Genomic DNA, 72,089 nt, shown 5'->3' on the forward strand with positions numbered 1-72,089 from the left:
CAAGCAAGTTTTATGAAAAGTTTTCGCTCAAATCAATTGAGGTGCCCTATAGATAGAAATCTTGAAAAATTTCATTATTTTGACTAAGCTTATTGTGTATATATATGCAAAAATAAGAAAATGCAAGTAAAAATCCTAAAATCCTAGAATGAAATACAAAAGTGTTGGGATTAGAAATTTGTCACCCAAAATCGCCGACCGGTCGGACGACCTCCCCACACTTAAAAGTTTGCACCGTCCTCGGTGCATTCAAAGATGAGCAAGGGGTTACGGCGACTTTCCGGATTGCTATGTGTTCTTAGTCTTGCTTCCGTTATTGCTCGTGGTGCATTGTTCATGAAAAACAAAAATATAACACCATAAGAGGAGAAGATATAAAAGCAAGGAAGCATACATTGTTGGAGTGAGGTAAATCACTAGACTTGAGTGAGTGAATTAGTGTGACATTAGTGACAAATAAGTGTGTGAATTCTAAATTGCGCGGTTTAGAACACACATTAGCCTAAAAGTTATGTCACAAAAGAAGCATGCACTTCACTTATCCTAGTGTGCTTGAGATGCTTTAAGTAAGCTTGTAAGGTAAAACAAGCATTAGAGAAGCATGGAAGCATTCAAGCTAAAACATATGGATGCATATGATCATGAAATACAATGCATTAAGGTAAATGCACATCATCATCCATCAAGAAATTGCCTAATCATAGAATAATGCTCAAATCACATGGTGGCTAGCTACAACATGCAATTCAAAAGAGTTACAAGCTCAAATGCAATTCTCATCACTTGGTATTCTTAAAAGGTAAGCATGAAAAACTCAAAACCAAGTAGCAAAATATAACCTCAATTAAATAGTCCAACAAAGATTATCGAAAAACATTCATGCTAAAATAGCATTTAGGCAATAAGAGGCGACAATGTGTAGTAAACAAGATCAATAAGCCAACACTTATAATGAAAATGGAGAAAATAAAATGAAAACTAAACTAAAGCTATCTAACAAACTAACTAACTAACTAATTAACTAACTAAAATAAATGGTTATCCATGGTGTTTAGAAGTGTTGGATGAGGGGTAGAAGAAGGGAAGAAGAAAGGAGAAGGAAAGAAATGGAAAGAGGAGAAGAAAAGAAATGGATGGAAGAAAGGGCATCCACGCGTACGCACGCATGACGCGCGCGCGTCGATGGCTTATTTCGAGAGTGGCGCGTACGCGTCACGTGCGCGACCGCGCAAATAGGTTTGTGCCTCAGGCCCAATTTCCGCACAGTGCAGGCCTAACTCTCGGGTCAAGGTATGGAAGGTGGAACTTCTCAATCCACGCGTACGCATGCATGGCGCGCTCGCGTGGATGGTCCAAAACGCTTGATGCACGCATACGCACGCAGTGCGCGTACGCGTGGATGGTGCTCTGTTTTTTTTTTCAAAAATTTTTGCTATGTTTTTGCACCAATCCAAGCATTCCAAACCTCCAAACAGCTACCAAAATACCATAAAACCTTATTTAACATACTAAACTACCAAATATACTCAACTAACTAAACAAGACATGAAATTAGACTAATTCTACCAAATATTTACAAAAGAGAAAATGAAAAGAAGTTACCATGGTGGGGTGTCTCCCACCTAGCACTTTTATTTATTGTCCTTAAGTTGGACTTATGGGGAGCTCCTCATCAAGGTGGCTTGTGCTTGTATTCATCTTGGAACTTCCACCAATGCTTGGACTTCCAATAAGCTCCATCATTCAAGATCAATATCTCCAAGCTTTGATGGAGTTCTTCACAAGCTTGTGGCTCCCAAAGTTGGTCCTCTTTTTGTGATCCGGGGTCCCACACTTTATTTTCACACCCGTCTTGAGGTTGATCATCATTATTAGTCCAACCGGGTGGTGAGTAAGGTGAATTCTCTATACAGTGGCCAACAATCCTCCTAGACCCATCTATTTGAGCACTATTCCCACCTTTATATTCAACTCTTGAAGTATCAACCAAAATGAGCCTTGATTTGCAACGCCAACCACGAAACATCCTTCGCTTACGCTTCATCCCACAAAGCATCCTAAGTTGACCATCCGTTTCAAGCAAACCATATTCAAGTGGGACAATAAAGCTAATAGAAATGAATTTTACCCACTTAAGTGAAAGAGTAGATGGCAACCTAGCAAAGATGCTTCCAACGATCTTGACAAAGCATATTCCACTCCTATCCTTTTATTTCTAAGGACTTCCACCTCTTCACAAGATTTCTCTAATTCAATCCTTTGTTCATCAATACTATCTAAGCCTTTTCCCTTAGTCAAACTATAATTAGGAGGGTGAAAGAGGTTCACCTCCACAATATTTTCAAATGCACCGGGAGAAGGTTCTTCAAGTTCAAAGGATTCTCCACCACTAGGACTTAATGCTTGCTCTTCATTGCCATGGGAACTCAATTCTTTCTCTATCCCATCCAAGTCTTCATATGGAATATGCCTTGAAAGGTGTGCACTTTCCTCCCTAGCATCAATTTCAATCATCTTGGAGGGGTTTTCTTCAACTCTATGTTCCCATGGAGGCTCCGCATCTCCCAAGTCGTCTACCACTTCTTCCTTGTCTTCAACAATTAAAGCTTCCTCCAATTGTTCCAATACAAAGCAACTTCCCTCATTTCCCACCGGAGTTTCCAATCTCTCCTTCATGCTATGTTCTTCTTGAGCCATAGGAGTTCCTTGAGTGTTCAAGCATTGGGAGGCTAATTGATTTGTTACCGCATCCATGGCGGCCATGAAATTTTGCACATCCCTTTTCATCTCTTCTTGCCCTTGAACAAGAACACCAAGGGTTTCATCCACTAGAGGTTGGGGTGGGTGAAAGGGTTCCTCATTTTGGAAAAAAGGTTCATAATAGGAAGGTGGTTCTTCTTGGTAGACTTGTGGTGGTTCAATATTTTCCATTCTTTCCACTTGTTGCACAACACACTCCATGGTTGCTTGAAATTGATCCAATGCTTCCTTGAGATGATCCCTTGACTCTTGTTCCTCTTGGATATCATGATAGGGATCATATGGCTCTTGGATTGATGGACATGAGTATTCTTCCATGTGAGGTTGTGGTGGAAGGTAGAATTCGTCTTGTGGTTGAAAATTTTCATTTATTGGAGGTGGTTCATCTTGGTAATAATATGGAGGGGGTGGCTCTTGAAAATATTGATGTTGGAATGGTGGTGGCTCTATATGTGGTTCATATGGCTCATATGGTTGTTGGTAGGATAGATATGGATTAGGGTCATATGAAGGTGGTTGGTGAGAAGGGGCTTGTGAGTATGGTTGAGAGTTATGTTGAGGATATGGATCATAGGCATATGGTGGTGGTTCTTGAAAGTCACAAGGAGATTCACCATAGCCATTGGATTGATATGCATCATAGAATGGCTCTTCTTCATAGTGCATTGGTGGAGGTTGTTGCCAAGAAGATTGATCATATGCATATGGCTCCTCCCACCTTTGGTTGTCCCATCCTTGATACACATTCTCATCAAAGTTCCCATTTCCTACAACATAGTTGTAATCACACTCATAGCCAAAGTGAGAATTCATAATGAAAAGAGAAAATAAAATTCAAAAGCTAATAGAAATCAAGAGAAACAAAATTCTACAACTAGCAAATAAAGCAAAAGGCAATATATTCACAATATTCACATATATACAATAACCAATAACACAACACCATTGCGATTCCCCGGCAACGGCGCCATTTTGATGATTGGATTTTTGACGGTTTAGAATTTCACAAATGAATTCTCGTTGCAAGTATAGTTTCTAAACCAATCACTAATCCTTTCATACAAAAAGTTGTTTGTCACTAAAACAAACCCCTAAAATTTATAAACCGAAGTATTCAAACCTCGGGTCGTTCTCCCTAGGAATTACAATAAAGTGTCTTGTTATTGGTTGTAAATTATTTTGGGGTTTTGATAAGAAGTATGAAAGATAAATGGCAAGAAAGTAAACTAAGGCCTAAAAAGGTCTTGGCAAGGGTTGGTGGTCAAGGATCTCTATCCTAATCACTAACCACAATATGAGAATTGGCAAGGATTAATCTCATTAAATCATCCTCTAACTAGTAGTAAAGGAAAGTCAAATGAGCTATATCAATCCTAGTCCATAAGTCCTAACTCTCCACTAATTCAATTAGTGAGAACTAGAGTCAATGGATCCCAATCATCAATTACTTGGACATTAGTAACTCAAGAGTTCCTAAGTTACCTTTCCAAGCCAAGAGTATAAAATTCTATCTAAAATCCAACCAAGCATTTCATCAAACACTTGGAAGGCATAAAAGAAAAGCATAGTAAATTGACAACAAGAATTAATTCTAACAACAATCAAATGTAAAGAATTAACAACAACAATTAAAAGAAAAAAGATCTACATGAATTACCTCTTATTGAATTGAAAGAGAAAGGAAGGAACAAAAGTAGATCTACAACAAAACATAAGAACAACATAAAGGAAATTACAAGAAAAGAATGGAAGAAGAATGAATGTAACTACAAGGAATTGAGATGTAGAAGTAAAAGAAAGCAAAGATTAAAACCTAGATCTAAGAACTAATCCTAATCCTAATTCTAGAGAGAAGTGAGAGCTTCTCTCTCTAGAAACTAATTCTAACTACTAAACTAAACTAATGGTAACTAACATATGTTTCCCTCTTCATTCCTTGGGTTAAATAGCATCAGAAATGAGTTGGATTGGGCCCACAAGGCTTTAGAATTCGCTGGCCACGTTTTGCTTTAAGTGAACCAGGTGGCAGCAACGGCACGTGTGCGTACTATGCGCGTGCGCGCCACCATACGTGTAGCAACTATGGCAAATCTTATATCGTTTCGAAGCCCTGGATGTTAGCTTTCTAACCCAACTGGAACCGCATCATTTGGACCTCTGTAGCTCAAATTATGGTCGTTTAAGTGCGAAGAGGTCGGCTTGACAGCTTTCCGGTTCTTTCATTCTTCATGAGTTCTCCAACTTTTCATGCTTTCTTTCTTCATTCCCTTGATCCAATCTTTGCCTCCTAAACCTTAAACCACTTAACAAACATATCAAGGCATCTAATGGAATCAAGGAGAATTAGATTTAGTTATTTTAAGACCTAAAAAGCATGTTTTCACTTAAGCACAATTAAAGGAGAATATACAAAACCATGCTATTTCATTGAATAAATGTGGGTAAAAAGTCATAAAATCTCTTAAAATCAATACAAGATAAACCGTCAAAACGGGGTTTATCAGTCTCATATTGTTCAAACTCAACATACAACTCGATGAACGGGATTTGGGCCCGGTTTTCAATATACATTGAAAACATCTATTGCATGCTCGCTTCGTCCGTCACATACTTGGTTTGAAATTGGACGAATCCACCAAACACCGGTATGGGATATCTGTATAGAATACAAGATATTTTTCTTGCCCTCTCAGAATCAATCGTTTCACATATCACACCTTTGAGCTCTTCAAATGAGATGATAAAAGGAATAACAACATCTAGCGGATTTTCACAAATAAATTTTACTCCTTTAGACGTTTGTAACAAAATCTGATCAAAACAATACACTTTTAGTAATACTTTGTCACTCATTTCTCTCAATCACAAAAAAAGGAGCATAACCTTAGCTACTAAATTTTCTGGTTCAAAACAAGCAATGAAGAAACCCAGAAAGAAGAAACAGAAGAAGCAGTCGTTGAAGAAGGGGAAGAAGACGCGGGTAAGCTACCACCAGTTCACTACACACTTTTATATAGGCCTCTATAATCAACTCGGACCCTTCGACTAGGTTAACTTGATTAAAAAAATATTAAAAAATGAAATCGAACCATGCGATTTCATGTTCCAGTTCATATAAAAAATTGCCAAGCTCAAGCAAAACGGAGGGTCCGAGTTCAATCTTCTCAAATTCAAATTCTCAACATGCAACTCGGACCATGCGATTTGATGTTCCATTTCATATTAAAAAACCCAACTCAAGCAACACGGAGGGTTCGATTTAAACTTTTCGAAATTTAATTTCTCTTACCATACAAATTGAACCATGTGATTTGTTATAGAAAAGTTTAAAACCAAAGAACTTGCACGGTCCGAGTTCTTCTACCTCACACTGCCAAAAAGCTGTCCCACATTTATGTTTAGTCCCCATGAATCCATATTGAAGAATAGCACACATATGCCTTCCATTTCCATAAAATTGAGCCCCTTAATGCACTCTAAAAAAATATAAAGAACCTATTTCTAAAATTTAACTTGTTACTACAAATAAAAATATAAAATATAAAATAAAATATTCTAAATCTGAAATTATAAATTTAAACTATTAATATAAAAATATAATAAATTAATAATTAAAATTTATTTAATTAACAAAAATACAATGTTCCTTAAGGTGTACTCAAAGATAAGCCTATATTTGGGCCACAAGTTCTGTCTCTTGAAATAATTGTGTTGGAGAGCTGAAATTCAAAATTTTTAAACGATTGAAAATAACTTAATATTTATATCTTAAGATTATCGGCGGAAAAAAAAAAGAAAATCTCAGGTATAAGAGTTTAATATTTATATATTAAAAGTAATAGTATTATTTTCTATGCTATTAATAAATAAAAGCCTTAACAAATGTTAAATTTAGACCAAAATAACACCTTTTTCAAACTATTTATTATGGTGGCACCTTAAAGGGGATAGCACCTTTTACATGGAAAATACTAAACAGGAAAATGCATCTAATAGTGAAAATACTAAAGCCTTTAGCGCAAGTGTTTTCATCAAAGAAATCGCTAAAACGTGAAAGCGCGTCTAACGCCGTATACAAATTAATAATTTGTTGATTTATATACCATTTTTTTATTATTAACTATTAATAATAGGAGCGAAACATTATGTAAAAGAGAAAATCTCTTAAAGAGCTTATTTTAGTACCTATTTTTCAAAACTATTCCCACGTCACACCATGTGACATCCATACTTATTACCCAACACATTAGCATTAGCAGATTACTGATTAGCAACCGGTTAAATGGCCGCTTAGACCAATTAGTTAGATGAACAAATTAAAAAATTTTGAATTATAAAAGCGCATTTTATTGTTCAAACAAATGGTTAGAAATCGAAAAATACATTTATCTTTATCTGTTTAAAAATTTTTAATGGTATAAAATTAAATTAAATTTTATTAAGAATTAAATTTCAGTTAAAATTGAATTGAATTCTAGTAATTAGAATAAATTAATAAAATTATAGAATTAAATTAAATTTCAGTGTTTGAAATATTTATCAAATAAATTAAAGTTTTATAGTGAACAACTTTATTCTTTTTTAACTAAAATTTTTTTCAACTAAAATGTGTTAACTTTTTTTAAGAAAAACAAAAATTGGATTAGTCTAAAAATATTAAATTTAAAAATATTGTTATTAATTAAAAAAAATTAAATAGTTCTCCATGGTTGATTTTAAAGACAAACCAACAACAAAAAACAAACATGAACCATTAAGAACCAATTTATTGAATAGTCTAATAACATAATAAATAAAAAAATAGTTATTAACAACAAATTATAGCAACTAATTAATATATTAAAATAGAACAAAATCATGTCACTTTTGCCAGTATTATGATTGACACAACTTCATTAAAATATTTAGACATAATAGACTGGCAAACATTTAGTGTCATTAATCTAAGTTAAACACATAAAATTTATACGTGTAAATATTTTTTTAGATCTACACAATAGATCTTAAAAAAATAGGTATATATTATATTAAGTGAGTTAAAAGAAAAGAAATAAAATAAAGGTGATGAAAAAAAAAAGAACGAGTTAAAAGGTAAAAGACGTTGAGAGAAAATGAGTGAAAAAAAATTAAAAAAAAGTAATTAAATTATAAAAATATTATAAATATTTTAAATTTTAAATAAAATTCCAATAAAGTAGAATTCTAAATCGAATATAGTTAGGTTGGAATTGATTTTAAGAAAAACCAATCATGGAATTAAATTAAATTTTATCTAAACTAATTTAATTGTTTTTGTTTTAAATACTAGAATTGAATTCAATATAAGAGATTTCTAAACATCCTGATAGTACGAGTGGTTCGTTGGTAAGAGATTTGATTAACACATATAAAACCCTCAATTCAAATCTCATTAAGCACAAAATCTTAAGTTCAAACATCATTACAATCAATGGAAGAAATAAAAATTACCAATCCAGATATATCATGTAGGTAAAATCATGTCTATCATAATACCATGTTTCCAAACATAGTTGAACAAGCACTTGTAGTAGTAGAAGTAAAAATTAGGAAATGGATATTACCACTTCTATTTTGATAATGTCATCTTTTTTTAATAAATTTATACAAACATACAATATAAAAAAATTCTTTAGAGTGACATCATAAAAAAGAGAGTGAAATTAACACTTCACCAAAAATTATTGTGTCAGTGACTCGGTGTGAAGTTTGAACGCAAAGAAGTCAAGAGCAACAACATAAAGTGCAATGAGACACCAAGATGCGACTTACCCTGTCTTTCTCGTAATTTTGTCCCACCACTCGGTCGTCAACTAAAATAATATGGCTGTGCTTTTAAGTTTCAATTTTCTTAAAAATAAAAATATAAAAAAGACCTACGTAGGATACTATTTTCTGCCGCCATACTTGGGTGGTGGTAGTGGTACACATCACAGGAAATATGACAAGCATTATGTGAATAACTTGCATATTAGACGGGAAGCCAGGGGCGGAGCTAGAAGAAATATTAGAAGGGGGCCAAAAATATTTACACACTAAAAAAAGACTAAAATAAAATTTTAAGGAGAGGCTAAACTAAAATTTACATATAATTTACATGTAAAAAATTAAAATTAGGGGAGACGATTGCCCCCTTTCCATACGTAGCTTCGCCCCTGCGGGAAGCTAGCATTGATTTTACACACTTGATTGCGTACCTGAATCTTGCCAAAGCCACACGCCCACACATTCCTAAAATCTTAATCAGAAATAATGAAATATAATGGTACATGGGAATCCACCAAAACCAACAAGAAAAAAGGCTGAAAAAATGGGGAAAAAATCAACAACGATAACCATTGTAAACTAGAATAAGACCGATGTGCGGGATAGTAAATTAATGATAGTATATAATAAATATTAAAAATTGTTATGTTTTGTAGAATTAAATTAAATATGTATAAACTAAAATTAAATTTAAAAGGTATTTTATTTAAAATAATTTGTAGTACAAAAGATTTGAACGATGGAGTTATACAAAGTAATATTTTTATTTGGTAGTTTGATTTTTGCATTTGTTTTAGTTTATGGACTTAGTATTTTTATGTGGCGCTCCTCCTCCTTTTTTATATTGGTTGTTGTTTGAGTTGTTGCTTTCTTCTTTTTTTTCGAAGATGTGTCTTGAATTTGTATGATTTTCTTTCTCCTTAATCTGTGCTGCGTTTGTTTCTGAGAACAGGACAAAAGAAAAAACTAAGAAACTGAGAACAAGACAGGACAAGACATTAATGGACAGAGACACAAAATTGAAAGAAGTATAATTTTAACAATATTAAATTACAATTATATATAAAGTATTATAAAATAATATAAAAAGTATAAAAAGCAAAAATAATTAAAGTATTTGGTTCGTAAATTCAATTTAAAAATATAATAAATATATTTGTTTTGTAAATTGTCATCTAATATAATTATTTTTAAGCAAAGAGGCTCCTCTTCATTTGTGGGTGTTAATGTTTTTCATAGACGAACTACAAGAATTTTGATAAACCAATTGTCGATTTGTTTGGTGATATTGTCCAAAGAATGATGCTTCATTGAATAAGTTTGAGATGTTGTGTAGTTCGAAAAAAGAATAGGGATAAGAGACTTATAAATAGTTCAAATAGTATGGATTTTGAATATTTGTAACGTAAAATTTATTAAGATTAATAATATTATTATGACATTTGTAATATGGATGTTTATTACATTTAATGAGTTATTTATAAAAATTAATAAATTAATTATTAAGATTGTAAATTTATTGTATTATTTATAACGGTAAGATATAATAAATATAGGAATATGAATTCAATGTACGTGTAAATTATAAATTTAGTTAGACATTATTAATTTCTAATTATTGTCATTAGTAATTTTGCACCATAATTTACATATATTTCTATTATATATTCTTCTTCTTTTTTTTTTGATTTGGAAATAATAGTTGATTTGGCAAAACTTGAATGATTGATTCTAAAATTTTGCCAAATAAGCAATATTGCTGACATAGTATCAGTAGAAGAAGAAAGATGTCTTAAAAGTAATGTAGGTAAACTTATTCATCTACTTTTATATATTAAGAATAGATAAAAAAAATTGAAAAAATGCTATAAAACCATCAAAATATATTATTTTTTAGCATTATTTTTAGTCATCAATCCAATTCTTTTAGTTTATTAATCTAACAACATATTTTATCCCATACTTTTAATCATTAATAACTAATTGATGATTAAAAATAATAAATTCTAATGGTTTTTTAACATTTATCAGAAGAAATTATGAGTACATTAATAGTTATGTGAAGTTATAAATTTATAACCGGATAAAAAAGATTATCAACCAAAGAATTACTAGGTGACTAGATCATTAGAACTTTCCAAAATAAGTCGCAGCTCGATATAAATGAAGACAAGTTATATTTGTAAAATAACATCGCGTTAAAAGAAGCTAAGAGATTATGACATTTTTGGACTTTTTCCCCATGAAACCTTGATATTTATTTACTGAGTAAAATAATGTTTCTATACATATGTAATATTTCTTTCCTATAGTTACAAGTGTGATAATTTTATTTAAATTTTCAAAGGATAATCCTTACAGCTACAAAAAGAGAGGAATATTATAGGATCGTATACTCATCTTCTGAAACAAATATAGTCCCTGAGATTCAGCTATCTATCGGATAACACTGAGTCACTCCAAGAAAGTAGAAGATCCCTGACAACAGTTGGGAAATCTGTATTCAAAACAAAACAAAAAATGAAGAATATTTATGTTTGGTTTGTCAGTTGCCATATAAGGTCAAGGAAGATAACAAATGAATGCATTTGGACAAAATTTTTGAAAACATTAATGCAATTTTGTTTCTAGAAAAAAGTTCTTTTGCATTTTGTGATGCTATTTAAGTACTCGAGTAAAGTGCAAATGTACTTTGGAAAGATCATATGGAAAGAAATTTAACTATCAAAGAATAAAAGTCCATCTAGTATGTATCCCCAAAAGTTTGGTCCAAAGGACAAATCTTCCATGAAAATGTCAACTTTTGGGTAAAATTGTCCACTGAATCAAGTCTTTCGAAGATGTTAGATGAACTTTTGTAATGGTAATTTTGTCCATCATAATCTTTTGTGAATACTTTTGTAGTCACTTCACTCTAAGTGTATTTTTAATTATGGAAAAACATTTTAAGTGAAAGAAAAAATTGTTTTTAGTCAAGGTGCAAAAGAGAAAAAAGACATCCAAAAAGGAAAGTTATAATCAGGTTCTGCAAAGAGCTTTACCTCGAGCTACTTCTACTGCCACTGAGGGTAAGTCTATCTGATCTTCAACCAATCTATACACATCGACAAGCTGTATAAAACATAAGTATGAATAATGTAGCACAGCACCCCAATTATGTTTTAAGAATAGGTCATATAATCAGGACAAACCTCTTCAACATGAAGCTTTGAGTCCTCAGTCAAAGCAAGAAGAAGCTGTCTTCGTATTCCTTCGTCAACAATGAAAAGGCGTGCTCCATCTTTGATGGTGTCTGTGAGGTCCAGTTTTCTTTCAAATTTCAAGTCTCTCTGAGTTTGCCTGTATAAATAAGTCTCATGTTAATATTACTTATTAAATGGTTCAAAAGAAGAAAAGAAACCAAACATGCAATGGTGTTGCAACAAAATACAGACATGCGTTTAACTTGCACTGCTGGATTGCTGCTCATCTTGGCTACATTTTCCTTTGCAAGGATAATAAGGTTTTCAAGCCGTTTCCACTGGAAAAGACCGTCTTTGAAGAGAACCTGAAAGAACAAAGAACAATACAAGTTTATATAGGGAGTATAACCAAGATTTCACTCAAAGCAAAGAAAAAAAATGAAACTCATGCACAAAGGTTTATTAATTTTTAACGGCGTTCTAACCTGTATAAGACGTTCACGAAGAGCTGGATTTGGGTCTGTCAAAAGTCGCTTTGCTACATATGGATAGGCAACCTAATCGATATTCAAAAGGTAATTAATATATATTGGAAATTAAAATATGATAGTTTCTCCTTAAACCTTTTCTCTACAATAATGAACCATTTATCCAGTAGCAAAATGTTAAGTGCATCATTTCTTAACATATGAAGCAGCTTTTAAAAGCCAAAAATATATTTTACACATTTAAAGAAAAATAGAAAGGAGAAGAAGAAGAGTAGAGGGTGGGGGGATGGAAGTCATTGCTTCCCTTAACATCCAGAGCTTTTACCTCAAGAAATTTGAAGTCAGGCTTCAAAGTGAAACATATGCCTTCTTGAGTCAGTAAAGAACGAATTACGAGTGAAAACCTTTCGGGAATGCGGATGGGATAGTTGTAAACCAATTGGTTAAACTTTCCTGCATTGTATTTAATCAGAGTATTAGTTGAGAATAATGACCCCCCCCCCCCCTCTCTCTTGTTTTTTCTCTCCTGAACAAGAAAAATGAGAGGAAAATAACCTTTTTTTTCCTGTCTTTACAATGGTTAAATGTGCCAGTACAAAGAAATTATTCAAAACATGACAGATGAAACATTGGCATATTTAATCAAGAAATTAAGCAACAGAATCTAATTACAACAAATTGATAGAAAAAGTCTGAGGGCTAGCACTTTTATTAAAATCTGGCCAGCACTTAACCATCAAAAGAAAAGTAAGTAATCCCACACTATTTGATGAAATCTCACACCATTAAAAATACCAATGATGGAAAACTTGCTGGTCCCCTTACACTCCTCTAAGTTTTTTGGTGTACGTGGGTAGTGCAACATATTTGTTTCTCTCCATAGAATAACGTGACATCTTTCATACATCATCAATGAATACAAATAAATGACTTCAACGAGTATGTTGAAACAACAAAGTCACACGAGTCGTAACTATTAGCCCTTTACTTGTTTAGGATTTCTTCCCTTCAGATTCAGAGTTCAGACAACTCCATTTAATTGGACAGAAGTTATTCAATCAAAATTTATGAAATTTGATTTCAGAAACAGCACAGTTCAAGTCAAAGTCACATGGAAATAGCTATTTATATTTAAAAGGTAAATGGGAATGGGTACCAGTGACACTACGAAAATTGAAATCTGACAGTCCTTTTCCAAGAGAGTTCTGCCAAATTGCTTCCAAAGCAGGAATTATTGGAGTGACATCAGTCCCTGGTGACAGGAAGCCTAATCTGGTAAAATCATTAGCCATCTCAGCATAGTCCTCATTTACGGCGTGGACAACAGCATCAATCAAAATTTGTTTATTTTGCTGAAGAAATAGAAGCAGATAAATATGTTACCACAAAAACTATCCCCAACCAGCTTCAAAATCCATTTATTACTAAAGACAAAGCTGATATCTCATATCAAAGAAACAAAATTATTGAGAGGGGGAACACCTGACTAAGAACGGCAACATTGCCAAAGTCCACATATGCAATTCGTCCATCACGCATGGCAAAAATATTTCCAGGGTGAGGGTCTCCATGAAATAATCCAAATTCCAACAATTGTCGCAAAGCAGCACTCACGCCAATTGTAAGAAAGCCATCTATATCAATACCAGCATCTTTGATGGCCTGATTCATAAGAAGAGTAGTTATCAATAAACTATAAACCTCAAACAATGTTGCTTGACTATCCATGCAACAAACAGCAAAAGCAGCACCAAACAATCTAAACAAACCTGTGGATTGGTGCACCTAATACCATCAATCCATTCCATCACTAAAACACGTGGACCAGAAAGTTGTTTGTAAACCCGAGGAATTTTAACTGTAGGATCATCCTTGAAATTCTCAATAAAGTCTTCAAGATTACGGGCTTCCTGAAATAACGATAAGAAATAGTACACATGTATAGAACAATTATACACAGAAAACACACACAATGTGCAAGAAACACTATTTAGTGCTTTGACATTTTGTTAAGTACCTAAGTGGGGAACCACATCTTAAAAGCTAGCTATTAAGAGGGGAGGGGGACCACTCCTTAAATAAACCATGTAATAGCCAAGTCCCTAACACATTTGAACAGATTAACTACTATAGCTGTAGCACATACAAGGCAGTCCAGAAAGTTACCAGGGTATAATCAAGCTCTTCCAAAAGTTTTTCACCAAATTCGTCAACAATCAGCTCTGCATTGCAACCCAACTTTTGTATGCTAATGCCATTTAAGAATGAAGCCAAGGTACGAAAAAGGAAAAGATCCCGATATATTATGGGCTCTATCCCAGGCCTTTGAACCTACAATTACAGCAAAGTATGTCTTTGGAATCAGTTTTAACCTTGTTTTGAAATGCTGCTCTATGCATGCATATTCAGCAATTTACATGCAAAAAACCATACAGGTAATTATATCTGACAGAACCTAGAACAGAGGGAAAGATCATACTAAACAAGAAAGAGAGAGGGAAAAAAGAAAAAAAAAGGGGGGGGGGGGGGGGGGGAGCGTGCTGCTATGGAACATTATGGCCAAGCAAATGTCAACAAGTGATCCCAACCAGAATACAGTCAAGCCAAAAGTAATAGATAGATAAATAAAACACTATTTCGCAATATAAATTGATGCCATGTCTGAACTTCTTAATGTCATGTGTTGATAACTAAAACATGATTATAACAAAAGGTGAGCTCAATGGAACCTTGATAGCAACATCCTCGCCAGTGGAACGCAAAGTAGCCCTATAAACTTGACCCAAACTAGCAGCTGCTATTGTCCCTGATGAGATTCTGCTGAAAACGGCTTCAAGGGGCTGACCAAGTTCCTCCTCTATGATATTGAAGGCAGTCTGTGATATTTGTAGGCCACGTATCAAAATTATATGATCCAGATGATTAATGGTATGAAAATTATTTACATAAATGTAACAATTAAAAATAGTTGGCCACAGTAATAAGTTTTACTTGGTTGGGAAAGGGAGGAACATCATCTTGAAGAATGCAAAGTTCATTCATATAATCTTCTCTAATGATATCTGGCCTGTTTGCAAGGACCTGTCAAATGGGGGGAAAAAAACTTTTTAACAACCAGAAAAAACAAAGTTATAACTTTCACGGCATGGCCGAGTACAAAACAAAATAACACACCTGACCAGCTTTAATAAAAGAAGGTCCCAGATTGCACAACAGGTTCCTAAGCTGTCGTGCACGATACGGAACAACCTCTTCATCCCTTCCAACCAGGAAATCATACGCCAAGGTAGACCAGTAGAAGCCCAGACTCCAAACTATCTCAACTCCCCTTAACATAAGCGACAATATAGCCCCTCTTGATTCTAGTACCTTATTCCTCACCTAATTAACAATAAGAGATAAGTATTCAAACAAAAAATTACTTCAAGTTAGAAATAATTATACAGTAAATCAAAACAAGTTTTTTTAGTTCAGGGGGACTCCCACGGGCCACGGTAAGTAGCTACTGACACCCTCCTACCAACATGGATGATAAATATCATTGACTACAATTATATTCATGTCAACTGTCAACATGTTTCGAATATTCATAATGTAGAGAATATTAAATTTTACATTCTAGACCATCAAGTTTAATTTCCCCATATGCAGACATCTGCGCTTCAAGTACACCCTTCCTAGTTTCAAAGATTTCACAATCACCAAAAACGCCACAACCACCACCAATAAGACTCATCTCCCACTAGGTGGGGTGAGCTAAATAAATCAGACTATGTCATAATGCCGTATGATAAACCCAGCTTGCAAGTAAACCAGTAAAAGTATAACTGCCAAAGTTGAAGGAATTAACTAGAACCTACAAAAATGAATAATCTTAGCTTCATAGTTCTACATACTTCATAATAATAGATTATATTTCTTGAGCAATTACAAGATTACCAGAAATGAAGACAAAATACTCGCTTGCTAGCGGGAGCATATCATACCAATTGGAAATTCCAATTGAACGTGTCAAATGTAGATCTCTATCATTAATTCATAAAGTTGATCTCAGCATGATTTCACAAAAGTTTACAATAATCGGTAAAAATCCACACTTCACTTGGTTAATCGGAATTTCCAATGGAGAGGATCCATTTCCCTTGCTAGCCCCGTATAGCATCAATCTCAAGATTATACAAAATACATGTTTCACGACTACGAAGACGGTATAATTCTAAATTCGCAATTAAAAAAAAAAAAAAACTTAATAAAAATACTAAAAGTAATTTTTAAAAAGAGCTTAATTTCTATACATTATTAGCTAGTAGAGTTTTACACTACGCAATACAGATTAACTTTAACGGCCATTACCTCAAGAACAAACCACGTCAATGTAAAATCAAAAGCAACTAAGAGAGGACAACAAAAAATTGAGGAGAGAACGAACAGTGATGTAACGAAAAGTCATACTGTCTCGGGAGAGTACTTGCGGAAAGGGATGCAAACGCCACGCTCGATGTCAAGCTGCTCCAGCGCGCTGTTCGACGGTTTTCTCAATTGTAACACATCCTTCACACTGCTCAAAACGGCGCCGTTTGATGCGGCACTTCCTGTTGTTGCAGAACACGAAATTCTCGTTCTTAATAGCTTCTTCGCACTTCTTCGACGAATCGGCAACGATTGAAACGACGATGAAGGAGAGCAAGAACAAGGAATTGAAGTTAGCAGCATAGTGTTGGCACGTGGTTTCTTCAAGTGGCGGTGAGGAACAGTGTATAAGGAGAAGGAGGTTGTGCAGATAGACTCCATGGATGTACGGAAGCTGAACTTGGAAGTTGGAACCCTAAATTGAGGAAAGAATTAAAGGCATTTCTTGATAAAATTATTGCGTGTTGGGATCAAATAACTGAATAACCAACCACTGCTTCGAAATTTAGTTGTTTTTTATTTAAAAATATTGGAGGGGGGTTTGCAGGGTGAGAGGTGTGGTGTGGTGGGAAGAGAGGAGAGCCACAGAAAATGGTAAGTGGAAATGGTTTGAAGGGTTTCGTCCACGTGGTGGATGGAGCAAGGGCCACATCTGAGGGACCTTTTTCCCAGTCTGACAAGGATTTGAGTTAAGGATTATTATGAGCTTCTAGCCTTCTACTTCTACAAGCTAGTTGCGCTTTGTAACTTGGCTACTTAAATTGAATGACATATTTGTCCACACACTCATGTGTGAAGATAAAGTTTCATAACATTTGTCAAAATATTGAATGAGTTCCACTTTGATGCAACCCAAAAAGGTTTTATACCAATATTTAATTATTTATATCTATAACATGTATATCCATCCAAAAAATAAAACTATTCTAAAAATTATCTGATCTTTCAATTAATTTTTAAAAAATTTAATCAATTAAATTAATTTCTAAGAGATATAATCGAAAGTTAAATGAATCATTTCATAAATTAGACAATAACGTATCATGTTAGCTATTATGTGACATGATGATATTACATATTAGTTTTACATGTCACAAAATAATTAGTACAAAATAATTAGTTTGCGTGTTATGAAGTCATCAATTTATATAAATATAAAGAATAATACAATTTTTTATACCAAAAATTAACCACTAATATTCGCATTGATATTTTTCGACAATTTGTCATTGGTAATATTTTAAAATTAACAGCCAAGTCATATGTTATTTTGGCGACGTTAACAAGTTTTAATATTATGTCACACTGTTAATAAAGTATTAATGTTTTTTGTCAAATTGACGGATATGCCGTCTATTTTAATATTTATAATATTAACAACATTTGCTGTCAATAAATTTAGACGATAGAGATTCCTTCTCAAAATTATATGAATGATATAAATTTATTATATAAAATAGACCGTTAAGGTGTTAATTTTTTTATTAACAGAAATCGATAAATTTATCTAATTTTTATGAATAAAAAATCGTACCCATACATACTTCTTGCCTCCCTCATTTCACCCCCAATTCACCATTTAATTTTACCTTAGAAATTAACCCGCGTTTTTCCTATTTCACTTCCGCCTTTTCACCAACCCTCCCTCTCTGCCGTTGTACCCTCATCACTTCGTCACACTCGTGCCACTGTTGCTCCATGATATTTGTTTCGTTGTTATTGTGGCTCTAATATTTCTTTTCAATTGACAGTTCTCAATCAACATAAGTTAGTAGGCTGACCACGACGATCAACGTTGATGTTTTAGATCTTAGGGAACGGACCATAATACTCAATAAATAAATTGAACAACATGCAGTTAAATATAAAGTTTGAAGACTACTCCAAAAGGATTAAAAAAAGAGAGAGCTAGAAGACCTCTATAAAAGGAAAAAAAATAAAGTGGCAACAAACAGTTGAATTCTTAAGTGGCTCACAGATGGACTAGTTTAGTTATCAACCCAACAACTTGATTAAGTATATAAGGCACTGTTTGGTTGATCTATACGATAAGATATAAATACAAAGACATAGACATTAAAAATATAGACATAAAATATTTATGTTTATGTATTATATTTGGCAAAAATAATGAACAAGACACACAAATATTTTAAAAATACTGAATTACCTTTCATTCAACCACAAGTTTTACCACCACTACTGTATACCCATCGGCCATCACCCCAAACACTGCATGTCATCGCCGTTGAATTTTTATTTCTTCTAGTATTTTTTATTTCTTCCAAAATCATCTCAAGTTATCATTCAAATATTAAATATACAAATTTTCTTTAAAAAAAATAGAAAACTAAAGTCCAAAATTTATCAAAAGTTAATCAAAATTTAAATAAATAAAAAAATAAAATATACAATTTTTTTTAAGAAAATAAGAGGACAAATTTGGTTGTAGAGTCTAAAAGAGAAAGAGAAAAAAGAAAGGTTTGGGGAGATAATAAAAAAAAACAAATTTTAAAAATTTATAAATTGAATAAAGGTAAAAGAGTAAAAAATTAGTGTTTCATAAGTTGTATCGCAGTATCTCATAAAATTGGAGGTACACAAATTTAGTGTCTTCGTATCCATCCATGTCCTCCCGTATTTTTCGAAAATATGTCTCACCAAACCAAACAGCAGACATGGTCAACCAAATGCTACCTGATGGATATAGGTCCTAGTAGTTCTAGATCACATTCCTTCCAACCTCCTCATTTTACCTTTTCAAGTTCACATCTCGCGGCTATAGGATTCTTCACAGACGGAGGAGGATCGCAATAATTTCGATGACTCAGATAAAGACTATCTAGAAGAGTATGATTAGAGTTATTTATTTAACTTTGAATTTTTATATTATTAGTAGATTACTGTTTAGATGAATATGAGTCTGAATTTAGTTATTTATTTTGTCTTGCATCTCTATACTAGAGAATTCTTTACTATATTGATAAGTTTGCAAATTCATATTTAATATTTAGTATAAATTTTATTATTATATTTAAAAATTTATTTGCATTATTTTTTATTTATTTTTCAAATAGAAATAATTAATAAAAATTGTATGATTATTAAAATCGACAACATTATGATATTTTTTTAATTTAAAATGGATAAAAAAATAAACAACAAACTTATCAATACTTCAATAATTAAATCAACGGCTAATATATCAATTTTAATAAACCAAATATCAACATATTGACGGTCAATTTAGATAATATTATCGAAAGTCAAGCTATTGCTTTTATTAAGTATAAAAAATCTTTTAATTTTATAAAAAAAATATTGACAATAAAAAAAGTCATCAATATTATTAGATTTTTAAATAATCGATAAATTTAAAAACGACAACAGTAGCTATCAATTTTGCTGTTTATTTATGATATTATGCTTTTACTAAAAAAAGAAACATTTCTTATTTTTCAAATCGATTTTTCTTTTTATTTCTTTAGTATTTATTCTAATTTTAAATATAAAAAATTATTTTATTTTTGAGTAATCTTATTATTATTAGAAAATATGAAATCTCACCTTAACGACAAGACCTATTATCATTTTTTGCATGTCCTCAAAAGTTTAAAATAGGTAAAAATTCGTCCAATTTATAGCATACTATACGATCTGTTTACCAACGGTCGACTCAATCATTTTCATTTCTAAACATTTAAATAATGAATATACTTACTTCATAGATAAATTTCTTTTTTTTCATAATTTTAAATTTTTAATATTTTTTAATCCTACTTATTTTTATCTTATTTATTACAGCTTGCAGCATTTTCTTCATATAAAATAATAAAAAATTAATATATTATTAATTTTATATAGTTATGTTTCTAACAACTATGAATATCATAATTATAATATAATGTTGTTTGGAAAATATATAAAAATAATTAGTCAAAATAGTAGAAAAATGGTACTTTCTACTTTTAATGTTTTAGTACTCTCAATATTTCATTTGGATGACAATATTATTCTTTAATATTTTTTTATTTTATCGTTTAATCAAGATTTTTAATTATCAATTTTTGAATTTACACTTATCTTTATCCCTTTTCTTCCTATTTTAAAATTCTAATTCTTTCTTTTTCATCACCAGAGTTACTAACTCGCTCATCTTCTCTAGGTCTTAACCTCAATATTACGCCCATGTAAATGAAGTATATGATTTACATATCATTTGTGGTGTTCATTGTCCAATTTAGCTTAAAGATTCGGTCTGAATCTAATCTTTTGGGCCAAAATTATATCGTTTTTATTTAGATTCAATTAGATTTGGAAACAAATATATTTATCCAATTAAATTAGAAAAAAATATTTAGTTTAGTTTCTGAAATTATACTCGAATATCAATTTAGTCTTCAAAATTTTAATTGTTTCATTTTAGTTCCCAAATTTTTTAAATTTTAATCACGTTAGTTCCTATCGTGGTTTTCGTCGTATAATCAATTAAAAAGTTTAAGAACTAAATTGAGACCATTAAAATTTTAAGAATTAAATTAAAATTCGAGTATAATTTCAGAAACCAAATTAAATATTTTCTTATTAAATTACTCAACTAAGTTAGAGCCAATGTTTGGATCAATGTTCTGAAAATCGGTTTGAACCGGACGGTCGAACCGGTTAAACCGTGAACCGATGGAATTTCCGGTTTGGACTAATGGCAAAACCGCAGAATCAGAAAATCGATGTCGAACCGCAAAACCGGCCGGAAACCGGTCAGTCGAACCGAACCGTGAACCGGCTGGTTTTTTAAATTTGACCAAAACACAGCCGTTTGGTCCTTCCCATTTAACCCAGCAACCCTAAATCCCTAATTCAGTAACCCACTCCACTAACCCTTGCTACACACAAGACAAACGGCGCAGCTCTCCCTCTCCCTCCCTCACCCTCACCATCACCCTCGCCCTCGAGCTCGTCCTTCCTCTCACTGCCGGCGAGTTGTCTCCGTCACTTTCGTCCAGCTGCTGGACTGCTCCCGCCGCCGTCGCAAGTTGGAGCCTCGAAGATTATAGTCGCGATCGTGCAGCTCTCCACCATCGTCGCCGTTTCAGCTCTGGAAGGACCGTCGCCGGACTCGCCTCCTTCCTCCGTCGTACACCTCTCTTCCACCGTCGCCGGCGTCAGCTCGGTTGCACTGGTCAATTTTGTTCACCGATTCCCCCTCTATTTTATACTTTTATGCTTCTAGCTTCTAGGTTTTTTTAAACAATAATTATTGAATAATCTATAAACTTGTTATAGGTTAATAATTGTTAATTATTCTGTGAGTTTTGCTGTTGTTATTAATTGAATGATTATTGAATTTTGCTACTGTTATTGGTTGAATTTTGACTCTGTTTTGGTTGAAATTTGCTACTGTTATTATTCAGATCAGACTCTTATGCATTGAGATAGAGTTTGGAGCTAACAAGTGAAGCTATAGAGTTTTTGAATTGTACCTTTCGATTGTTGGATACAGATAAAGTATGTAACCACATTTTTTATCCATTCCAATATGCACATCCATTTAGTTAGCTTCCATGCTCATTTTAATTTATACTTTCTATTCTTTGGTGCTTCAAAACTTGACACTTCTAGGATTGATCCCTATGTAATCAACTTCTTAATATTGCTCCAGAGAGGTGAACATTCCCTTTATTTGTCCCTTTTTCTTTTTCCGAATAAATAATTACTTTTTCACTAATTTTTCACTACTATCATATTAATCTTCATTTTTTTTGTTTCGGGGGTATATTAATCTGCATAGTTAAATTACTCTTTTGTGACATTGAAGAAGTAGACTTAAATTGTTTGATGGCCTCTAATAGCTTGAGCTATTGATTAAGTATCAACAATAGAGCTTTGAGATAGTTCCTAGGTCCAACACTCAATAACAATTAGATTTTGTGTAGTTAAATGTAATACTAGGCTTATCATATATTGTATTTAATTTGTTAGGACGGAAAGACAAAAAAAAAAGCAAAAGGCACAGTATGAAAGTATTTGAATGAGATTATAATATTCGGGTTTATATAGTACTTTTAATTTGGATATTTTAAAATTTATATTAGGCTATAATTATATTTTAGTGTGTTTATTTATATTTTATTTATTATTTTATTATAAAACGGTTTTTCGGTTCAACCACGGTCGAACCGGTTGAACCTATAAACCAGTAAACCAGTAACTAGAGCGGTTCGATGATCGGTTCGGTTTTCAGAACCTTGGTTTGGATTCGAATCACATAAACCGGTCCAACCGAAATAAAAATTAAAAAATATGAATGTATGCTTTGATAGTTTATTTATATTGCCATATATTAATTTATTTTGATGATGACACTTAATATATCGTTTGTGATAATATAAATATGAGTATATACTCATTTTGGTCTTTAAAGAATTTTAGACCGGATATTTTAGTCCCTAACTAAAATTAATTACTCGATTGGTCCCTAACAATTAATTCCATCAGTCATTTAGGTCCTTTATTTCGTTAACTCTAACATAGGACAAAATAGTCCTTGACAACTCTAACGGAGGACAAAATAGTCCCTGACAACTCTAACAAGGGATAAAATGATCCATGACCCCTTTATTCGAAAACGACACTGTTCGTCCCCAATTTTTATCATATATCGCAAACCCTAACATTCATACTCTCCTTCTTCACCTTCACAGTCTTCTTTTTCATCGTTTCCTTCTTCCTCTTTAACTCCAAAATTAAGCCATGGTGTAATTGTCACATGTGTCACACCTACCTCAACATGTCATAGACCACACACTTCCTAAATATTTGTGACTGATACATCCACCTCCTCTGCACTTCACCCACCAAAAGCATCCACTTTCATGTCTTCGATAACATCACCTCCAACTCCGACATGTTCACGACGTCCTTAAGACCAAGTTCCACAACTACTCCAAGGGGACGCCTTTCTCCACTCTTTGGCAACCAATATAGATTGTTAGACACTAGGACATCATGAAAAGATTCTCCTTTGCCATCATATACAAATTATCATTTGAAATAGACACTGAGTGTTTCATTCTTTTTTTTTTTCAAAGTCCAAGTTAGCAAACAGTTTCGACCTCGCATCCAAGTTATCAGTACAACGAGCAATATTGCCGTTGCCGCTCATATGGAAACTGAAGCGATTACTAAATATTGGTTCAGAGAAGAAGCTAAAGGAAGCGATTAGAGTGGTGGACAATGTGGTCATGGAGATGATAGGGCAGAGGAAGAGGGAGATGACAACGATGACGACGGATCTTAACAAATCAGACTTGCTGTCTAGATTCATGGGATCCATCGAATACGATAACTAGTTGAGAGACATAGGCATTAGTTTCCTGAGTATGAATTAGTTGAGAACAAGTTGAGAATTTTTTCTCGTGAACATTAAATTTATAGAGTGTGTATTATGTAGTTTGAAGTTACAATGTTAGACTGTTAGTATTATGCGAGATATGATGAAAATTATGAGAGAACATTGTCGTTTCCGAATATAGGAGATCAGGGACCATTTTGTCCCCTATTAGAGTTGTCAGGGACTATTTTGTTCTCCGTTAGAGTTAATGGAGTAAAGGACCTAAGTGACTGACGGAATTAATTGTTAGGGACCAATCAAGTAATTAATTTTAGTTGAGGACTAAAGTGTCAAATTTAAAATACTTTGAGGACCAAAATGAGTATATACTCTATAAATATTTAATAATGAGTATGTTTGATTTTTCAAATACGATGAATTAATATTAAAAATTTTTGTATAATTGTTTTTGTTACCATACAAATTAAATATATACAGAATTTAATATTTTAGTTTTAACTTTATCTAAGCTCGATTTTAACTCAATCAAGACTCAAATTTTATCATTACCCAAAAATAATAAAATTTATCAAGGGTTTAGAGTTAGATGAAAATCTAAAAAATAAATCCATCGATATTTAAGAATTAAGACTGAGTTTTGACTAAGATGAATCTAATATCACTTCACTCGTAAACACCTTCAATGTATCGCCACTCTCTATGAAAGATGTAGTAAATACTAAGACAAATTTAATCAGTAGTATTAATGTATATCAAGAAAAAAAAAAGTAAAATTCTGCTAGTATGAATTAATGAGTCATGTATAAATAAGAATTCATGTTGTTAAAGGGTGTGTAATGCATATTTCACATAATTTCAATTCTGTTTTACTATATTTTTTTCGTTACTAAATTGTTTTAAGTTTTTTTTTTTAGTTTTATTGCCTAATTTGTATATATCATCGTCATGTTTTTATTTTCTGTTCATCTTTTTGTTTTGAAATTACATGTTTCAATTCTCTTGAGATAGTAGAGTTTAAATTTCTACTTTTCAATAGCTGAATTATCTTCTAATTCTAACTTTGTCAACAGTAACAGTAATTTTTAAAATATCGTCACATCTGTTTTTACCATTGCATTTTTTATGAATCAATGACTATTCACCTCAATTGGAGACAAACTTGGCAAAAATAATCACAATACTTGATTACAATAAGTTATGATTATCGTTTATAGACAAGATTTACAAGATCTTCTATTAGAAAAAATTCTTCCTCAATACCTTTCTGAAGAAGATTGAATTGCTAGGAAAGAATTTACTCACTACAAACAGCGAAAATAAGATGATTACAATCTCATATCATAGATGCTGGCATCAATGGATCTGAATTTCAAAAACAAAATGGTAGGCAGTGCTTATAGTTTTTAAATATGAAAAAAGATTGAAGATTACTTCGTCGAGTCAATCATGTATAAGATCAAACAACTCAATGCATAGTTGAAACTCAACAAGAAACATGGATTATTTGTCTCTGAGTATGTGTTCAAGATCAAACATGTTGCTGACTCTCTTGCGACTTTAGGAAGCCCTCTTACATCAGGAGAGCATATTGAAGCACATTTAGAGGGTCTGAATTCTGATCATCTAATGCTAATCTTTGCATCAATATAAAAAATCACAAAAAAATATATACTTAACAAAAAATCACCAAATTTTAAAAATAAAAAATTTTCAATTTTCTAACCATACTTGCAAAAGCCTCATCAAAGTTAAATTTCTAAAATATTTAATGTTGGATTTTTTATCGTATTTTAAAATTATTTGACAATATTTTTGTCGATAGCAAAATTAGGGTGCATTTTGTCAGCAACAAAATTATTCGAGTGTATTTTTGGTAGTTTACCCTATTCTTTTAAACAAAGGGTAAAGTACGAAAAATGCACTCAAATTATTTTGGTGCTGACAAAAATATTTTCGAATTTTGTTATCAACAAAAATATCTTTAAATTATTTAAAAACGTGATAAAAATGCCTAATACTAAATATGTATTATTAAAATATATTTTAGAGATTGAATTTTAATGTGATCTTTTGCAAATATTGTTAGAAAAATAAAATATTTCTATCCTTAAAATTTGATATTTTTGTGCTAAATATATTTTTTTTGTCGATAACTAATACTACTTTTAAAAAATAACAAAATTTAGAGATCAAATTTTTATCTAATTTTTTGGGTATTTTTTAAATAATTATCTAAATATTTCTATAAAATTTTGGATTAAATATATAAGTAGTTTGTCAAATACAAAAGTCATTTATTATTTTAAAATAATAATTTTTTAACATTTTTATCGTATTTTAAAATAATTTAAAAATATTTTTATTAATAAAAAAATTCAAAAATATTTTTATCACCATCAAAATAATTCAGATGCATTTTGGTTATCCTTTAAGCAAATTATATTATAATATTTTATCTATATATACCATGAACTAAAATTACTAATATTTTTCTAATAAAGTTTTTATTACTTATGAACTGAATCTAGCCTATACACATTATCCATTATTTCTTAAGTTGTGTAAATATCTTATTTAATAATAGTTTAAAACTCTGTATCCCAATAAGTATATAATGAAATTCTATAGAATAAATGAAAATAATCTCTGAAGAATTAAGATTTTTTTTTTCATTTGTTTTGGAATTGATTTTTCTTAGGATAAAATAGCAGTTTATTCATTTTAAGAAAAGGGTCTGAATCAAAGATTCAGTAGATTAGATCTGATCGGAGTATCGGACAAGAGGGAGTTAAAAGAAGGAAACCCTAAAACGGCGGGAAAAATCGAAGCATTATTGGCGGGAAAAACCAAAAAGTAAAAACAAAGCACCCATTTCCCTTTTTGAACACTTCATCTATTCGCATCGCGTTCTCAGTTTCTTCACTCTTCTTTCTTCGTTTCTGCTCTCTTTCTCTTTCTAGGGTTTTGAAGATGTTCTCTGGCTCCCAGTTCGACGCCACCACCGCCTTCTCCGGCGGCGGTTTCATGGCATCCCAATCCACCAACCTCAATGATTCATCCCCTTCCGCCGCTAAAGTAAACTCTTCTTTCTCTCACTTCTATTCTCATTCTCTTTTCTCAAAGTTTTCGGTTTTTCTCTGAAAAGGAAATCGTCGTAGAAAAAAAAAAAGAAGAAGCTAAATTAGGGGAAAATTATAACAAGGAGAAAGTGTTTTGGTTTGCATCGAAAGCTTAATTGCAACTTTACCTTTTGAAAGATTGTTGGTAATGAAATACTGTGCAGTATTATTGTGTTTTCGCTTGTTAAATCTCTTGACTAACCCCTTTTTTTTTGTGGTTTCGACCTATTTTGACTTTTTTAAATTTTAATTTTTTTTTATAGAGCCGTGAAACTCAGGGTTTGATTCCGGTGACAGTGAAGCAGATAAGTGAAGCTTCGCATTCTGGTGATGAAAAATCGAATTTTGTGATTAACGGTATTGATGTAAACAATGTAAGGTTTTAGCTGCTGTTGTGCTATTTTATCTGTCAGATACTCAAATTTTAATTAAAAATGTATGAACTTGGATTTGTTTGTTCTCCTGGTGATTTTTACGGTATTTTTTTTTTGGTTACAAGTGTGTAGTTTAAAACCGGATCTTGGAAGGACAGAATAAATTTATCTTATTTTGTACTATTTTGACCCTGTGTATTCAGGTTACATTGGTTGGAATGATGTTTGAGAAAGCTGAGAGAACCACTGATGTTAATTTTGTTTTGGATGATGGAACTGGACGAATCAAATGCCGAAGATGGTAAGTTCACATTTTCTAATTTCTATCTAAAATAAATGTTAATACATGTGCTAGTGGCTTTTGTGAACTTGACTATATGAGGCGATGTATTTTGGAGAGCTGAAAAGAGTTTGACTTTCTTGTTGACAATGTGGCTAGGGTCAATGAGGCTTTTGACACCAAAGAAATGGAAGAAGTACAGTAAGTTCTTAACTTTGGATGTTAAAGTGCTTATTGGCAACATGCATAGTCTCTATCTACATCTGTTATCTCTTACCTTATCAAATTATTTAATGATAGGGATGGTATGTATGTTCGTGTTTATGGCCACTTGAAAAGCTTTCAAGGTGTGAAGCAGCTTGTTGTCTTCTCAGTCAGGCATGTGTGCTAGATCCATTTGTTGTATGCTATGATCAATTGTGCCATGGTTCACTTTTTAGATTTACCATGTTAGTTTGTTGCGTGCCAAATGTAATTCCACAGAATGCCTAACTGAAGGCTAAATATTTGGAAAATAAAAAATATTATTATTGGATGATCACTAAAATTGATCCAATTGCTTAGGCCCTTAACATATAGCAGGATTGCAAGAGAGACCCAAAGCATTTGAGCTCAAGTCTCAACCGTTGAATTCAGTAAAAGATTACACTGATTACTGACTTCATTTAGGCATCACCTGCAGCTGTTAGTTGCTTTGATTTGGATGTCTAGAGTTCTTGCCAATCAGCAGGTGTTCCCAGTGAGTTAGGAATTCATTATTAATCTACATTAGGGTGCAGTTTTCCTGGACTGCATTTAGTCATGGCTGCTTAAAGATGTTTCATTAATGGGTATATCAGAACTAGCAGTTACTTTCTCTTGATTGTGTTTGATTTTGCTGGATAAAGTTATATTTTAAGTTGATGTTTAAAAAAAAATTATACAAAGATTAAAAAGCACTGAATGTGTATGCAAGTTAATGCTAGCTGAGTACCTCTTGATTATGTTTGTCTCAGCTGCTGCTGTTAATTGGTTAAGTTTTGAGAATTTTTTTTCACTTCCTTTTCATTTGTAGTTGACTAGTTGATATGAATGAATTGATCGTGGGCTGCCAACCATTCCTTACAGAATGTGTGTACTGATTTTAGTCTTAAAGATGATTTGGCATTATTTATGTTGTCTGATTGAGTGCCTTTACAATCATGCGAGTAAAATAGCCTAGTTTTTGATAATTTTTTAGCTTATTTCTCATTGTCTTACTGGGATTATATGATGCATGTTGTTCAAAACTCTTTGATGGTTTTGGCTTGGAACTTTCATTTTAGATGTTTTGTTGATTGTGATCAGCGTCCTCATGTTTATTTATTTATTTATTTTGCAAATGTTGAACTTTGGGTTGAATCTTGGTTGTTAGTCTATTTGATGGATTTGCATATTTGGAAAATTGATCTGCTAGTTTAAGGTCTTATGTTCTTATGGCATTTTACCTTGACGTGTGGCATAAATACAATCTATGTTTTAATCATTGTGGCCAAATTTTTTATATTTGTAACATGCCAGTTTGGTGTATTGGCTTGTATGATGCTTATCTTGTTTGTGGTGATTTTAACAGGCCTGTGACAAATTTTGACGAGATCTCATTTCACTTTGTTGATTGCATACATAATCACCTCCACACCAAAGTAAAGGTAGGCATGGCTTTTCTATAATGCTAGTCTATTTTCTGTTTGATCATAGTATTATAGCAGTTTAGACTGCATAGACTTTCAAGAATATGATAATTTGAGAATTGTGTGCGCTCTCATACATTATTCCTTTGTATATACATAATAATTCATAATAATTTACAATTTTTTATATGTATTTCAGGCAGAAGGAATCACTCCTGCAAATCCTTCATCAGGCTCATCTTTGATCACTCCTGTCAAAAATGCATCGAATGGTTCACAGGAACCGTCATCTAATCCAGTATGACATTTGACACTCCAGTTGCTATAGTACTTGTTTAGTTTGATTAGATTTATGATATGATTTCCCTCCTGCTCAGGGGTATGCTCAGTATAGTGTGGATGGACTCAAGGATTGTGATAAATTGGTTATGGACTATCTGCAACAGCATTCAGACATGTGAGTTATACAACCAAACTTTCATATTTGTAATTTTTTTATAATCTTTTTCCAATTACTGGTTTCAATAAATTTAGGATTGTTGACTTCACACTGACAGGGCTAAACACAAATATGATCTATAATAGGGCACATATGAGTTATGATATGTTTGATGCTTGTAGTAGATTCCACCTAGTGAACAAGGTTTAGTTTATGTTAATTGCTCATTGTAGAATACACATGATGCTGAAAGACTTCAATATGATTCTAAATTGCAGGTCGGATGAACGAGGAATACATGTCAATGAACTATCTCGAGAACTTAAGCTTCCAATGGACAAGATCATGTATTTTTTGTACTCTTCTATGTACTTGTTTTCTTCTAAGTCTGCATTCCAATCGCATATTAACTTGAAGCTGTTTATGATGCCAGGTTGTCTCTAAAGACTCTCGGAGATGATGGTTTAGTGTACTCCACCATAGATGACTACCATTACAAACAAGCTTGATGCTTGAGCTGGGTAATCAGGACATGGATCACTGATGCTGATGTTGGTCTATTTTACCTTTTTAGTTTTCTAGATAGTGTAGATATGCTTATGGATAAATTAACCTATTGTATGCTTTATCATATGAATTACTTGATCAGTGGTGCAAATTCCTGATGGTTTCTTGGATAATTTTATTAAAAGTCATCGGTAAGCTATTTAAGAATTGTGAACTAGTATATAGACAATCTTGTTCGGTTGTTATTGCCAAATGTTTTAGGTGTCTATTTTTTTTTTAATACTGATATTGACATAGTAACTTGAGCATACAAAAGCATCCCTATACTGAAGCATTCCATCCTGGATGCTTATTTGAAGGAACTCATTCCTTTTGGGCAGTTTTCATAACTTTTTTAATACCATCTTGTGCAATTTATTAGAATTAAAGTCTTATTTTTGGTGGTGGAATTATATTTTTCAATGTTTTTTCTAATAAAATAATTAAATAAATTCTAACATAGACAGAAATTTGAGCTTGGCACGGTTTCTACACTGTTCCAAAGTGAAAACATAAACTGTTTATACAGTTGCCACAAAAAAGAAACCGTTTAAGTGAGCGTGCTTTTAGTCATTTTTTTATATGTAGCTTTCTGCCTGAGGGTTTTCTATTTGGCTTGAGAGTTGAGAGTTTGCTTTATTATTGCTGTGTCCATGGCAGTTAGAGACATAGTTGATTTTGAGAAAGAAAACGTCTAATTATTATTGTTATTATGTTAGTTCAAGATAGTTAGACATGGAGATTCAACAAATCAGGAACTTTCACAATGAAATCATTCATTGGGGCAGTAGATAACAAGAAAATTAAGAAGCATATTTATTTAGACAGAACCCAGCACATTATAAGAATATAAGGAGGTGGCTTAACCCATGGCTGCCTTGCTGGAATGGTTTTTTATTTAAACACAACAGAAAAGAGGGATTGGTCAAATTCAAGATCGTCACACTAGAGAGGAAGAGAGCGTGCTCTGTGTCAGATACTAATATCAGATGAACATACGATGGGATAGCCAAACAAAGTGCAGGAACTTTACAGAATAAGATGTTTACAAAATAATTAAATTCATATACTGAACGAGGCTCCAAAGTTTAGTGCCTGATGTCTCCATTAATTTATATATGGATCTGTTCTTGTGTATGGTACCCCTGTGTTAGCTAGCTATAGACCAGAAACAAACTGCAATGTCGTTGGCAGTTGAAATTGGTAACTAGAAGGGATCAAGACTGCATAGCGTTTGAATTCATCAAGATGAACTTGCAGATTGATTATTGAATCTGAAATAATAGCTATTTATAGCAGAATACAAGTCTTGAAAAAATGGGTTGAGTAAAGTAACACTGATTGAAGTGAAAACTCGGTCTCAACAACAAATACAATCTTGGATGAAGGGAAATTTTGAGCTAGCATGGTATTTGAGGTCAGTGAGAAATTTGTTCTTGAATAATGAGAAGCATGGAGTAACTTGCAGTGGTAAGTAAGATAACTATAGAGCATTTAAATTGTGGTTTGTAATTGCAATCGTCATTGCAGTGCCAACTGCATTGACATCGGCATTGTAATGATAATGCAGCTGATGTAACTTAAAATATGTAGAACAATTGGAAGGTGAAAAAAGAAAAACTAAAGATTATGTAGCTCCTGATTGCAATGCAGAAGGTAATCCACTAAAGTTTTACCATGTGAGAAAATTGTAGTAGCAGGATCTGGTGTTTAAGTTGGATATAGTTATATTTTGGGTGATTACTGATTTGTTGTTTTTTCTAGTTTTGCTGTTTTCTTTAGCAGTAGTTATATTAGTGATGGGTTCTAGTTGCTGTTGCAAAGTTTTATTGTATTTGATTTTGGTTTGTTAATAAACAACAGAAGATAGATCTCTACCTTCTCTTTGATTCTTTCTTCTTGTATGATTTTCATTTGTTGCATTATATTCTTTTGATCCAGAACTTAGACTAAGTTCATTTAAACATGTACACATGACATGAAATGAAAATTGAAACAAGATCTAATATAATATCCATAATCTTCTAAATTTTGAGTGAGTAATGTTAGTGTGCCTATTTCATTTAGAACAACACAAATTTCACATAAATATGCACATATATAAGTATATAACATGAATTGAAGCAAGATATGTTATCAAAATGTTTGGTTTATTCTGTCATACCTGTGGATTGGTCTTTTCTCATAGTCTCGTTGGCAATGCCTCTTGATTTTTAATATTTCCTTCTCTCTGTTTCTTCTAATTTTTCCTGCAAAATCTTTTCCTCTCTTTTTTCTTTTCTTTCCTTTTTTCTCCTCACAAATTGGAAGGAAGGTGCTCCTTTTATAAAGGTAGAGAGAGCTGAACAAGTTGTTCTACAACTTGCAATAGTGATTTTTCTTTTAAATATGGAATGGAATTTTGGGCTTTATTTGGTTGGAAAAGTACCTTTTTTAGTTATATATATATATATATATATATATATATATATATATATATATATATATATATTCAATTTCATTTATCTCTTTAATCCGTTTAATTTAAAAGCCTTTTTTAGAGCTAAGAATGAAATTGTGAATTTTAAATATAAATATTAATATGAAAATAAAATTTAAAACTTAAATCCTAAAATAAGACCTAAAAATATTAGGACATGAAGATTTGTTGTTATTATGGGGATACCCTATGTTTTACATTATGTACTTCCGAACATTGGGGAAAACATGGATTCAAACACCTTTTTTTTTTCCTGGATATAATGAAAATGGATGAGATTTCTTTTTTATATTATTTTTTTTTTCCTCTTGGTAAATAAGTGGATGAGATATCGTTTTCAAATACAGTTATACAGATTCCTGGAATCCAAAAAAATAAAAATAAAAAAATGCAGATTCTATGGGAAGCACGTGGCAAGTGAGGCACAGAAAATGACTGTGGTTTTCACAATAAGGCTCACGTGAAGGCCCATCCCCTTCTCCTCACTTTTCACTTGTCATTACACGTGAGTCAAATATTTATATCCTATATCATTGGATAACTGGATAATTATATTTTTTCTATTTATTATTATTTTATTTTAATTTAAATTTAATTTTTTTATTTAAATACTAGATTGAAGCTAGTTTTGCTAATTTATGATATGATTTTTAATTTTTTTTTTAAAAATTTTTTTAAAATCGACATCACATGAAGTCGACTGCATTTGAGTTTTCACGTTTTTTATATACAGGGAATAAAGATGTGTGTACCACATATTTGGGATATATCATTGGCTGTGGGATCCATCTTTCAATTTCAGTAACAGTTACAATCTTATTGGATGACTTGTTTTATCTCTTTTTATTTTATTTATTTATTTTTTGATGGGAGACTTGTTTTGTCTCTTTTGCCCTTTCAAGCTCACTATGAGTTAGTTCTTCTTCAGCAGACATTCTTATGGCCTTCTAGAGGTGTACGAGGAAGCAAATAAAACTATTTTTACAAGAATTTTTTCTTCCCCCAACATTTCATGATTGAATCTTTTTGTTAGTATATAAACTATATGCTGTTAATTAATTTAATAAAATTATGTACTTCTAGAATATACAAATCATGTTTGTTTCATACTCTACAATAATCCTACTTATAAATATTTTAAAAAATATGCATTTATATTTTTTTTATATACTCTACAATGTCTAAATGATTATTATTCATTCTATATATTCCAGAAACATTCTCACTTTTGTTTCATGTGTTAGTTAATTAACCTGTGAGCAAGAAAAAGAAGCCATGTGATAAATTAATTAATTCCCTTAATTACCCTTCTAAATGTTCTAATGCATATATAACTGACAAAGAACATGCTTATTAAAAACTCAAATCTTTTTTCTTATGTTCCCCTCAATTCAGCCAATAATCTTCAATCACACAGAAACCTTTGTGTACTGAATTGGCCTCTCCTATAGTATTCTTATTATAAATGCCAAAACATTAATTAATTAATTAATTAATAGAATTTGGAGATATATATTCTCTCAATTCACTCACACTCTCTCTTGTTAATGTTTTGAACTCTCAACTTCCTAAGTAAATTAATTAAGCATTGTGAAGAAGACGTAGAAGGAGAGTTAATTAAGAACTGGGAATTGAATTTCATGAAATGCACAAAATATTATTGGAAATCATACAATATCTTACATAATCATGCATTTCTGAAGCACATATATATGCACTAAAATAAAACACCATCAAATATCATCTAAATTATTTCTTTATGATACAGATGGCACAAAAACAAACCAACTACTACATACCTTAATTAATAAGTTACTAGTGTTATTGCCATAGGAGCACACAACTATAACACAAACATCCACAAGCATGGTTCAAATTAAAGAAAGAAACATACATACTTATATATATGAAAATTAACATAATAATAGCCCTAATAATGATAAAGGAAATTGAAAAAGGGAGAGGAAAAACACTCTCACACACAATAACATTCAAGCAACAAGTAAGAACAAAAAAAGAAGAAGAAGAAAGGACAAGAAGAGCTACTATCTATATATATGTAGCCATTAAAGAGATCATATAGATAGATGATCGTCGTATCATCTATCTGTCTGGCTGTCGGACTGTCTTTCTGTCGGACATTGTAATAGATCATCACTTGTCCCTAACATGGAAGATATTAGGGTTCTTGATGACGATATCATACATATTGATGGAGTTGAACTTAGAGAAGTCCTTGGGGAGTGAAATTAGGTCAATGGAGGAGTGTTTGTGGAATTGGTAAAGGTCAGGATCACCATCATAGTACCTCTCCCAACCCAAGCCAATCAAGATTTGTTCAAGGAAGGTGTATGAAGAAACAACTTCACCACTTGGCAAGTGCACCAACACCTTCCTCTTTCCATGCCTCCCATCTGATGAGCCTCCTCCTTGTGGGTTCTCAACCAAACGGAACACACCATTGTTGAACACCCAAACCCCAGACATCTTTTGTTGTGTTGTTGAAAGAAAAGTAGGTTTCTTTGTGTTGTTGAGGAATGGAGGGAGGGAGGAAGGGTATATATATATGTGCCAAAAAGCTAAAGGGGATGGGGGCAAATAAAACAAAAGGAAAATACTCTTAGCTTGGAATTGAAGTGGAAGAGGGAGTTGAAAGTTTATTGGGGTATGTTTCACTTTGGTATAGAATCTAGATATTATGGGGCCTATAATGTTTTTAATAATAATTGTACATACGAGTATATACAACTATACATACATATAAATGGGGTGCCCTAGGGTGTCATTTAATTTAGGGCACAACAACTAGCCATGGACATGCTTATTATGTTTAATTTTAATTCTCTTAAGAGATTCCTTCTTTTAATTTAGTAAATCAAGAAAATAAAATTAGGGTTTTTGAATTTCCCTTGTTATGTTTTTATAGAAGAAAATGAGAATTAAGTAGCTAGGGAGGACTGCTACTCCAAGATTAAATGAAACATGAAAAAAAAATTATTATAAAGAAACTTTTTAAACATATTTATAAAGAAAAGGTGAACTTTACTATTTTATTAATAATATCAATTATTATTATGATTATTATTAATGAAGGCTAGCTACTATTAACTTTTGAGGTTCTAATAAGATTATGTATTAAACTTATTATATGCTTATAAACTATTTTAATTTTCTATTAACTATATTCTTAGTTTTGGGGGAATCTTTATGGTTTAAAATTGATGTAGGCCTTGCTTTTGGGTAGCCTTTTTCATATGTATGTAGGGAACCAAATATTTATTTTAGGAAATAATAAAGAAAAATGGCATCTCTACTATACGCACAACATTATTATACAAAGTCAATTAAATAAAAGAGTTGCATTGTGTTCCCACGTATATCACGAGATGTCCACGTGAACAAAGTGGGGTTACCTTAAGATGTTGCATTGGGGGCACTCATCATTGGGAATAATTGGACAATGCAAGTTTTAGGTACTTTTGTTTGTTAGGTTTGTTTGGTCAAATTTATTATGCATGTTGGGGTTTTTCGACTACTCTAAGAAATACGGCTCATTTTAAACATGAGAAAAAAAATTATTTAATGAATTTAATTAATACATACCCAAATAATTCATTATTTAATTTTCTCCTAATAAATAAACACTACAATAAAAATTACTTTTAATAACATTTTTAATGACAATAATATAACCGTCATTATATATCTTATTTAATATATATTTTTTATGGTCATTAAAATTTTTTTATCAACAATTATATAATTATCGCTAAAATTTTTTAGCAATAAAATATAAGACGGCTAAATACGATTATTTTTATTGTCGTTAAAAAAAAAATTTTTAGTAGCAAAAAAATATAAGGGACGAATCAAATATTTTCTTGAATATATAAGATATATTATTCAACCACATTATTACTTGGATATAAATAAATTAGCAATTATTTATTATGTTGGCTTTTGGGAGTATTGTTCATACTTGGAGTTAGAACACTTCAATTTAGATTCTATCAAGTATCAAATAGCATTTAGCTCTCAAACTGGACTGCTATCCTACAATTCCGCCTAAATATGGGATAACTTCTCAATTAAGAGAATAACCATCCATAATTATTTAAAGTAATTTTTTATTTATTGTTCTATTAATATTTTAATATTTAAATATTTTTTTAATTCAATTTTACTCTAAATTTATTAGAATTCTTGTTAACTAAAGTATTAGAATCTTTTACAGATATATTTACCATCACTTAAATAAAGATATAAAAAAATTCACCAAATATTTAGAACTCACGTTTAGATTCAAAATACAGTATTGGTTTAAGATAAACACCTCAGAATAAATATCTATTTGGAATAAAAAAAGGACTAATAGTTAGGTAGTATTTGATTATTTTTTATTTTTTTTAAAGGGACAAAAATATATAAAGGAGGGAATTAGATAAAAAAAAAACTAATATTGCTAATGTTTTAATACAAAATTTTATATTTTAAAATAGAAGGATATAAGAAACATATAATTCTAACACAGAAAGAAACACATCTAATTATTCCATTATTTCTTTCTTTTCTAGTTATTTCATAACAAGAATCAAATGCTATACATCTCTAGGGTTAGGTACATAAAGCCTTAAATTAAAGTTCATGCTTCTATAATATATAAAAAAAAAAGGAAAAGAGAGAGAAGTACGGTTCTAAATTGTTAAGTATGGCTCCGTTTGGTTGATGTATTTGATGAGACATAGACACAAAGATACAGATATTAAAGACATGGACATAAAATATTTGTGTCTATGTATTGTGTTTGGCAAAAATAAGAAACAAGACATATATATTTAAAAAAAGACTGAATTACCCTTCATTTAACCACAAGTTTTACCACCATTACAATACACCTATTATCCCAAACAATGCATGCCATCACCATTAAATTTTTATTTCTTCTAATAATTTTTTATTTCTTCTAATACTATCTTAAATTATCATTTAAATATTAAATATATAATTATTTTTGAAAAAAAATAAAAAATTAAAGTTCAGAATTTATCAAAAATTAATCAAAATTTAAATAAATAAAAAAATTAAATGTACAAATTTTTTTTGAAAAAAATAGAAAAGTAAATTTAGTTGTAGAATCTAAAAGAGAAAGAGAAAAAAAAGATTTGGAAAGATAAGAGGACAAATTTTAAAAACTCAATAAGGGTAAAAGAGTAAAAAATTAGTATCTCACAAATTGTGTCTCAATGTCTCACCAAATTGGAGGTACACAAATTTAGTGTCTCCGTGTCTATCCGTGTCCTTCAAAAATCTGTGTCTCACCAAACCAAACAACAGACATGTGTTATCGTGTACCACTATATCTATATCTCAGTGTCTACGTCTCAATAACCAAACGCTACCTATAGTACGTAGTTGCCATCAATTATCTCGTAACCTTGCGTATTTAGTTGATGATTTGATGCCATATAAAATAGAAGAACAACATATATATTATAAGTATGTTATTCTTTTCTTTATGTGTGTGTGTGGCCGACAAGAACAACCTATATAATCACTAATGCTAAATTAACACTTGACATATACAAAAATAAATTAGATAAAAAAGCAAAAGAGGATGCTGTAGATGAAGTTTGCCAATATACCGTATACTATATGATACGATCATTTTTTTTTGAAGATTTTCATTTTAAAAAAAATGGGTTAGCTAATTTCTATTTTTTATATGAATATCTTTTGTTGTACGAAGTAAGGAATCTGGGAGTGACAGCTAATAAGTAGCTAGCTCTCTTACTCTTTCTTATATATTCTTTCAACATATTCCATTTCCAGATTCTTCGTCATATATTATTTAGTTGTCGTGAAAAGTTTTATTTTATTTTTATTGTTATTTATCACCTATCTAGTTAATACTTATTAATTTAGATTCCAAATATGATACGTACTTAAAATATTCGTGATATAAAAATTTAAGTATTTATTAAATTAAATTTTATGTTTGTAGATTTAGAATTTTTTTTATTTTAACCTAATAATAAGATGTTATAAATATTTCGTAAATTATTGTAGATCATATTAAGTTATTAGAGAAATGCCAAAGTACTTTTTAGTTTTATAATGAAATTATGGTGTAGACAAGTAAAATTTATCAGTGAGTCTCTCTTTTATTACATCGAAAAATTGAGTAAAAAGTTGAGTGAGTCTTTTCGATTTAATTTTTAAACTATAGTATGGATAAGTTAGATCGAAGAGTTCCTGTCTTGTTGCATCAAAAAATTAAGTAAAAAATAAAAAAATTATATTCAATTTCAACTTTTTTTTTATATTTTCAATTTCAATTCATCGTTTTTTTTATTTCAATTCTTATCTTTTTGTTTATTATTAGTTCTTTCTCCATATAATTAATTTATTTATTATAACTCAAAAAAATTGATAATAAAGATAAAATCATTTCAATTCAACTTTTTTATCAACAAAATTTGAATGTGACATTTTAATTTATTATTTGCTTGGAGAGTTGATGTCTTCTTGTGCATTAAAAATTGTGAATAAAAAGAATAGTATTGAAAGATTTTTTCTTCACAATAAATTAGTATTATTTTAATCATATAATACACTTATGATAAACGTTATTATTAAATAATTATACATATATTTTCCTGTCACTCTTTCCAATATATATATACGTATTCATTTTAATTTTTCGTATTATTCAAAGTCACTTTCATAATGAAAATTGATGAAGTTGAGGGAAATGATATCATCATTCCAATCTAGGGTTAAGTCATGCCTTACCACAATACATGATAAAATTCCCCAGTGAACAGAAAAACCTTAAAATCCAATTGAAATGATGATAATATATACATGATGAGCTGAAGTTTGATAAGGTGAATTAATCATTTAATCTCCTTATATATGCATGGAATAATTTTCTTTTCATCATTAGGTAGCAAAGGCCCTTTTCGTTTTGGTAAACATAAGAAGGCCAAAATTAATTAATTTGCAACAATGATCGAAAAAATGGATTCTTTTAATTTTTTTTAATATTTAAAAAAATAAAGTGTGATTTCTAATAATTAATTTTATAAGTAGAATAAAAAATAAATATAATAAAAAAATAAAAAACAAGATTAAACAAATTAATATTATTTAATTTTTTTCACTGAAAAGAATTCACTCCCGAATGATCGATCAGAATACGGACCACAATATCCAATGAAGATAATTGGATAAGAAAATTAAATATGTTGTCTTTTTCCTGCTGCTAAGCCAATCACACCAAGATGATAGGATTAGGTGAATGTACTCTACCAATTTTGTTGTGAAAACAAATGTCTTTTTTTTTTTTCTTTTATAGAATTTTAACCACTATGGCATATTTGTTAGGTAGCGTTTGGTGAAAAGACATATACCTAAAGACTAAAACTAAGAGATAGAGACTAAGAGACAGAGATTGAAATAAGTTTTAGTATTTTGTTTGGTGTTAAGTGAGAGACAAAAATTGAAACAAGAATAAAATTCTAATTTAATTTGCACAAAGGATAAAATTGGAATTAATTAATTAAAATGAGAATATTTTAGGTATAAAATGTTATTAAAGTTTCAGTCTCTGTTTCTAAAAAATATCAGTCCCCTGTGTCCCTACATTTTAGAGGTACTGAAATACTGAAATTTTGGGAACAGAGACAGAAATTTTAGTACCAATCTTTGAGCCAACAAACATGATACTATGTCTCAGTCTCTCAGTCTCTGTCCCAGTACTGCAAAACAAACGCTACCTTAGTGAATGGATAACCACTAATTCTAATATTTGTTGGTGGTAAAAAGTTAGACACGAAACCATCACAAAACAAATATATCTTATGAAATAGTAAAATTGATGACGTGAATATTCTATATATGTAAAACAAATACATATATAGAGATATTTTAAAATTTTTAACATGATAAAATACGGGGACTACATACATTAAAATTATATTTAATTATATTCACATCACATGTCTAACACTTAAGAAAGAGTTTTATGAAGTTTTGGACTCTCTCACCATATATATATGAATTAGCTTTTATTAGTGATGATTCTACCAAAATCTTATAACTCATTACAATAAACTTCTAACGTTTATTTGAAAATTTTATGAAGTTCCCTTTCCACTCTTTATTTTAATCTGTTTTCTTTAACACTGAAAAAGTTGGTTGAGGAAAAAAAAAAAAAACTCCCATTTGATGCCAATATCAATTTTTAAAATACCCTCAATTAGTTATTTACAATATAATTTAGTTCTTACTTTTTTTTGGACAAAAAAGGCATGCCAATTACTATTATATGAGAATTATATATGTATCAAAGACACATAGAGACGTAACTAAATTAAAAAAGAATAAGAAAAAAAGAAGAATATATACCCACACTTACTGTTTTTGTAAGTGGTCCTTGATGGGTTAAGATGATTAGGCAATGATAAGCTCATAATTATAGATGATTGTAAACCATAAATATTTTGGGCTTAGTAGATCCTAACCTCAAATAATAGATGAACCTTGGGGCCCTTATGTCCTGAAATTTTGATAATAAGAGGACCACATTGATGCATACATATGAAGGGAGTTTCAATTCATTCAGTTATTGTTGTCAATGTCCTATGAGTATACCTTCCATTCTGTTACCTTAGGAAACAGAATTATTTCTTGTTGTTTAAATCATATAAGTTGCTCACATGCCATCACATGGCCCTTGTAGGCTTTTATGGTCCTCCACATACACCACCACGTACTAATTAAGGGATGTATATTATCATTTATTGGTTTAATTATTCTATTCGTATTTATTATAGTTTATTAAATTTGTAATTAAGTTTTTATATTTTTAATAAAATTTTTATATTATTTTTAATTTTATAATTAATCTTTCGAGTATAAAAAATATTAGAATTAACTGAATATTTTTACTCAAATTGAAAATATTCATAATTAAAAATCTAATTAGATATTTAATCGCATATATTTTAGGAGAAATATCTTGATCATTTTACTATTTTTTACATAAAAAAATTCTAATTACAAAATTAAAAGTAGTATAGGACTTCAATTGAAAAGAAAAAAAAAGTATAGATGTCTAATTAAAAATTTAATAAAATTATAGGAGAAAGTATAGGGAGTCAATGGAGTATTTGTACAATGTGTACAATGGGGTTTAGAAATGTTTAATTCAGTAGAATATCAGATGTTTATTATTTCTGGTACCGGATGGTTATTCTGGATAGTATGAATATATTGTGTTTGAGAAATTAGTAGCATTTTACCCTGGATGTTCATTTTCTAACTTATATTGGGTCAAATAAATAATCTATTGTACACATTGTATAAATATTCCATTAACTCCCTAGCGGAATTCAAATTATAGAGACCAACAGAATACTTAAACCTCAAACCTCAGGTAAACTTGCATTCTCATTCTTAATTATTGTAGGGAACCCTAAATCTTGAGACATAGCACATAAATTAAAAGATTTTTCAGTATTCGAATCTTTTTAACCTAGTAGATAAATTAAAATTGGCTTCAAACTTAGTCTATCTCAATTCCTTTATTAGTAACCACTAATTAATTATTTTAGAAGATTTTAAATATCTTTAGAAAAAACCTCATAAACTATATATGATATCATGATTTGAATATCCTAATCTGGCACTGTATTGGCATATAGTAGTAGTAGTGTGACTGTGTGAATGTGCTTGTATTGTGTTAGAGGCATATCTATGGTATCCATATTATTTCAACATCATAACTACTATGAGACTTGACCATGCCATTAATGGTGGTCCTCAATTTTTCTGAAGCTGAAGAATTGGAGAAACAAAGCAAAATCGTGTGCATGGCTTTGTCCCTCCAAAGGGTCATTGTTACATTGCTCTATGTCCCTCTTTATGTAAACAACAAAGTCCAATTGATATAGACCTACCTATAACACAACTGACAAACCTAAATAATAATTGTTGGAAAAAAAAAATTCTAAATTCTTTGTGGTACCAGCCAACTTATCATACGTACATTCTATTATCCCTACACTTTCCACTTTGGCTTTATTTTTTTTAACTAGTTTTAGTATTTTAGATATAAGGATTTTTTTAACTATAATTATTAATTTTTTGAGATCATTTTCGTTGCATACAGCACATAGTTATTCTCATTCGGACACGTGCATAGATCCACAATCATGCAATAAAATTTGAGTGAAAGATGTGACTGTGGTCCTTATTTGCTTCACTGTAGCCCATCATATAAATGTTAAAGTTGCATGCACTTAGTGAAAGATATTTATTTTTTTTAGCCTTGTGAGTGGTGAGGGATCAACAAAGAGGAATTAAGTTAATAAAAATGAGCAAAAGATATAAAAAAAAGTAAAACAACTAAATTTTAGAACCAAAAATATAATGTTTTAGCCAATCAAGTTAGTAAGTACCAAAAGCATACTTTCCTTGTAAGGCATGAAGCCATGAAGGGAAATGTTTTGGAGAGGAAAATTGATGTGTGGTTGATGGATGGATGAAACCTAAGTAGGGTGGGATCCACACCCTCATCCAAAATAAAGTTCTTTGACACATTTGTATGTTAATATTTACACATAACAATTATTTTTTAATAATAATAAATGGAGGTGAAAAAAATAATTAAATTCATCAGTTAAGTTTTTACCTTATTTAATTTGATTTCTATTTCAATTTATAACTTCATCTTCTAAACCCTATTTGTGAAACCTATATTTGTATTTGGCTTTGGTTCATTTGGTTGGGCTATGACATGGTTTGTTAATTGTCTCTTACATTTATATAGCATTATATAGCATGGTATGCATCTATAATAGGCTTCTTTATTTACAAAGAATAATACTAGGGAATTAATTTTTTCTAGCTAATATGAGTCAAATTTTTCTAATATTATTTTATTTATTTTAAATTTTAAATTCTAAATTATAAATCTTCAAGCCAAATCCTAAATTATACTTTTTTCATTTGTGAATTACTGTTTGCCGCTAACCTAATCCTTTTTATATAAAAGATACCAGAAAAGGTGATTAATAGGTTTTTAGCCAAAAAATTTCATTTTCACTCTCACTAGATCAGTCACTCCTTCACTTAAAGCCAAAAATAAATAAATAAATAAATAAATAAATGAAAGCATAAGAAAATCCCATATAGGCTTGATCATTAATTGTGCTCCTTCAATTTGTTATGATTTCAACTTTTAGAGAATTTGGGGTTTAAAATTAAAATTGAAAGCATAACAAAATAAAAATTCTAAAGAAAAAAATAATTATTAGTATCCATGAATTTTGTGAATGTTGATAAAAGTATCCATCAAACAAGAAAATTAAAGTTGTACTCATAAAAATGAATTTTATACTACAAAAATAGCCAAAATTTAATTTTTGTTGACTTTTTAACAAAATTCCCAAATTAACTCATCGTTCATCTTCAACCTTAATTTCACGGCCTCTCTTCTTTCCCAAACTACGCTCATCCTTTGGAAATGAAAAGTTTCAATACAAAAGTATCCAAAACTCTTAGAATCTGAAAGGTTCTTCCTACCATTTACACCATCACCACACAAAAAAAAAGGCTAAATTGCCAATTAATTTACAAAATCAAGCCATACCAAAATTTAAATTGCCAAAAAAAGTGAACAAACCCTCAATCTCAAAATGTTAATTAGAAAAACAGACTTAGTATAGAAAGATGGCAACAAATGTGAGGTGGCCATGACAGAAGAAATCATTGATGCGACGACGACAACGAGACTCTGCGAAAGGCAGCGATGATAGGCGACGAAGAGGCTGCTGGAGGCAGCAATAATGCTGCTAGTGGTGGTGACGATTCTGCTGGAGGCGGTAATGACAAGGAAGATCGATTAGGAGGTCGTGACGATGACAAACGAGCGTGGAGTAGGAGACGATCTTGTTGAACAAGCGTTGTGTAAGATATGGCGAAGATGAGATGACGACAGTGAAAAAGCGATGATCAACAGTAAAAATAGTTGTTGTAGATTCAACCATGTTAAACTTCTTATTCTGATTATGGTTCTTTCATATCTGAAAGAGTATTTTTTGGTGAATTTTGAGAAGAATAAGAAGAAGAAGATGATTTGGGAGAAAAAAATAAAGGTGCTAAAACTGTAGCCATTGATATATGGAATTTTTGAAGCACTACTGTTGTTGAAGTTTAAGAAAGAAAAAAGGATAGGGTTAATTTGAAAATTTGTTAAAAAGTCAACAAAAAATTTAAATTTAAATTTTGTCGTACAGAACCCATCTTTCATGAATACAACCTTAGTTTTTTATTTGATGGATATTTTTGTTAATATTTGTAAAGTTCATAGGTACTCATGGTTATTTTTCCAAAATTAATCCTAACAAAGACACTCACATTAATAAATATTTCTAAAATTATTGAAATTATTTTTTAACTATATCCCTGCCTTGAAGTTGAACTATATTTTCTCCTCTAACTTGATATCTTAGGTAGCACATACATAGTAAATTTTCTACTTCATTCTTAATTTTCTTATACATCATAGTTAGCTAGGATGGTTATAATTTCAGATGTCAGCTTGAACAATTGTTTGAATTTTGGAGGACATATATCATACTCAGCAAGATTTTAAATTCCAATTCCAATTCCTTTTTTAGTGAAAGAAACCAACCTAACATTTCACTTAATTAAGAAGAACAAGAAAAAAAAAACAAATTAAAAATTTTGGTGGTACAATGACTAAAAATTCCTTGAGGCATCAACAAACTTTATGTATGAGAATCATCAAAGGGAATTAAAGTAAAGCAGCACTAGAATCTTCCACATGCTCCTCTTGTATATAGCCCACAGAATTTAAGAGCTTGAAAACTATGTTTCATAATTGGGAAGGCTATATAGCCAATTTGCATTTACAACACCACTATATATTTATTACACATGTATGTTTTCTAGAAATTTCGAAGGCATCACCTATATTAGTTATATCAATCAATGTCAACTCCAGCTGGATGCACATAAACTAAATTATTCCTGGAGAAATTTTTAGGGTTCTTAAGTGGTCGTTTCATGGTTGAAATATGATACAAATATAAAAATTAAAAGACAAGAAAATATATGGTTAAATGTTAAAAATTATATATACAAAATAGTTGTCTTTTAAGATGAAAAATGTTAGTTGTCTTTTTAACTTTCACCTTTTAATCAGTTTTTTTAATTTAAATAATATTATTTAATTAAATTTTAATTAAAACACATTCTTAGTTTATAGATAAACATATTGGTAATTAAAATTAATTTAAATTACTTATTTCGTAAAGTAGTTACTTTATTATTTTTTTTCTATGTATGTTCTTCTCTCTCTTTCTCGTACATTCTTCTCTCACGTTCTTCATAAAAAATTTAATTCAAGAGTATTATTTTTCTGTAAGTAAATTTACTACTTTATACTTATTTTATTATTATTATTATTATTATTATTATTATTATTATTATTATTATTATTTAAGTTTATAAATTCTATTCTAAATTCAAAAAGATTTCGAAATATTTATCTAATATCATCCAATTGATTGATTATTGATTATTTGTTAGTTACATTTTTCTCATTTTTAATATTTTCACATTTTGAAATACGAAAATAAAAGTATATACGAACTAAAGCAAACGCGCCAGAGGAAGCGAGAGAGACCGAAGCTGCGAGAGAGGGAAGTGACGAACAAAGCTTTCGTGGGAACCGTCGTCAGAGAGGGACTCCGCCGCTGTTGTTGTTGTCCTCCACCGTTGTCATAGTCGCCGGGAGTTACCGTCAAACATGCCGCCACTAGCCACGACCGTCATCAAAACCGGAACAGATTCATCGGCAACTCTACTTCTTGCTTTCTTGAAATCTGGTCCACTTCTAATTTGTTCCACTATTCTGATTATTGTTGGTGTCTCTGCTGCCTTAGTCATTCGGAGTGATGCTACTACCGCCAGGACGGATGCCCTGGTCTGATTTCTGCTCCTTGCGGCTCCATTGTTTTGTTTTCTGTAGTTGCAGTGAGTTCCCGATCTAGGACCCTTATCATTATTGTTGTGTTATATGTTTATTCTGATTTGATTTTTGTATATGTCCTTGTCTTGGCTTTCTTAAAATAGTTTTAGTCACTGTAATTGCAATTTATATTGACACGATCGTTATAAAAGGCATTGGGGATGTTACCGTTCTCGTAGGGGATTAATTTGTCGCTGTTGCCATAAATTAAAAGGAAAGGGAATTGTCACGATAAGTTATGCGAACTCAGTTAACTGAGGTAGGAGATTGTTTTAAAGTTAAAATATTTTGGGTTGAATACCTTATGAATTTAGTGGATTAAAACAAGTGAATTAATTTCTGTGCTTGAAATAATTTTCTGCTGTGATTGAAGTTGTGGCTGAATTGATTATTGATTTGTCAATTTTTGAGTTTTTGGCAAAAATGATTGAATATGTTGATTTAAACCTTTGTTTGAAATTGGTTCTTATTGATTATGAAAAATGGATTTGGAAATGTTAATTTGAAATGTTGGTTTTAATTGAGTCAAAGTTGAAAAGAGGGACCCGTAATTAGTGGCAAACTCTAGTTTTTAGGGGAGGTGCTGTCGGAATTTTCCTAAGAATTTTGAAGAAGTTTTGGTTGTGATTTCGAAAATGATTTTGATTTAAGTAACTTTAATAAAAAGAAGTATGTTTTGAATTTTTTAAAGATTATTTAAGAGAATTAGATTCTTATGATTTGGTTAACTTGTGGTTTTAAACTCATTTGATTTTTAATGATGACAAGAGATTTAATTAACTAGCAAAATACTATAAAATAGTAAATTTAGTATAAATTTAAGAGTTTGGGAATAGAAAAGTGAGTTTAAGGTTTTTAATGAAATTGAACGTAACAGTTAAGAGGAAGAAAGTTATTTTAAGAAATATGATGAAAAATGTGTGGTGTTGATTTGGAGGTGAGTTTAGTGAGTTGTTTGAAGGTTGTCCTTGAAATTGAGGTGTGATTTAGTGACAATTGGGTTGTTTGAGATCTAGTGATGATTCTGGTTAATTATAGTAATATGGGGTAATGACTGTGATTGATAACGTTGGTTATGATATTGATGACAAAACTCGTGATGAATGAGACATGATTGAGAATGATGTGGATATTGATGAATTATAATTGAAATATTCATATGGCTTATTTATTTGAATTATCTGAGATACAAATTTTTCTGGGTAAAGTACCATGGTTTGCCACCGCATGTTCCAGTTTGAGACTCAATACTCTATTGACCCTACAATGTAAGGGTGACCGGGCACTTATAAATTCCCGGAAATGGTATTTGAGTTTTATTTTGATTTACTTGTATAAGATTTATTATTATTAGTAATTAAATGATTATTATTATTTGGTGATGTTTGATATATAATTTTTAATGAGTTGTAGATAATTTTCTGGTATTTTATTAAAGATTGAAACGCGATATCGAACTAAAGGCTCAATATTAAATAGTTAATTAGGAAAACAGGTTAGTAAGACCTTACTTTTGGTACGATCATGACGTATTGGAAGTTGGGTCGTTACATTATGGTATCAGAGCAGTTCATCCTGATTAGAGCCTTGTGAATGGACTGACTATGCTTCATTGCATACTCTGAGTGTCTGTCATGTTATAGGTCTTGTCCGAATGACGAGAATTCAAACTTTATGCACATGGCTATTTATTGATTAACGCTGTTAGCTTACCGTTGCATATCTATTGATATTAAGTCTGGCCAACTTAATGTTGATGGTTTATGTGTACGAAAAAGTTAATGGGTTATCATAGAGAAATAGAAGTAATCGGTGATGCGAATAACGGGTTTTGAGAGCGTTAGAAATTAATTCTTGAAGTTAGTTAACGTATGATCCTTATTTGTGCTTGGTGTTATCTTCTCCTCTATCAGTTGCATTGGAATTTCTTGTCTTACTGTCTTCTCTTGAAATGCGGTTTTATTCTTTGTCAGATTGTATTTCTGATCATCCTCTGAATTCTTGATGTTATGGTCCTCAATTTTGCGTTCTCCTATATGAACTTTGTACTTTAATTTAATTAGAACTTGCTTCGATCATATATTATCTTCCTTCTTATTGTTCCTAGCAAAATTTTTTAATTTAGCTTCATTTCTTAAGTTATGATTTGATATCTTAGCTCTATGCTTTGCATCTTATGCATATTCTACTCTGAATATCCGCCTAGCTATTCCATAGATTTTTGACATTACAGCTTTAGGTTCTGCATTTCTCTATTTAAACGATGTAATTCATTGATGAAATTTAAATTTGTTTTGCCATAATATATCCTCTCATATAGTGTCCTCTTGTAATTCTTATTTCGGATCTTTATAGAAATTCTGGTTTGATTTTCCTCTTACCTAAATTCTTGTCCATGACTATTTCTTGAACTTCTAAACCTTCTAATTTAGCATATACTTCCTTATATGAATTTTGTAACTTCTTTATATGGTTTAAAACCTGTAGGTTTGAAATGCAACACCTACTCTTTTACTGACTTATAAAAAAATTATTACACTCTAGACTTTCTTCTTTAATTACAACTTGATTTTCTACCAACTTTATCACAATTTTTATACCTATTCTTATGTGATTTTGCACTTGAGTATTTTTCAAGATTTTTGAAAAAATATTTTTGGTCATAGCTCAATTAAGTTCTATTTTATAAACTTTGCATATCTAATTTTAATTTAAGTTGTTTTGATGCAATACTTTTTGTATTTCTTTTGAGAAAGTGAATTCATTCTTTCTTGATTTTATCCATTTTTTATAAACGCTACCATTGATTTTTAGTATTCTTTTCAACCCAATTTAAATTAGGTTAAAAAAAGTGCATCGTTCTTTTTTATTGTTCCTACCGAAGTTTTTAGATTCAAATTCCTTTTTAAGATTATAAGTTGATTTCCTATCAACCTCGCTATTGTTTTTATGCAAATTCTTATTTGATATGTACCTAAAGTATCTTTCAAGATTTTCGAAAAAATATTTTATTCTTAGTCTAGTTAATTTTTATTTCACAAATCTTATATAATCTAGTTCGACTTAAAATTGTTTTAGCAGGATGCAATATTTATGTTTTACTGATTCTCTTGAATTTTGCAAACGACGTTCTTGATTTTAGTCACCTTCTTCCTGTGAACTTAGTAACTTGATTTAGTTTGAATTCAATTCTAACAAATGCGCATTTTTTTTCTCATTGCCTCCTTAGGGTACTTTAAACTCTCAATACGTCTATTAGAGTTGCTTTGTCCTTGTCGCGAGAAGATTGTCCCATAGAAGGTTGGTCAGTTGAATGTGTTGTACGTTTTTGAATGTGGCCGCTGATGTATTTGTCCAAATGTCTTTGCCGAGCTAATCGCTCTAAAAAGTATTTGGCTATGACACACTCATCGGTAGTATATCCCTGTTTTTTATGAAAAGCACAATATTTTGACTTGTCCACATTCTTCATATCTTGATAATTTCTAACCTTTTGAGGAGGTTTGATTAATTTTACATTCAGTATTTTTTGATTATTTTCTCCCTTTTGGTGTTGAATTGGGTATAAGAATCATAACGGGATGTTAATCAGAAAGGTTTCTTGTTATCCTGACCTCTATCGTCATCTTTATTGCTCTGGCTTTTTTCTAACCTCTGAGCTTGGCGATAGCTCCCCAATCTCTACTTGACCCTTAATTTTCTCTCGAAACTCAGCCAAAATTCTGGGTTTGGATATTGTTATGACTTCTTGGAACTTTTCTGGGCGAAGTCCACTTTTAATAGCATATAAGTGTACCTCTGGGTGAAGGTTTGGGATGCTCATTACTACCTTAGTGAAGCGAGTAACATACTCTTTCATATTTTCCTTGCTTGATAGTGTTCAAATAATCGGAGACGTGTAAATATATGAAAGTTGCAGCAAACTGATCTTCAAATAATTTGACGAGCTCCTGAAAATGTGAAATAGAATCTAGAGACAAAGCAAAAAATCAATCAAGTGCAGTGTCGTCTAACAAAGTTGAAAAACAACGACATAAGATAGAATCAGAAGCACCGTTTACTATCATCATGGAGCGGAACTTTTTGACGTGTTTTTCGGATCACCCATTCCATCATAGAGAGTCAGAATCATTGGTAATGCAAAGTTCCTAGGCAATTGAAAATTCATGACTTATGCTGTGAATGGTCTAATTGCATTATGCAATTCATCATCTTCATTGGTTGGTTGATCTCTTTCTCGGTTGATCTCCCACTTATCATCTATTTGTTCATTGTGGTCATCTTTATTGGCAATTCAAGCATTGGTTAATTCGGCTATTTGATTTGTCATTTTTTGATTTTCTTTTGTTATGCGCTGATTAGCCTGTTGTAACTCTGTTACCATCCAAAGAAGCTTAGATGGTGTATGTAGGAGGAGGTTGGTCAACTATGAAAAGATCTGGAAGTTTTGGGATCTAAAGAAAAAGGTTTTTTTTTGTCTCACGTTGAGCGCCAATTATTCTTTTGAAGGTTGGCCGCAATATAGCTTGTCCGCCGGTGAGTAATTGGAAATTTTTAGTCAAGATGAGTTATACTTCGACAACAGGAGAACAAAGGGGTAGACATCTGCAAAAGATATTCGGGCGCTCAAATTAATGAATGAATAATAAATTCTGTATATATGTGTTTTAAAGACAATTTTTTACTTCTCTTTTATATTTGGGATGAGGTATAATGGTTACATTCTCCGAATATTTTACTTAAATAAAAAGTAATAGCATATTAGAATGTTATAATATATTTTAGTATTTGTTGTTGATAACTAATCTATAATATTTATAGTTGAATTATAACGTATAGCCAAGTTATAACGATTATATTAATAATCATTATGGATCGCCCAATTTGAACCCCATATATAATTCTATTGTTCTTCCATGTAACCATTTAAAGGGAATAATCTTACTATTGGTAGATTTAATAAATTAGGACATACATCATTAATTAATTAATTAATAGGTAAAACTTAATTTGCTAGCCTACTTTATTTACTTCTGAGGTACGTGGGGGATTGAGATTATTTAAGCATGAAAAGTGTTGGTTAATAAAAAGTGAGCTAATAAGATTCTTATTCTATTAGGTATTACCAAAGAAAACAAATAAAGTTAACTTTTTCTTTGACATTGTATAATCAAAATATAAAATGAACCTTTTGCCGTCACTCTTTGGGGAGAATAGTGATTCGTCCTTTCTTTGTGGGATATGTAACCCATCCATGCATAATCCGCAACGTATATCAAATTAATTGATTAATTAATTAATTCTTGTTCCTTATTCTTAATTCTTGGTGACATATATAAAGCAAAAAGATAAGATCACATCAGAAGTCAGCAACATATAGGAATACGATATAGTTATGTTCGAGAATAGAATGCATTTGGCTAAGCCATATGCAATGAACACATCACTTTAAGAGAGAATGTCTAAATATATAAGGAATATTTGTAATTATTAGGTGAATAATTAGGTTTTATTCTATTAAGAACGATTGAGATTAATTACAAATTCTAGCAATCGTGCTAACATATACCATAAAATCAGCCACTTTCCACCATTTTGTATAGAAATACAGATTGATCATATAATATCAAAAAATATTTTTTTCTAATAAAATACATACAAAAATAATTAAAGAAAAATTCAATAATAACGACAACTGATATCTGATTTTATAGTATACATGTAACATTGTTAATATATAGAGTAATGTTACATGTACACCAAAATCAGCTATCAAAGTCAGTTAGTATAAAATATAATACATATTGAAATACAAATACATATTGAAAATAAATTAAACCACACATATATTTATACACAAATACATTAGTGAATAATTTTAGTGTCCAAATAATATTTTTGTATTTTAATTTGTGACACCAAATACCTTTTAGAAAGAAGAGCACACAAATAAAATACATAGATAGCATTGGAGTGGAGATGAGAAGCATCTAATACCTCAAAATAATATCTCTTTCATCAATAACAAAAGAAAATTAATTTGGTCAGGGACAGCACCAAAGTATGATAAGCCAATATTAGTGGTGAAGCATTGTAATAAAATGAGCACATATTCCACTAATTCATAATTAATCTTAATGCTTTTGATTATTGTATATTATATATTATTCTAAAGTTTCAATATTGTACCGTTTCCTCAGAATTTTTAGCAGTATATGCGTGCATCAGTTATTTAATCACTGAACTATATACACAGAAAATTTTTGTTATTCGAAATCTGGTATATGAACACCCTTTTTATTTATTTAGTTTTAGAATCACGTAGGTGTAGATTCTAGCATCAAAATAAATTTGAAAATAGTTTATGCTCTTTATGGAGCACCAAGAGTTGACATGAGAGGTAAGAATGTCATGAAATAGAAATCCATTTGAAGTGAGAATCTGTCTGCCAAATTAAATTAGTTATATTCCCGTATTTGAAGCATGCATATTTTGCTGAGTTATCATATTTATGTATCAGACACATTTCAGATACGATATTTATTGACATTCATTTGATGTGCGTATCTGCTGTGTCTAATTGTGTCTTAATAAAAAATAAAAATTTTTTTTCGGACACACTTAGACATACCTAAATACCATCACGTGTCAGCATGTCCAGTCCTATTCTTAACATATATTTTTGAAATAAATTTAGATATAGTATATATTATTATTTATTAAAATAAAAAAATATTTTAAATATTTGATATATATAAATAAAATAAAATATTAAAAATAATTAAAAAATTAATTTATATTTTATTATAATTTATCTAAAAAATGATTTATATTTTATATGTATACGTCTTTTCATATCTTATAAAATTTTAAAATTTATATATTAACGTGTATTGATGTGTCCTGTATCATGTTGTGTCCTGTATCATCTGTGCATTATAGTTCTCGCATATGTTTCAAGATATATGGAACGTCTTCAGCAAGTTATATCACATACGAGTATTATTAATTATGGAAATTAAAGAACAATGCTACTGCTACATGGTGAATACTTGGCTAAACAATAAATATTAAAATTAATTTTTAAATCGTAAATTTTAAATTTTAAATTTTAATAATATAAAATAAGATATTATTCTAAAATATTAAATAATATTAATAAAAATATTGATCTTTTAATATATTTAAAAAAAGCTAAATAAAAAGGATTATTTATAATAAGTCTGAATTAAATCAATTAAGTCCTTTTAAAATAGAAAATCCATTAAAATACACAATGCACTTTCTTTTTTTTTTTCCCTTTGTATGTGCCTCCTTACCAAATACCAATTATAATTTGTTGGTTGGCGATTCTTCTTTAATTTATTTTGATTTTGGTTTTACTCAAATATTCTATTGACGATGAATTTAATTTGTAGTAACGATGATGGGTTTATTGGATTGTGTGTGATGATATGATGAAATAGAAGTAAAAGAAAGAAAGAAAGAAAGAAATATGGAGAAAAATAAAATTACAAAAGAAGAAGAGGAGAAAAAGAAGAATGAAGAAAAAAGTAACAAGAAGAAGCTAAGGGAGAAGAGAACTCCAGGTATTGAAGGTGACTTAGATGTAACTATGTAAGGGGAGAAGTGGTTCGTTAACTTTTGTTGTGTGTTTGAACACGGTCTCGAAGAAGAACGAAATAACAATGTTAGTGATTCATGCATATATTTGTGTTAGTGTTTTTATTGAACACGATAATCATTTAGTTGGACTTGATTATATATACAAAAATTATTTAATCATCTAATAGTATTAGATGTTCAAATTAAATTTTACCTTCAAAACTTTTGGTATTAGTTAATGAGTAATATTATACATATAAATTTTTTTGTTAATTAAATTTAATTAAAGTAGTTTAATATTAACGAAAATAATTATTATCATTTTTATTTACTTGTTTTCTAAATTTTATTATTTAATTTGGTTAGGATAAAAATAAAAACGACAATGTTTTTTTCTAAAGCTATTGAATGTTTGTCAAAATGATCTAACCTTGAGTAGCTTAACATTTTTTACCTTTTGGTAGCGACGGATCCAAAAAATTTTAAAAGTGAGGGCAAAAATATATATACAAAATAAAATTGGTTGAACATTATTAATTATATAGAGATATAAAAATTAAAAAAATTACTAAACACTTTTATTTTTAAAATATTATTCAATATATAAAATTTATAAGAAATGTTTTTATTTTTAAAATTTGAACTTAAAATATTTTAATTAAATTATAAAAAATTATTATCCTAACTAATTTTTTATATATATTTAATAATAAAAGATTGAATCAATTAGCATATTAGCGGCTAATGATATACACTAGTATTTATAAGTTGAAATTAGAATTATTAATGAATACTCGAAAAATTAAATTTGTATATAAAGAATATGTTTATATAAAATAATAGAAATATAATTTATAATTTTTTCTTTCTTTTTAAAATAATTAAATTTGTTATATATTTTTAATTAATTTAATTTTGATATAATGTTAGATGAAAGATTTTATGCATCTGTTTAATTATTTGTTGTAATTTAAATATTTATTATTATTATTTCTAAAAATAAAAAATATATTTTAAATTAGTAAATTAATCAATTTATTTTAAAATTTTATATACAACATAGGTACATATAATAGAACAAAAAATATAAAATAAGCAACAAGAGTGAATAAATTGAGAACAAAATAAAATATATAAAGTTATGAAGAAAATAAAATATTAGATTAATATCTAAACTATAATTGTTTGAATTAAAATTTGTAATTGAAAAATTTTAAAAAATGAAACAATGAAATTGAAAAATACACAGAATCATAAAGAGCTATATAAAAAAACATAAAGAATTTTAAATTTACTTTTTGATAAAGATGATTAGTAGACAAAGAATAAAAAAAATTGAAAATATAAAAATAAAAAAATTTAAAGAAATAAAAGTGTAATGATCTAAAAATAAATTTTGATTAGGTTAAATAATAGTTAAAATAATAAAAAAATTTAAAATTTTAATCAATTGAATTTAGTTTATTTATAATAAAATTATTTAAAATTTAAAATAAAAATATATTATATATAACTATTTTAAAAAAAATGAAAATATAGTAGGATAGGGACAAGTGCCCTCTCATACTACAAGCTGGATCCGTGCCTGCTTTTGGGGACCTTTTTTCGTCATTATTTTTTTTATCATTTTGGAGTTTTTTTTTTTATCGGTATATGAAATTTTTGAAATCCGGCTATGTAGTAATTAATTTGTTTGTGACAAGCTTATGTAGTACAAATATAAACCGAAACATGACCAAAAAGAGAAAGATATCGATGTTATTATACCAACAAGGAGTTCTTTTTTTTTTTTTGTCAAGAACAAGGAGTTTGTTTAATGGTAGTAAAAGAGTTAATATTCAATTTTGTTCATAAAACTTAAAGTTGGATTTAAATTAAGAGGAGTGTTAGGAGTTGGTATTTTTATTAAATTCTGACCAGCACTTAACCATAAAAAATAAATTGAATGATTCTACATTATTAGATACAATCTCATACCATTAAAAACATCATTGATGGTTATTTGATGGCTAAAAACTACAAAATCTACTTATCCCTAGACTTTCTCTTAAATTAATTTTTAAAATTTTAATTGATTTAACGACGTACTAATTTAGTATATTAATTTGTTATAATTTATTTTTTTTTTCAAATATCATGTGACTGAAATTTACTAAAATTTTTAGAAGTTTGACAGATATTTTTAACATTTTTATAAAGATGATAACGAGTTTAATTTAAAAAATTTGGGACTCTGAGAATAACAGTTAAGCTTTTTAAAACTATAATAAATAGAATCCAGTCAAAAAATTTAAATAGTGGCAATTATAATTTAGAATTTTAAATTAAGTCATTTAAAATTGTAAAGATCAATTTAAGTATGACCTGAAATTTTATTGGCCAAAATAAATATCATCTCAAAAGTATATGGATTAAATAATCTAGACAAATTATTTTACTTACAAAGTTGGATTTCAAATTTTAGAACATTCTCTTAGAGAAGAATTGTTACGTTTATCGGTCTAAGGATATTTTTTATAAAATTTGTGTTTTCAATTTTCTTTTAATCAATTTTGTGTTTCTAACTATTATATAGTTTCGAAAGATGCATCATCAGATATATATGGTAAAACTAAAATAAAATGACTTTTAAATAATAATAATAATAATAACAATAATAATAATAATAATAATTAATAAAATTATTTTTAAAATTTAAAATGACTATAATAAAAATATAAATATAACAAAAAATACAAATAAATTTAAATATTTATTAATATAAAAATTATTACATTTTTTATTTTTAAAAAATATAAACTACTGTTTTTGAAAACATCCTAGACAGCTCAATGCTGGTGCCAACCCTTACAATCCACTATTGCAGATGGGTTCAGAAGGTTTAGCCAAGTAACATCTAAATCTTCTGTGCGGCACTCGTTGGTTACGTTAATAATGAGATCATATCATATGTGAATTAGAAATTAAAAAATATTTTATAAATACACAAAATTAGTTATCAAATTAATCATTTGGTATTTGACTAGATAACTTAATCTCGATATACTAGATAACTTAATCTCGATATGCAGTAAATATTTTATACTCTGTCTAGTCATTTCCTCTCTATCAATTGCTGTTGCTGTTTGAAGAATGAAGTCGTTCTTCTCGATTATGATACACTTTGTCTAGAAGTTGAAGATACATTATTTCTATATCATTATCTTAAGAATATATACCCATTTTAGTTCTCAAAGAATTTTAGACCGGATATTTTAGTCCTTAACTAAAATTAATTACTCGATTGGTCCTTAACAATTAATTTTGTCAGTCACTTAGGTCCTTTATTCCGTTAATTTTAACGGAGGACAAAATAGTCCCTAATAACTTTAATAGGGGACAAAATGGTCCCTGATCTCATCTGTTCGGAAACGACACTGTTCTCTCCCAATTTCCATCATATCTCGTATAACACTAATAGTCTAACACTGTAACTTCAAACTACACAATGCACACTTTAGAAATTTAATGTTCACAAGAAAAAAAAATCCTCAACTTGATCCATGAATCTAAACAACAAGTCTGATTTGTTAAGACTCGTCGTCGTCGTTGCCATCTCTCTCCTCCTCTGCCCTAATATCTCCATGACCACATTGTCTACCACTCTGATCGCTCCTTCAGCTTTTTCTCCGAACCAATGTTCAATAATCGCTTCAGTTTCCATATGAGCGGCAACAGCGACATTGCTCGTTGTAATAGCTTGGATGCGAGGTCGAAGCTATCTGCCAACTTGGACTTCAGAAAAAAAAGAATGAAACACTCGGTGTCTATTTCAAATGAGAATTTGCATATGATGTCGAATAAGAATATTTGTTGGGAATAAGAAGTATGACCACAATCCAATCAATCATGTGTCAAATAATTTGTTATTGTTATTATATTAAAATGTTAATATAATAAGGTCCTTGATTAAATTTAGAGATTTATCATTGTGATAGTGATCATAATATTGAGAGATAAATCTTTTATAATTTAATCAAAATTATTCTTGGTCATAGGATTATTAAAAAGGACATTAATAATCCGAAAAGACCAATATATATATATAATGGTTTTCATTGGATGAAGATTAATAGATCTCATTTATTAAATTATATATATAGATGGTGCATATAGAGATATGATCATTGAACTGACTCACTTTGAGAATTCCTAATAGTTATAATTACTGTATATTTGTCAATAAGATATTCTCAAGATGAACATAGTAATAGAGTTTTCTTTGACCTGCGACTGGCATAGTAATTAACAATGTATTTATTATACTTTGATTCCGAACACCTAATACCCTAGGGTGCTAGTTGAATGGATATTGGGTATGATTTAAATATTTGTAGAATTAATGATTAGTCAATAAGGAATCTGTCAACTCTCGGTAAAGAGTTTGAGCTCTATGATTATAATGACTGAGATGAATAAAACCTTGGACAAGGAGATTGAATAAATGAAGAAATGAGTTTTTTAAGTCATTCACAGTTCATTATAATAATGGTAACAAGTTAGAGTTTGACAATTAAACTATACTCTAAGGGTTAACCAAGAGCTGGAAAGATGGAAGGAATTATACTTTGTTCTTCTAAAGTTCTTAGTAAAAATATGTTACTTCATACTATCGGGTCGTTGAGGAGTGTTGTTAGACGCCAACCTTGATTAGTAAATTTAGTACGACTAATTTACAACCCGCTTAGTATTGAACCTATAGGGTCACACACTAACGAGTGTTCTAATCTTTGCTATAGAATTATTTAATTATTATTTTGATTTGATCAAATAAATAATTATATTAATTCAGATGGAATATTATTATATTCTTTGTTAGCACCAAGAATATAATAATAGTATGATAATTGAGAATATTAAATGAGATTTGAGAATAATTAGTTATTCTATTTCTAAATTTGGATGAGATCCTAACTGATTTTGTTTCAAATTGTGTTATGATATGATTCATAAATTTGAAGGATTCAGATTTAGAATTTCAAGATATGATTTAAATTTGAATTAAGATTCAAATTTAAAATCAGTAACAAATCTCATAATATATATATGTATGCCAAGAGAAGAGAAATTACATAAGAGAATAACAAGAGTTTTATTCCTTTACCTCTACGCACATAAACATATGTGAGCCTAATTCTTGGAGAAGGATTTTATGGCGTGCAAAGAGTTGCAAGAGGTTTTTCAATTTAGATCAGATCCATTGGTCAAAGAGTTGACAGCAAAGGTTGGTCTCGGTGTGGATACTCATAGCGCCTTCGTACCATCGAAGGAGAAAAAGATTTTTACTAGCGTACTCAGGTATTTAGATTTGATCTAATATATATTTATTATTGGAATAAAGTTTAAGCACAAAATAGATCTTTAGGATTACTTTATTACTTCCGCTGCGTATTATGAACACATGGTAATCCTTCAATATTCTCATGATATCCTAATGTCCAACAATCTATATTGTTTGCCGGAGAATGGAGAAATGCGTGCCCTTGAGTAGTTGTGGAACTTGGTCTTGAGGATGTCGTGGACGTTGTCGGGGTTGGAGGTGATATTATCAAAGACGTGAAAGTAGATGCTTTTGGTAGGTGAAGTGCAGAAGAGGTGGATGTACTAGTCACAAAGATTTAGGAAATGTGTGGTCTATGACATGTTGAGGTAGGTGCGACACGTGTGACAATTACACCATGGGTTAATCTTGGAGTTAAAGAGAAGGAAGGAAAAGATGAAAAAGAAGACTGTAAAGGTGAAGAAGGAGAGTATGAATGTTAGGATTATGCGAGATATGATAAAAATTGGAGAAGAACAGTGTCGTTTTCCAATAAAGGGGTTATGGATCATTTTGTCCCTTGTTAGAGTTGTCAAGGATCATTTTATTCCATGTTAGAGTTTTCAGGGACTATTTTGTCTTTCGTTAAAGTTGACGGAGTCAAGGACCTAAGTGACTGACGTAATTAATTGTTAGAGACCAATGAAATAATTAATTTTAGTTAAGGACTAAAATGTCTAGTTTAAAATTCTTTGAGGACCAAAATAGGTATATACTCTTATGTTAATTAGACAATCAAATAGAATGTCAATAGACAAAGTGTATGTCAATAGACAAAGTGTTGTGCATATCTTGTGTAAATTTGAATTGATTCGATATCTAGATTCTAGGAACAAAATCTATTTTTTTATGGATACATCAGTCTCAAAAATTATACCAAAAATTTTATTTTAAACAAATTAAACCAAATAAAATTTGAAATGTAATTTGAAAATTGAATTGCTTGAATTTGAAATTATGAAAAACTTGAATTAAAAAAAAAGCAATAAAATGCTTCCAACACAGTCGAAAAACTTTGAATTCAAAAAACAGTACAGAAATTAAAGAGAAAGAAGAACATGCAAAAAAGAGTAAATTATAAAAAAGGAAAATTACAAGAAATTTTAAATGAAAAGCAAAAACATAGAAGGAATCCTACAGAAAAGAAATTCGAAGCAGACTCAGAAAGTCACTGGGATGTGAATGTGTGTGAGTACTTTTTGAAAACGAATTCTAACCCCTTGACGCTTCTGAACCTTCTTAATTTATAGAACAAGCTGACCAATCCCATTTTGCCAAATGTCACCCCTCGAAGAGTTAAAAAATAACTGTTTCCGCCAATTACAAATCCAAATAACTATCCTTTGCACATCTCACCGTCAATCTCGATTGATATTCAACTTGTTGACCTCATTTTTTGACAAACCTAAGCGAATCGAAACCTTCTGTATCAGTTTCCATCTCTCGGCTCGACATCCCTGTTGATCCTGTCTTATTTGGCATGACGAATCCCACAACAAAACCGTCACTAAATCCATGGGTAAAGTCAACGCTAATATGCGATGCTAAATCTGACAGTAAATTCTATAGTACTCAACGTTTTTTTTGTAGTTATATAGCTTCTCAAAAACTCTGATGGGATAATTGAAAATGTACCCACCATTTCATTTTCTCCCTCTTCAAAATATTCTTCATCAAGATAAGCATCTTTGTCATTTGATTTAACAGGATCAGCCTCGACAACTTTACCTTTACCGACCTGTACTGGAGACTGTATTCCTTTTGGATAAGTTTCAGCATCTGATGGAAACACCACCCGTGTATGAATAGAAGGTTTTGCTCCCTTATCCATAGAAGTCAATGGCTTCTCTGATATAACTCGTTGGAAATATCTTCTACTTCGATTTTCTCTTGTCCTTCCTTAAGGATATGGATAGGATAACGACCGCGATTGAATTCTTGATAGCCCTTTTGAGTGTGGCGCTGTCGATCACAAAACTCAGGACAATTCTTAATCCACTAAAATCCAATTGCTTGAGAGCGATTAGATGAAGGAGAATAATTCTGTTGAGGATTTTGAGAACTTTACCCTTCTTGATATTGAGAAAGATGCCTTTGACGGACTTGCTCTTCTTTGTGAGCTAACACCTTTTTCATTCTTTCTTTTTCAAATATTGCAGTAGCTTCCGCATCGAAAACGACATTACACCTGGGACATAAATACACGTCCCTGTCTTTCAGTTTCTGGTGCATCAAGAAATCTAACAAGTTATCCCCTACTCCAGAATAAACCTTTCGGACATTAGCCTCAAAATCACCCAAAGTGGTATCAATTTCAAAAGAAGTGAAACTAACCATGTTCACTCCAAAAAATTGGGGCTCAGCAAAATTCACAACCGAATTGAAGGGATCAACATCAACCTTCGTATCTTTTTTGCCTTTATCAAACTTTAACCTTCCTTCTATGATCGCTTCTTGAATCAAGTCCCCGAAACGAACACAATTATTAGTCGAATGACTAGTTGCTTGATAAAACTTATAAAAAGTTTTCCTTTCAAATCTTTAATTGAGGGTAAAATTTTTTCCTCTAATAAAACCGATTGTTTATCTTTAAGCAACACATCAAGAATTCATTCTCACAATGAAATATCAAAACTATACTTTTTGCCACCCTTATGCTTTATTTCATAAACTTTATCAATATTCGAGACTTTTTTCAATTGAAAAAAAAAACATAAGGTGGCTTTTTTTTAATTTAGTCAAATTGACTTTGAAGGATTCATTTTCAAAATCTTCACTCAAAATCTCCATATCCACATAAGAAAATTTTTCTTTTCAAGCAATAGATTTATAATTTTTAGACTTTTTTTTCATTTTTAAATGCTTCTTTTTTCTTTTTAAGCAACTCAACTTGTCGGACCCTCTCAACCAAATGAGCCAAATTGAAAATATGAACATTCAACAATTTTTTATGCATATAAAAAACTAAACTCATAGTTACAATTTTGACTACCTCACTCTCAGACAATGTCACATAGCAATAATTACGTGCATTTTTGAATTAAATCATAAAATCATCAATCGATTCATTTACTTCATGTTTGATAACAACCAAGTCAGCTATGGTGACATTCTATTTTCCCTTATAAAACTGGACATGGAAGGCATTTTCTAACTGCGCCTATGTTAAAATCGAATCAGGCCTTAAGTTTGAAAACCAAGTGAAAGTATGTTTTATTAACGAAGAAGGGAAAAATTTCATTTTTAAATTTTCATCATTTGTCAAATTTTCTATTTCGACCATGTATCAAGCAATATGTTCAATAGTTGATTTTTCTACTTTCCCGGCAAACTTAGTGACAATCTTAGGATTCTTTACACCTCTTGGCACTTCAACCGTTTGTACTTCAGCAGGAAAAGCTGACACAAAATAAGGCCGATTAATAAATTTCACATTGATGCCTACTCGATTAAGCACATTTTCGACAATTCTAGTCATTTGATAATGATCTCCACGCTGATTAGCACATACCCTGTTTAACACTTTATTGGGACTAACATGTAGGTTCCCTTGACCTATACCCAAATTTTTGGGATTCATCCCGAAATTCTGATTATGGGTTGAACCTCATTATAATCGACAATTTGAACAATTCGTTCGACTTGTCTAGTCAAATGCTCATATTTAGTTTTGTTATTGGCCATTTTTGCATTCAAAATGGTAGCCATTTATTGAGTTAACAAATTGAACAAGTCATGATGACTCTCATCGATATGTTATTGAAAAGTAGTCATAGACCCCAAATTATTTGAAATTGAACCAACATGATACTCTTGATTTATTTTAGAATGAGAAAAACTAGGTTGATTATTAACTGCACTTATTACATTCCTAAATCAAACTAGGGGTGCACAATTTCTCATAGAAAGAGTGTAATTGGGAGAAAGACAAAAAAGAAGCCAACCTGCGGTTACTGGCAGTTGCACTGGAGTTGGAGCAATTCTGGGACTTGGACTACACTCACTTCCTCTAGCAGTTGCATTATTAACCGCAATATTTTCTCCAGAAATAGGATTTTGAATAACTCCTTCTGCATTTGTTATTAAACTTACAAAAGTTTGGGCTATAACAATAGGAATATTATTATTTGAAGATTCTAAATTACTATTGAAAACTTCTTCAGCCATATTAATAATTCTCCCGCACTGAAGTTGCATTCACTAAAACAAGACCACAATGAAAAAATCTGACACAATTTCGGAAAAATTGTCTCACCAGGCGTGAAATTTGTTATGCAAATCTTTCGTAAATTTAAATTGTTTCGATATCTAAATTCTGAAAGCGAAATCTACTCCTCTTTTATGGATACGAATCTCAAAAATTGCACAAAAGACTCCATTTTTAAACAAGTTAAACAAAAAAACTTGAAATGTAAACTAAAAATTAAATTGCTTGAATTTAAAATTATAGAAAACGGAATAAAGAACTTGAATTAAAAAAAAAAACAATAAAATTCTTCTAATACAGTTGAAGGACTTTAAAGTCAAAAGACAGTACATAAATTTAAAGAGAAAAGAAGAACTTGCGAAGAAAGAGTAAATTACAAAAAAGAAAAATTATAAAAAATTTTAAATAAAAAGCAAAAACATAGAAGAAATCCTATAAAAAAAAGTCGAGATAGACTCAGAAAATTAGTAGAATGTGAGTGTGTGTGAATGCTTTTTAAAACGAATTCCAATTCCATAACGCTTCTAAACCTTCTTAATTTATAGAACAAGCTGACTAATCCCATTTTGTCAAGTGTCACCCCTCAGAGTTAAAAAATAACCATTCTTGTCAAATACAAATTTAAATAACTACCCTTTTCAGTCAATCTCAATATTCAACTTGTTGACCTCATCTTTGGATAAATCTAAGCGAATAGAAACTTTTTGTATAGTTTTTGTCTCTCAACTTCTACGTCTCTATTGATCCTGTTGGTCGAAGTACTAACAAATTATCCTCTAAATTATTATTATCATCGAAAATTCTAACAAGATGAAAATAATTAATCTTAAATAAATTTTATTTAAACACCAGAATAAAAAGGAAAGAAAGTTTGTCCACATGCTTAATAACCGCTTTAGACCTTAGTTAGTGCGATGCCATTAATTACCAATATCACGCACATCATTAATTAATTATAAACTTAATGAGAAATACCTTCTCTTTCAAAGTTCAAAATTTTCCTTAAGACTGTTTAGCTTTAGAGAATCTTCCTTCCTAACTTGTAACTTCATTTTCATCATCGCGAAGAATTTCAGGCTTCAAACCAACACAAAGTGATCAATAATCAATTTAAATATAAATGAACATTTTAGAAGTAACAATAAAATAGGTGTAGCATCAGCCATGTAAAGGATATGGCAATAATCTTCTCCAATAACCTTTTTTATACAGGAGTAACCAAGAAATATTACTACATAATAAATATGTTTTTTTCTTTAAAAAAAATGATATTACACTGAGCATATTATACAATTTACAACACTCTCATTTGCATCTCAAATTTCAAAGCTTTCTTGTTCTAATTAACAAGTGAAATCATGAAGATTTTATGTACACTATCATTAAAATCTCAAATTGATATGAGAAAATGAGCAAACTAGTCATCATCGCACATAAAACGTAGAAAACGGAGGGATGCTTTATTCCGAAAATTCAAAAAAATAAGGAAAAAAAAAGAAAGTAATTGTTTTTCTACATGTACTCCCCACAAATACTAAGCACGAGTTTATTTAACATAATCCTAACTTGCTTCTGCCTTCAAACGAATGATCCTCATCTTCATCCATCACCTTCTTCTAGTCATGAATTAGAATAAATTTACAAAACTACGAAAAGAGAAGCAAAACCCGTAATAACCGCACCAAACAAACTAATCTTGGTGCGTGAAGAACTACCAAAAGAAGGAGGTGCGTCTGCAGCTGCATCTGAAGGGCTTATTGCTGTAGGACCATCAATGGCTGGACCCGGAGAAATACCCGATGAATCAGGTGCTCCTGCATTTGACGTTGGCCCTGCGTTCGGTGCAGCTGGGTTAATGGTGTCTCCAGAAGGTGAAACAGCCACCGGTGTTGGTGCGATTGAACTTGCTGAACCCGGTGACGGTGACAAACCACTCGAACCACCACCACCGCCTGCTCCACTTGGTGAACTTGCACCTGGTGAAGACGATGGTGGTGAGGTTGACGATGATCGTCCTTGTGCCGGACTTGGTGCATTTCCGCCGCGGCCTTGAGCAGGGCTTGGTGCATTTCCACCGCTTTTTGTAGGAGCAGCAGATGTGGAGGAATTTGCAGTCGAAGGCACTGGATTCACAGCGGTTCCGTTGGCCGAACTAGACGCATTTGCTCCATGTCCTGTACTTGAAGGCACCGGTTTTGTTCCCGCCGCGGCGGCCGGGGTTGCAGCTTGTGGAGGAATCGGCTTTGTAGTCCCTGAAGCTGCAGCTCCTTTGGGTGCATTTGCGCCTTGTGATGGAATCGGTGAAGATGCTCCTTGTGAAGATGCTGGTTTTACTGCACTTGACGAAGCTCCTCCTCCCTGTGCCGGAATCGGTGAAGTTGCAGCACCTTGTGATGAAGCTACTGGTTTGGTTGCGCCTGAAGCTGTTCCTGTTGCCGGCGTAGCATTTGGTCCCTGAGATGATAATGATCCACCGGGTTTCGCAGCATCTTGGCCACGCCATATAATAGGTTTTGTAACTTGAAGAATTGAGACGTCGTAGGGTTGGGTGGTTACAGTTTGAACAAGCTTGACATCTAAGGGGGAACCAGGCGCCGCGCAGCCGAAGGCGATTTCGCCTTCGCCGACAAGGGCTACCTTGATGAATCCTTGATTGTTTACGGCAAGCCCTGTGGTTTGATAAAGCGTGGTGAGTAACACATTGCTGCCTTGCGCTAACATAAGCTTCCTTTCGTCGTAATAATCAAGAATCACGTGAGTCATCAGGATCGCCTTGATGATATCTGGTGATTTTCCGGCTACGGCGCTCATAGCAGCGTTGTCCATCACCATCACCGTCACGCTTTTCCGGCTGTTGATTTGGTCCACGATCTTTGTATCCGTTAGGAATTTCTTGAATGATGAAAACTCTGGATATTGTGATAGCATTTGTGCAATGTCAAATGCATGAGTGGCAGAAAAGTATAGGATGAAAAGTGCCAAGTGTGGAAACAATGAACTTTTGAAACTCATATTTTTTTTTTCTTTTTGTTTTTTGTTTTTTGTTTTTTTGTTATTTTTTTTTTTGGAGAGTACTACCAAAACCGAGGATGACGAAAATGGAAAGACTTGTGGTTTTTATATAGTGTTACATGGGTGTAATTGAAGGGTTCAAGGTGTGTGTGTTCAAACATGAATGTTGGAATTGGTGAACTATGAACCTCTATCTACAAACTATTTGGAGGAGGTTGTGAATGGTTAAGCATGCATGGTTTGTATGATCAAACAAGGAGGGTGTATGAGTGTATATTTTTAGGGATAATCATAATTTGTGGTGATACATTTGTGGTTACTTTAAATTTGGACTTTTTTATTTATTTATTTGTTTTACATGTTAGCTTTCACTCATAATTTTATCCATAGTTTATTATTATTCTAGTGCCATTGACCGTTGCTCCTGCTCATTCCCTCTCTAACAATTGTTGTTCTTAATAATTTCAGTTCGAGAAGTGCCAGGTAAACAATAATCATCTTGAATAATATGATAATAAACAATCAAATAAAAATATACTACATCCTAATTTAATGTTACTAATTAAATTTAAGATTAATTTACTCTTTTAACCCTATTAATTCACATTGTTTACACATTATTCAAAAATATTGTTAGTTACCTATACTTTTCCATTTTAAAATTATTTAATATTATTATATAAGCATTTGTTAATTAAATTATTATTTAACAGCACTTAAATAAAGACCCAATATAAAGAGTCATCTAACTAAAGACGACGGTTCTGTGGATGTCGAAATTATTATTTGAGTTTCTTTATCTACCAAACTCCTAAACATGTTAATTATTGTTTTTATGATTTTCTTGAGATGAGATGTTACTATATTTTAAGATTGATGAGTCATGGAATTTTTTTTTTTTATGTGGGTTGATGATAAAGATAATGCAATCCAAATTTGAGAGAGCTTACAACATGACACGAGAAGCTTTAGCCACATTGGAGAGAATCTACATGAAGTTTATTTTTGTCATTTTCAGAAAGAAGTTGTAACTCCACAAGAATTGGCAGCTATAGTTTGCTCATCAAATAGAGAATTTAGAAACTGATTTCACCGTTGTAAACTAATGGTATATGGATTTAGGGTTGAAATTTAGGATAATGTTATTGATAAAAATAAAATAAAATTAAGAGTATTTATTTAAATTGGTCCCTAAAAAATTTTAAAGTGAATATTTTTCGTTTTTAATAAAAATTAATTATATAATTGGTCTCTAATATTTTTTGGCGTCAGATGAATTGGTCCTTTTTTATATTGCTCTATCAAGCTGATGACTCAGCCGTTAAGTGCCGTGGTTAAATTAGGACAAATTGATTCCCTTAAGCAAACCATTTATCAAATAAATAGATTTTCAAGGAAATCGCACATAAATCCAATACTATTTCATAGTTTGGCTATCGTGCATATAAGAAGATATATTGGTATGATTTAAAATTTTTTAATATGAAAATAAGTTTACATCCTATATATATAGACAAGAAAATTAGAGAGATGTGTACTAAGAAAAAATATTTGTGCTAGAGAATTTTAATATGGCCTAAACATATTTGTATTGCTTTGATTATATTTTTGTGAGGATAATGAAATTATTAAAAATTTATTTGTCTGATATATAATTCTTTTTAATAAATAATTTTTTAAGAGGGATTAATTTGTCCTAATTTAACACGTGACAGTTAACGAGTGAGTTATCAATTTAATATGACACGTCAGATTGTTCGGTTAATACTTAATAGAGCGGTATCAAAAAAAATTAATTTGTCTAATGCTAGAAAATATTGGAGACTAATTATACAATTAATTTTTGTTGGAAACCAAAACATCCACTTAAAAATTTTTTGAGAACCAATTTAATTAAATACTCTAAAATCAATTTGTAGCAGAGGAGTAATGATGGTGGTGGTGGAGGGTGTTGTCGGGAGAGAGAACCTCCATTGGGTGAAATTTTGGGAGGTTGTGGAGGAAGAAAAAGAGGTGGAGGACTCGCATGAGTTGCGAAGGTTGTGGGGCGGTGATAGTGGTGGCGGCGGTGGAGTTGGTGGAGGAGTGCTGGGAAAGAGTGGTGAGTGGAGGGTGTTGCCGGTGGGGCTGAGAACAGTTTGGGTAGGGATGGGGTTTTTAGTCCCTGCAACAATTTTTAATGACACGTGGCACCTATATTTAACAACTCAGTCTTCACCTAACACGTCATCCAGGCAACCTGTTAGCAATCGGTCACAGGGATCGATACGTTTACTAACGTTGATGGTTGAGGACCTAGTTGAGGTTTTTGAATGATAAAGATGGGACATATCCCAATTTAAAATGCTCAAGAACCGGAAAGAGTATTTACCCCCATTATTTATAACCATTGGTGGTTGGAGATTTGGGGAGAATTATAACAATTGTATTCCCTTTACACCGTGTCAACATGCTTAATATTATGCCAACTAGCGATAATGATCCACATAAAATCTTTAATTGGGTTAAAATAGTGATTAAAAGAAACACTATTTCAATTTACAATTTAAAATCGAAGGACTATTTTGATTAGTTTAAAAATCGAAAGACCATTTTGATTCAGACTAAAATTATGAAACTATTTTGATTGTTATCGAATAGAATATAATATAATTCAATTTGATTTCTTTGTTATGTTCTATCACGTTTGTTTGTTCACATGTTTCAAGGAACTCTTGCTGAGCATAATTGTTAAGTTTTTGGAAATATCGGGTTAGAAACAGTAACGCTAATAAGAAAAAATATTGATGATCGAACATTTCTTTCCCGCAAATGTGTTAGCTCTACAAATTCAACCCATTTTGACATTTTTAAATGGTCCTCGTCTTCTATCAATTTATAAAAAAATGCCATATCACAATAAATAAAATTCAATTTTAAAAAATCAAAGACATTACCGTAAAAATTTATATTGACCATATATTAACAAGAATTAAAAAATGTTTATAAAAACTAAAACTTAAATTTTAATTTTCTTATTAATCAAATATAATTATACAAGCTTAACAAATAAAAAAGATACCTACGTACATAATAAAGACCCATATAAGAAAATTTATAACCCTAAAATCTTAATTAATAGGATAACAATTCTCAAATTAAATTTTTAAAAAAAATTCTCCCATAAAGTAATCAATAAAATACCATAAATATTGATTCTCATTCTAAACTTTAACATAATTTATGGACTTATTTCAAATGCCTTAACATTTACAAGAATATATAGTAATCATGTTCTTCCTTCATATGAACTTGTAACAACGTGGAATGTCAAAATATTTGTTGCATATACTACAATTACTTGGATTATAAGTAACTGGATTGTGAGCCTTTCTCTTATGGGCGCGCAAATTTTTTGAAGTTGAAAACTTCTTATCACATTGATCACACTCGTATTTCTTTTCTTGATCAGATATAATGAACAATATTCAATATTCAAGTAAGAAAATATGTAGAATAAAATAGTAAAGCAAATAATAAGAATGTATTGAACAACTATTATGGTATAGTACGTATATATAGAAGAATTTTGTATGCTTTAAAATAAGTGTTATATATTTAGTTTTTTAGTATTTGATTCAGTTTCCTTATTTGAAGATATTCTTAAAAAATATAATATACATATATAAAAATAATGAGGATGAGATATAAATAAATGTAATCTTATGCAAATTTTGTAATATTAAAATTAAAAAATACCACGCAAGAATCGTTAATTATGATGATGATATATAATTGATTTAGAGAGAAAAAAGAACAACAATAAAAATAAATGTTAAAAAAATATGAAATATTAAATCGACAAAAAGATTAAATAAATCATATTAAATGCTAATAATGAGAGCAAACAATTAAAATTATAGTAACATCATAAAAAAATTATTTCATATCTAAGATATAATAATATTTCTTTATTTGAAATGCATATCAAATGATATATATTTAAAGAAAATTTAACTTGGTTATGTGTATTCTAGGATAACATTTATTCATATATATATTTGGAATGTAGATTGAATTTTGTTTTAAGGTAATACAAGTGTAATTACCCGTGCAATGCACGTGCCATGCACGTGCAATGCACGAGATAAGATCAAAAAAAATAGTTTTAATAGAAGACTAGTTTTTTTTAAATATAAAGACCCATATGAGAAAAGCTATAACCCTAAAATCTTAATTAATAGGATAACAATTCCTAAACTAAATTCTTAAAAAAAAATTCTCCCATAAAGTAATAAATAAAATACCATAAATATTGATTCTCATTCTAAACTTTAACATAACTCATGAACTTATTTCAAATGCCTTAACAATTAACATTCACAAGAATGTATAGTAACCATGTTCTTCCTTCATATGAACTTGTAACAACGATGAGATGTCGAAATATTTGTTGCATATACTACAATTACTTGGATTATAAGTAACTGGATTGTGAGCCTTGCTCTTATGGGCGCGCAAATTTTTTGAAGTTGAAAACTTCTTATCACATTGATCACACTCGTATTTCTTTTCTTGATCAGACATGATGAACAATATTCAATATTCAAGTAAAAAAATATGTAAAATAAAATAGTAAAGCAAATAATAAGAATGTATTGAACAACTATTATGGTATAGTAGGTATATATAGAAGAACTTTGTATGCTTTAAAATAAGTGTTATATATTTAGTTTTTTAGTATTTGATTCAGTTTCCTTATTTGAAGATATTCTTAAAAAATATAATATACATACATAAAAATAATGAGGATGAGATATAAATAAATGTAATCTTATGCAAATTTTGTAATATTAAAATTAAGAAATACCACGCAAGAGTCGTTAGTTATGATGATGATATATAATTTATTTTGAGAGAAAAAAGAACAACAATAAAAATAAATATTAAAAAATATGGAATATTAAATCGACAAAAAAATTAAATAAATCATATTAAATGCTA

The 72,089-nt window shown here is 30.5% G+C and overlaps 3 protein-coding genes and 2 long non-coding RNA genes across 8 annotated transcripts; 2 read left to right on the forward strand and 3 right to left on the reverse strand.

Moving 5' to 3' along the window:
- Window positions 1-10,777: 10,777 nt before the first annotated feature.
- Window positions 10,778-17,463, reverse strand: LOC112755632 (protein ACTIVITY OF BC1 COMPLEX KINASE 1, chloroplastic). Of its 3 annotated transcripts, none has more exons than XM_025803844.3 (14): window positions 16,667-17,463; window positions 15,389-15,595; window positions 15,206-15,295; window positions 14,944-15,090; window positions 14,381-14,545; window positions 13,984-14,124; window positions 13,697-13,876; window positions 13,371-13,566; window positions 12,540-12,667; window positions 12,212-12,283; window positions 11,979-12,091; window positions 11,736-11,883; window positions 11,586-11,655; window positions 10,778-11,041 (listed from the first exon to the last, which is right to left on the reverse strand). In XM_025803844.3, the coding sequence occupies exons 1-14, from the start codon at window positions 17,003-17,005 to the stop codon at window positions 10,977-10,979; spliced, it is 2,061 nt and encodes a 686-aa protein (XP_025659629.1). In that variant the 5' UTR covers window positions 17,006-17,463; the 3' UTR covers window positions 10,778-10,976. The 3 variants fall into 3 exon arrangements, with proteins under 3 accessions (XP_025659629.1, XP_025659630.1, XP_025659631.1); XM_025803845.3 differs by having other exon boundaries at window positions 11,586-11,638; window positions 16,667-17,318; XM_025803846.3 differs by having other exon boundaries at window positions 16,644-17,292.
- Window positions 17,464-21,483: 4,020 nt separating this feature from the next.
- On the forward strand, window positions 21,484-22,349 carry LOC112755633 (uncharacterized). Of its 2 annotated transcripts, XR_011862671.1 has the most exons (3): window positions 21,484-21,803; window positions 22,036-22,129; window positions 22,244-22,349. It is a non-coding gene; the product is annotated as an uncharacterized lncRNA (long non-coding RNA). The 2 variants fall into 2 exon arrangements; XR_003179054.2 differs by lacking the exon at window positions 22,244-22,349 and having other exon boundaries at window positions 21,665-21,803; window positions 22,036-22,179.
- Window positions 22,350-26,663: 4,314 nt separating this feature from the next.
- Window positions 26,664-32,762, reverse strand: LOC140173518 (uncharacterized). The gene is made up of 2 exons (XR_011862672.1): window positions 32,547-32,762; window positions 26,664-27,112 (listed from the first exon to the last, which is right to left on the reverse strand). It is a non-coding gene; the product is annotated as an uncharacterized lncRNA (long non-coding RNA).
- Window positions 26,942-30,766, forward strand: LOC112755634 (replication protein A 32 kDa subunit A). The gene is made up of 10 exons (XM_025803848.3): window positions 26,942-27,050; window positions 27,358-27,468; window positions 27,672-27,769; window positions 27,908-27,949; window positions 28,049-28,126; window positions 29,340-29,415; window positions 29,597-29,695; window positions 29,775-29,854; window positions 30,115-30,183; window positions 30,270-30,766. The coding sequence occupies exons 1-10, from the start codon at window positions 26,946-26,948 to the stop codon at window positions 30,343-30,345; spliced, it is 834 nt and encodes a 277-aa protein (XP_025659633.1). The 5' UTR covers window positions 26,942-26,945; the 3' UTR covers window positions 30,346-30,766.
- A 1,735-nt stretch (window positions 32,763-34,497) lies between the features above and the next one.
- Window positions 34,498-35,387, reverse strand: LOC112754163 (flowering-promoting factor 1-like protein 2). The gene has a single exon (XM_025801741.2). It carries the CDS (start codon window positions 35,346-35,348, stop codon window positions 35,016-35,018), a length of 333 nt encoding a protein of 110 aa, XP_025657526.1. The 5' UTR covers window positions 35,349-35,387; the 3' UTR covers window positions 34,498-35,015.
- Between the last annotated feature and the right edge of the window lie 36,702 nt (window positions 35,388-72,089).

The sequence above is a fragment of the Arachis hypogaea genome, chromosome 6, assembly GCF_003086295.3.
Source record: "Arachis hypogaea cultivar Tifrunner chromosome 6, arahy.Tifrunner.gnm2.J5K5, whole genome shotgun sequence".
NCBI lineage: Eukaryota > Viridiplantae > Streptophyta > Magnoliopsida > Fabales > Fabaceae > Arachis > Arachis hypogaea.

What these genes read in the sequence shown, in the direction of transcription:
- LOC112755632 (XM_025803844.3), bottom strand. Translation starts at nt 17,005, where the DNA reads ATGGAGTCTATCTGCACAACCTCCTTCTCCTTATACACTGTTCCTCAC. An exon ending in CAATTTTCGTAGTGTCACTG is followed by an intron (nt 12,668 to 13,370) that starts GTACCCATTCCC and finishes AATACAATGCAG; the next exon opens with GAAAGTTTAACCAATTGGTT. An exon ending in TTCGTGAACGTCTTATACAG is followed by an intron (nt 12,092 to 12,211) that starts GTTAGAACGCCG and finishes TTGTTCTTTCAG; the next exon opens with GTTCTCTTCAAAGACGGTCT.
- LOC112755634 (XM_025803848.3), top strand. Translation starts at nt 26,946, where the DNA reads ATGTTCTCTGGCTCCCAGTTCGACGCCACCACCGCCTTCTCCGGCGGC. An exon ending in AAAGAAATGGAAGAAGTACA is followed by an intron (nt 27,950 to 28,048) that starts GTAAGTTCTTAA and finishes ATTTAATGATAG; the next exon opens with GGATGGTATGTATGTTCGTG. An exon ending in CTGCAACAGCATTCAGACAT is followed by an intron (nt 29,855 to 30,114) that starts GTGAGTTATACA and finishes TCTAAATTGCAG; the next exon opens with GTCGGATGAACGAGGAATAC.
- LOC112754163 (XM_025801741.2), bottom strand. Translation starts at nt 35,348, where the DNA reads ATGTCTGGGGTTTGGGTGTTCAACAATGGTGTGTTCCGTTTGGTTGAG.